Raw genomic sequence first — 63629 nt, forward strand, 5'->3', positions numbered from 1 at the left:
CGCACCTAACGATTTAAAGGTACGTTAGGGCACCTATGGGGGCTCAACTACAACTACGTTTGATAACCAGAGATAGGGTAAGGGCTTAAAATTATTCCAAGGGGAAGGTGTTAGGCACCCCTCAGGATCCACTAGTGCGGTTCCCGGCCAGATAGTTTTTGTGAATTTGTGCAATTAGCAAGTAAACAAGTAAGGCTCAAGTAATAGGGGATTTGAGTTAAAATACACAAGCGTTTGAAAATAGTTAATGAAAGCAAGGTTTTGATAGAATTATAACCTAAGCATGCTGATGAATGTAAAGGGGTCCTAGGTTTGTTTGTAATATGGATCACATCAATGCAATACCCGGTAATCACTCCTTAAAAGAGGTGCTACACGTGGTATTAGCGCACCGGTCATCATATCCATATCTACCCTTCCCGCCCCGTTAAGGTATTAAAGCATGGATTGGTCTCGATCTCTATTGCATGCTATTACCCGTCCCGTTCCTATCAGTCCCAGAGGATATTTAGGACTACTATTCCTATAAGCGGGAGGATTTTAGGCTGACTCTTGGGTTTTTAAAGGTAAAAAGACTAAGGCGACATTCAAAACATATAGGACCGCATATTAGGGGAAACACGTAAACAACTAAGAGGCTCATATATACCTCCTCAAGTAAAGCACATAAATAGCATGACTTAAACACATTTAGGGTCAGAATTTAAAGTACTAAGACAAGGGAGTTTTAGTTGTTGAAGCAGACCAATTTATTACATAACTCAGACAAGAAGTCCGAATCAGGCCCGCCTTCTGGTTGTAGCAGTTGCTAATTAAACAAAGGTGGATTCAATTTTATCATTATTACATAAGGCTTGCCTAAGTGTGTATTGATGATACCCTATAAGCATGATATCTATTACTGATTCAAAAATGGCAAAGCAGTGATAGTTTTAAACGAGTAAATTAGATCCTATAAGCATGCTTTCTAGACCGCATTAATGAAAGGAGTAAGTTGTTTAAACCAATTCAACACAGTACGATTCAAACTTATTTTTAACTAAACTGGTTTCAGATTTTATGGACATAATCTCTATTGTTGCTGATTTTAATCCCTACAGAGATGGTATCTAATATTAAAGGCTGATTTGGTCCTATAGGCATGGTATCTAAATTTGAATCTAATTTTAACCTTGTAAATGTGACGTCTGGTTATAGCCATTATATCGTATAGGCAGGATATCTAATTGTGGAAGTGAAACAATGCAGAAATTTATTAGATAGATCCTATAGGCATGTTATCTAAGTGTAGAATTAATACAGGCAGGACTTTATTAAATAGATCTTATAGGCATGTTATCTAAGTGTAGAATCAAAACATGCAGAATTTAAAATAGCAGACCCTATAGGCATGTTATCTACCCTCCTAACAGCTAAAACATACATAATTACCCATCCCTTTCCACTAGCCAACCCCAATATTTGTTTACAAATTATTACAGACCAAATGCTGAATTACAAAAGAAGTACAAATAAGAAACTACAACCGAAAGAAGCCTGATTCTGACTTTCTCTCTGATTTATGGAACAAAACACCTCAAATGCTACTTGTTTCAAAGTCTTTCTCAGACCTGGGTGTGTCAAAGTTCCCTAAGGGTCTCAAGGGACACCCGGCAGTGCTTACATCCAGGTTTGCATAACCAGATAAAGAATGAGTGTAGTGTGGAATGGTCGGCCCTTATGTGCCCAAGATCAGAGGTAGCTCAGGGGTCCCAAGGCAAGGCTCACACAAGAGGGGCAGAACTTAGGTTCTAGGAATATAGTGAAAGTGCAGAACATAGATATTGGTTTAAAAAAAAAGGACTGGGAAATCATGAGTGATAAGGGTGATTTTGAAAACAGTAATGGTGAATTCAAACTACACAGAATCAATAACTATACAAAGGGGTCAGGGGCTTTGGGAATACATTGCATGAAGCATATGACCCTAGGAGGGGTCAGGTTTGGACATGCACAGCAATAGATGATGCTGGCATGCTCACAAACCAGCCAGAGAATACAAACACAAAGGAGGGATATGGGGTTTAGGATTCATAAGTCAGCAAATCACATAACAAGCGACTGACAAAGTACATACATAGGGAAACATTAATTTAAAAGGGGAGGGAACATATTTCAGCATGCTAGTAATGTAAAAAGACTGCAGAAACATTGGCAGAAGTAAACATGAATGAGAAACTGAAGCAACTTAAAGAAACATATTGTTATTGAGGCTTAAAGAGTAAACTAGGACATACCAGTAGAGAAGCAAAGTGCAGGAAGATAAAGCAAACAAAAGTCCACAGTCTAGCCTTGGCTTTTAGCCGGCTAGACAAAGCAATGGCACAAGTAGCAGTAGAGAAGAGAGAGTTTTATGTGTAAGTGTGTGTTTTGAACTCAAGTTGTTAGTTCGTGTCTTTGAAAGAAGAGGGGTGCAGGGTGTTTATAGTTTTTTGAAAACGAGTGAAGGAGAGGTAATAAGTAAAGTCTTGATACAAACATGGAAACAATCACAAGTCAGAATCAATTACCCAAGTGATTCCCCTTTAATTAGGGAATCACTGTCTAACGGGTAGCAGCAAGTCTTAATTAAGGAAAGAAAATCAGTTTGGAAGCAGACTGATTATTGCCATATAAGGGGTAGTAAAAGCATGCAGTGAACAATCGAGTCTAAGTACAAAATATGCTTATTTTGGGAAAGAAATCAGCAAGGTAAAACATCACAGTAAAGGAAACAAGATCAATTAATTTTAAACAGGCCTGTGAAATTAGGGTTCATAAAAGGAAAGTTTTTTTTTTTGAAATCAGTCACAAGATTAAGATCAATCAAGGAAGAATATGCTTCTGTACTTTAGTATATAAATAGAGTGAACAGAAACATCAGACATGTGAGGCCAAGCACATTGGCAAAAGAAACAACATATAATAGTAGCAGAAATAAGCATAGGATTCAGTAGTGAACAAAGTTAAATAGTCAGGGCTCACACGTATGGCCAAAGTGAAGAAGAGAGTCAAAACAAGTAAAGGTCTCACTGTAACAGGTGAGGAAACCCTTTTGAAAAATTAGGGTTTCAGCCATAGTCGAGTTGAAAGATAGTAAAAATCAGATAAGTCACATAAAAAAAAAGAGTCTGAAATAAGAACTTTCAATCGAGTCAAGTATACATTCAAGCAAACAGTTTCAGAACCCAAAGACCTAGGGTTTTCAACAATAATCGAGTTTAAGAGATGGTAAAACAAATAAGTCAAACAAGCATTTAATCAAATAAATACACATCTAGCGAACAGCTTCAGAACTCGAATGAGACCCAAAAAGGAATTAGGATTTTCAACATGCTGACTCAGATAGAAGAACAACATGAGCAAAACATAGCAGAATCACAAACAACACTAAAAATCGGAGAAGAGATCTTTTGAAAAACTTAAAGGAAAACCTTAACGAAAAGTCATTTTGAAAGAAAAGTTGAAGAACTTTCGAGAAAAACACTTGACATTCATAGCAAGTACAGATCTAAAGTAGATCTAAAAGAAAATCAAAAGATCTTAAATATTAGGGTTTCGAAAGACCCAGAAAAGGTGAGAAAGGCCTTGAAAGTTGCCGATCTAACCAGGAGAGTCAAGGATCTGACTCGAACGGCCATGGCTGGCCGAAGAAAGGTCAGGGATGACCGGAGAAAAGCCATGAACAGCAGTCGAACAAGGACTGGACCAGGCTCCCTCGAGGTATAGCCATGAAACCACGGAAACAAACACCCCAGAGTCATGGGAGGCCACCATACATCTCCAATAGCCATGGGAGGCCATGGATCAGGCAAGTTTTAGGGTGGGTTAGGGTGTAGTTTGATGGCGGCGGCTAGGGTTCCTGTTAGGTTTCAGAGAGAGTTGAGAGAGAAGAGGGATTCAGAGGCGGCGGTTGGTGAGAAATGAAGTAGGGTAAGGGGTCATTTGGGGTTAAAAAGGAAATGGTTGATATTGGTCGTTGATCTAAATGATCAACGGCCAGGATTGAAAGGGTTAGGTAGGGGATCTGGGTTGGGTTATTTAAATTGGGTCGGGGTCGGGTTTAAGACGGAATTGGGTTTAAATCGGGGTCAGATTTTAGGCTATAATCGAAATGTAATTGGGCTATTATTTAAATAGCCAATTTTTTCTTTTAAAATTATAAAAAATAGTAAATTAATTTCTGGAAATAAATTGAAAGCATAAAATGATTTATAATATATAATTAACACTTTAAAAATATATAACCTGATTTTATGAATATAAACGCGATTAAATCTTAAAAGAGGCTAATATTGCAATTATATGCAATTTAGCTTAGAAATACTAAATAAGTTTGTAAAAAATATGCAAAAAATTACCTTAGCTATATTTTAGCATAAATATGAAGATCCGATAAGTGAATCATCAAAAAAAAAAATAATTTTGGACATAATTATTGGGATTTTATGGATAAACAAGGGAAATAAATTGATTTAAAAATCTTTAAAATTAGGAAAAAATAATAGAACGCTTGAATATGCTTACACATGCATCTATATGCCATTTTGAAGTTAATTTGCATACTAAAAATATATAGGGAAAAATTGGGTATCAACAGCTGCCCTTCTTTACCCGGGAAGGATGAGAGAGTTTTCGGGTAAAGATATGATGGCCAATTTTGACCGAGCGAAATGGTTTGGGAAGATTCAGGCTGCACCCTGGCTTCTGAGCTGCCTACATATCCCTGGTTTTACAGGAATCAGGCCATATGTAGTTCAGGATCCATCGGCGGAGTATGCCGATGGGTACTTTCCAAGAACGGACGTAATATCTCGGGCTAGGTGAGTGGACGGCTTACGGTAATGGTTAGGTTTGATGTGGCTGCGGGCACTGGAGCGGAAATGCTCCTGCCGGGATGGCTGTTGCTTGCCGGTTTACCTGCAAATAAGTAATACAAGCATATATCGTGCGTAAATTTAGACATGATGCAAATTCCCGTTGGACCATGAATGTTGTCTTTGAACGGTTAGGATGACGTCCTTAGACCATGATGTCCTGGGCCATGAAGCATATAGTAAAGGATTCGCAGGCCATGAAATGATGTTCTCGGGCCATGAGGATGGTGCCTCCGAACCATGACGCCTTTGAATAATGATATGCAAAAGATAGGAAGAAATCTTCAGGCCATGACATGGTGTTCTCGGGCCATGAAGATGGTGCCCCCGAACGATGACGCCATTGGATGAGTTGGCGATATTTCAGCCCATGAAGGATGCAGTAGCATGTGGCGATCTTTCAGTCGTGCAGATGGAGTATGTGGTGATCTTTCAGACGTGCAAATGCAGTATGAGGCGATCTTTCAGCCGTGCAATGCAGTATGTGGTGATCTTTCAGCCGTGCAAATGTAGTATGAGGCGATCTTTCAGCCGTGCAATGCAGTATGAGGCGATTTTTCAGCCGTGCAATGTGGCGATCTTTCAGCCATGCAATGAAGATGTGGCGATCTTTCAATCGTGCAATGAAGTATGTGGCGATCTTTTAGCCGTGCAAATGTAGTATGAGGCGATCTTTCAGCCGTGCAATACAGTATGAGGCGATCTTTCAGCCGTGCAATGTGGTATGATGCGGTCTTTTAGCCGTGCAATACAGTATGAGGCGATCACTCAGTCGTGCAATGTGGCGATCTTTCAGCCGTGCAATGCAGTATGTGGCGATCTTTCAGCTGTGTAATGCAGTATGTGGCGATCTTTCAGCCGTGCAAATGTGGCGATCTTTCAGCCGTGCAAATGTGGCGATCTTTCAGCCGTGCAATGCAGTATGAGGCGATCTTTCAGCCATGCAGATAGAGGTAGAGCTTAACCTCGGAAGGCAGAATGGTAGCCTTATGCAAGTTGGAAGGCAGAATAGTAGCCTTATGCAATGCAAATGCAGATAGAGGTAGAGCTTAACCTCAAAAGGCAGAATAGTAGCTTTATGCAAGTTGGAAGGCAGAATAGTAGCCTTATGCAAGAAATAAAATAGCAGATGACAGTAGAGTTTCTTAGCTGATAGCAGATTGCGGCGTGGTGATTACTAGGAGCGTTATGACATACGGAACATTATGGGTACGTGCTGATAGCAAATGTTGGTAAGTGTAATGGTTCAGAGAATCGGGTTCTTGAACAATGTTTGTTCTGTGAGTGTATAGTATGTTTAATGATTTCGTAACCCTAGTGCCTGCATCCAAAGAAAAATTGTGAGTTTTGTAAAGGGGGAAAGGTTAGTTCGTATCCCCGCTGGCCTTTCTTGACTCGTTCTGCTTTGATCTGGTGATACCATTTGTATTATTGGGGTAGCGTTGCTAAACGAAGCAGTTTCAGTAATAAACACGCATGACTTTTGTAAAAGTATGACAAAAATGTATAATTAAAATTAAAACAGTTTTTAGATGAACCGCCGACTGTGACGCAATTCAGGACATTGCAACCCCTCCTGCTACGGAATTTTGAGGGTCCTTCTCAAAATTCTGCCCCAGTTTGATGGGTTAACGTTTTTGACTGCTGCTCGTGAGGCAATCGGCTGAAATTACTTCGGAATTTTGAGGGCCCTCCTCAAAATTCTACCCCAGTGTCCAATTTCGGGGAAATATGAAATTTTTATTGAATTGTGACCGAACCCATAGGGCTGACTACGTATCCCCTCTTAAACGGGAATCGGGTCATGCGTAGTTCAATTTACATCATGTAGGGAAAATATAAAGACTACACATAGTAGTGCTAGACTGCATCTGAATTAATCGGCTTTGGCCAAACTTCTCGGTCCATTTCTGCGAGTATGAGGGCTCCTCCTGTCAAAACCCGGTGAACCATGTATGGGCCCTGCCAGTTGGGGGAGAACTTCCCTTTGGCTTCATCTTGATGCGGAAAATTTTTCTTTAACACCAGTTGTCCCGGTGTGAATTGTCTTGGCTTGACTCTCTTGTTGATAGCTCTGAACATTCTGTTCTAATAGACTTGACCATGGCAAACTACGTTCATCCTCTTTCCGTCTATAAGAGCTAGTTGCTCATAACGACTTTTTAACCATTCTGCGTCGTCGAGCTCAGCTTCCTGTATGATCCTTAGGGAAGGAATTTTTACTTCGGCAGGAATGATGGCTTCTGTACCATAAACCAGCATATAGGGGTTGCCCCAGTTGATGTGCGGACTGTTGTGTGATACCCCAATAGAGCAAATGCTAACTTCTCGTGCCACTGTTTATGCTTTTCTATCATTTTCCTCAATATCCTCTTGATATTCTTGTTGGCGGCTTCCACAGCTCCATTCATTTGAGGCTGGTAGGCTGTGGAATTCTGTGTCTGATCTTGAAAGTTTTCACACATAGCCTTAGTCAGGTNTGAAAGTGCAGAACATAGAGATTGGTTTTAAAAAAAGGACTGGGAAATCATGAGTGATAAGGGTGATTTTGAAAATTGTAATGGTGAATTCAAACTACACAGAATAAGTAACTATAAAAGAGGTCAGGGGTTTTGGGAATACATTGCATGAAGCATATGACCCTAGGAGGGGTCAGGTTTGGACATGCACAGCAATAGATGATGCTGGCATGCTCACAAACCAGCCAGAGAATACAAACACAAAGGAGGGATATGGGGTTTAGGATTCATAAGTCAGCAAATCACATAACAAGCGACTGACAAAGTACATACATAGGGAAACATTAATTTAAAAGGGGAGGGAACATATTTCAGCATGCTAGTAATGTAAAAAGACTGCAGAAACATTGGCAGAAGTAAACATGAATGAGAAACTGAAGCAACTTAAAGAAACATATTGTTATTGAGGCTTAAAGAGTAAACTAGGACATACCAGTAGAGAAGCAAAGTGCAGGAAGATAAAGCAAACAAAAGTCCACAGTCTAGCCTTGGCTTTTAGCCGGCTAGACAAAGCAATGGCACAAGTAGCAGTAGAGAAGAGAGAGTTTTATGTGTAAGTGTGTGTTTTGAACTCAAGTTGTTCGTGTGTTTGAAAGAAGAGGGGTGCAGGGTATTTATAGTTTTTTGAAAACGAGTAATAAGTAAGGTAATAAGTAAAGTCTTAACACAAACATGGAAACAATCACAAGTCAGAATCAATTACCCAAGTGATTCCCCTTTAATTAAGGAATTCACTGTCTAACGGGTAGCAGCAAGTCTTAATTAAGGAAAGAAAATCAGTTTGGAAGCAGACTGATTATTGCCATATAAGGGGTAGTAAAAGCATGCAGTGAACAATCGAGTCTAAGTACAAAATATGCTTATTTTGGGAAAGAAATCAGCAAGGTAAAACATCACAGTAAAGGGAACAGGATCAATTAATTTTAAACAGGCGAGTGAAATTAGGATTCATAAAAGGAAAGTTTTTTTTTAAATCAGTCACAAGATTAAGATCAATCAAGGAAGAATATGCTTCTGCACTTCAGTATATAAACAGAGTAAACAGAAACATCAGACATGCGAGGCCAAGCACATTGGCAAAAGAAACAACATACAATAGTAGCAGAAATAAACATAGGATTCAGTAGTGAACAAAGTTAAATAGTCAGGGCTCACACGTATGGCCAAAGTGAAGAAGATAGTCAAAACAAGTAAAGGTCTCACAGTAACAGGTGAGGAAACCCTTTTGAAATATTAGGGTTTCAGCCATAGTCGAGTTGAAAGATAGTAAAAATCAGATAAGTCACATAAAGAAAAGAGAGTCTGAAACAAGAACTTTCAATTGAGTCAAGTATACATTCAAGCAAACAGTTTCAGAACCCAAAGACCTAGGGTTTTCAACAATAATCGAGTTTAAGATATGGTAAAACAAATAAGTCAAACAAGCACTTAATCAAACAAATACACATCTAGCGAACAACTTTAGAACTCGAATGAGACCCAAAAAGGATTTAGGGTTTTCAACATGCTGACTCAGATAGAAGAACAGCATGAGCAAAACATAGCAAAATCACAAACAACATTAAAAATCGGAGAAGAGATCTTTTGAAAAACTTAAAGGAAAACCTTAACGAAAAGTCATTTTGAAAGTAAAGTTGAAGAACTTTCGAGAAAAAACACTTGACATCCATAGCAAGTACAGATCTAAAGTAGATCTGAAAGAAAACCAAAAGATCTTAATGATTAGGGTTTCGAAAAACCCAGAAAAGGTGAGATAGGCCTTGAAAGTTACCGATCTAACCAGGAGAGTCAAGGATCTGACTAGAACGGCCATGACTGGCCGGAGAAAGGTCAGGGATGACCGGAAAAAAGCCATGAACAGCAGTCGAACAAGGACTGGACCAGGCTCCCTCGAGGTTTAGCCATGAAACCACGGAAACAAACACCCCAGAGTCATGTGAGGCCACCATACATCTCCAATAGCCATGGGAGGCCATGGATTAGGCTAGGTTTAGGGTGGGTTAGGGTGTAGTTTGATGGCGGCGGCTAGGGTTCGTGTTAGGTTTCAGAGAGAGTTGAGAGAGAAGAGGGATTCAGAGGCGGCGGTTGGTGGGAAATGAAGTAGGGTAAGGGGTCGTTTGGGGTTAAAAAGGAAAGGGTTGATATTGGCCATTGATCTAAATGATCAACGGCCAAGATTGAAAGGGTTAGGTAGGGGATTCGGGTTGGGTTATTTAAATTGGGCCGTGGGTCGGGTTTAAGATGGAATTGGGTTTAAATTGGGGTCAGATTTTAGGCTATAACCGAAATGTAATTGGGCTATTATTTAAATAGCCAATTTTCCCTTTTAAAATTATAAAAAATAGTAAATTAATTTTTGGAAATAAATTGAAAGCACTAAAATAGTTTATAATATATAACTAATACTTTAAAAATATATGACCTAATTTTATGAATATAAACGCGATTAAATCTTAAAAGAGGCTAATATTGTAATTATATGCAATTTAGCTTAGAAATACTAAATAAGTTTGTAAAAAATATGCAAAAAAATTACCTTAGCTATATTTTAGCATAAATATGAAGATCCGATAAGTGAATCATCAAAAAAAATAATTTTGGGCATAATTATTGGGATTTTATGGATAAAAAAAGGGAAATAAATTGATTTAAAAATCTATAAAATTAGGGAAAAATAATAGAACGCTTGAACATGCTTACATATTCATCTACATGCCATTTTGAAGTTATTTTCATACTGAAAATATATAGGGAAAAATTGGGTATCAACACCTACCCTTAAGCCATAAAATACGCTTTGTATTATTTTTCTCTCTCATTCTTTTAGATTCTTCTTCTTCAGCATTCTCTGTATCAATCTATCATCGTTCTTCTCTTACAAAACCCAACACAAAAACTAGACATCTCTCACTCTTTGGATTTGAAATCAATGTGAACCCTGCTCCGAATGTTACCAGCAAACCGATCCAATTTTCAACCCTTCCGATTCCACCACCTACACTTGCCTCTCTTGCTACTCACCCGAGTGTTCCGCTCTTCATCTCTATATAAATCTCCATCTTCCTCTTCTCTTCGCCGTTCTAGGGTTCTGCCCAATCTGGGGTTTGTCGTCCCAATCCACAAGCGCCATTCAAATTCAAGGGCTGACCACGGCAGTTGGATTGATGTTCACCACTTTCGAGGCAAGCAAAACTATCAGTTTTTTTACTGTACAGGATGCGTGGGAACAGTGAGATTCAGGGTTTATGCTCGACGGCGGACTCGCCGGAAATTAGGATTTTTTCTTGAACAAAGACGACGGAGTTTGGGGCTGAGCAACTTGATTTTCTGTTAATATATTTCAATGTTTTTTCAACGTATCATGCTGTATTTTCATGTATTTCATTGTATTCATTGTCTTTTTTTTTCATTGTAATTCAATGTATCTCGCTGTGTTCCATGTATTTTATTGTATTCGCTGTCTTTTTTTCCATTGTATTTCATTATATCCCGCTGTATTTTATGTATTTCATTGTATTCACTGTCTCGCTATATGCCATGAATGTAATCATATGTTTTTTTAATTAATATAATTTATGTATTCAGATATATTATATAATTTCTCTGAAGATTGCTATATTTTTGGGGTATTTTTCGGTTGAGAATCTTTTTTATAACTGGAAATACAAATTTTGTGTGTTATAATTGAGTTTGTTGAGTTATATTAGGAGTCTATTATGTTAATTGATTCACTTTCCATTTAAAAAGGTGTAATCCCTTGTTTTACGCCGTGAATACAGTCGAATACAATAATCTGTCCAGCTGTAATCTCATGTTTCATGCCAAGAATACAGTCGAATACACTCGAATACAACAACTGATTAGCTGGACTTCCCTGATTCACGCCTATTTTTGCTACTGTATTCATGAAGACAGTAGCTTAAATACATCTAATACATCTTATAACAACTAGAAAACGTATCTACAATCCGTAATATAGCAAATGGTATCTATAAATAGCTAATTACCACTAAAGGATAGTGGTTTATGAAAATTTCTCAATATTAATACCATCAGCTAATCTTGTAACATAAGTATTTTATGGCATGATACTCATTTGATGCTGTTTGGTCTAATGGCCCTTCAGTCTTTTACCTAGCCCAAACAAGTAAAGAAAGTTTAACAAATCCAACAATTTTGGGAAAAGAACTACAATAACAAAAAGGTCGCTTTAACTCATTGAAGAGCCAAATACAAAGTGAGATGCAATTTTGTGCTCTGCACTAACTAATTATGAAAATAACATAACAATTGAAAATTTGTTCGGGTGGATCCTACTCACCATACATTTGATCCTTCAGAAGTTTTTAAGCCATAGTTTGACATTTCTTTAAACACCATGAATTTTTTTTTGTCTTCTCCAAAATTTTGTTTTATCAATTTAGAACTTATTTCTATTGTTTGTTCCCTTTGAATGTAATTTTTGGCATTTTTAACTTCTAACTCTTGTAAGAAAAGATTTATTACTTCTCTTGCCAAGTCAACCAAAAAACATAGAGATTGTACAACTTTTGTGGATTCTCAATCGGGGTACGGTAGGCGCATTGGGGCGACAAATGCATTAAAAGGAAGCGCTTTCTACCAGAATTTTTTCACATCTAGAGATCGAATTTGGGATTGGATGGATCCGAATTCACAACTCTTAGCAGTGACTTCAGTTGGATCTATTGATGTCCTTATTGCTTCGACTCATATTTCCCAAAAGTTGGATCCCATTTTAATAGCTCCGAATAAATTAAATACGTGTATTAGGAAACGAAGGCTTTTTATTCCGCAATAACGAAAGCACTTTTTCACTCTTCCACATACTAGGGGATTTCACTTCGAAAAAAAAAAGCTCCATACTACCAGATTCAGGTCCATAATCCACCCTAATACAACACTTTGTCTTTAAACCAACCTTTCCCCTTGTGTAGTATCAAAACAGTCTGTTTGCATTTTCTAAAAATTAATACCAATAATGAATAAAGCTGAAATATACAAGCAGCTTTCGGGCTTTCAATGATCAGTACATCTCCACAAAAGGAGCACCTACATTAATAGTAACTGTAATGAAGTTTAAGCAAAATGTAAAGACTTTTGACTAATAATTCCTGTAGAGTCTGATCAGCTAGCTAGTCTGCGGATTCAAGAAATAAAAGGCAACCTGGTGCACTAAGCTTTCGTAATGCGCGAGGTCCGAGGAAGAGCCGGACCACAAGGGTCTATCGTACGCAGCCTTACCCTGCATTTCTGCAAGAGGTTGTTTCCCGCGGCTCAAACCCATCCTGGTCACATGACAGCAACTTTACCAATTACGCCAAGGCTCCCCTTCAAGGATTCAAGAAAAGAAAGATTAGATCTCTTGAAAGATCAGATGGAAGTTGCCTCCAAGCGCTAGCCCAGGCTAATCAGCTTATCTGAGATGATCAAGAAGACTCTCAGACCATAAGAAAAAAAAAGTGAATGAACATGGATTTTGCGAATCCTTTCTTAGTAGAAAATGCCATTGTTTAACCCCTGATCATGAGGTTCTTTGGCAAGATTAATGACAGATATCTGACAAGTGAGCACTATATATCCTAAGCATCTTGACTGAAGTACAAGTCTAACATGCACTATCCAATGTGGTCCGGCCCTTTTCCCGACCCCACGCATAACGGGAGCTCAGTGCACCGGGCGGTCCTTGATGTAACTATGTCAAACAAAGTATGTGCTAACTTACATCAACCTTTCAAAGGATAAAAACATAATATTGGAAAAGTTGAATGTACATCGCAGCCAACATTTACCTGTATCCAATACCACTACCAGCCCGAGTGCATGTAACATAGACCTCAATGTTAATGGCGATCCCCAAAGTTTAATGAAGGATATGATTGTACTCGCCTGATAGAGATGATGGTTTTCCCCTGATATCTCCAAGTTGACCATAATAATATATATAACAGTTTGATCTCGCCTATTGATAGATAACTGGTTGAAATTAAACTGTTCTTCCTTTCCTTATCAATTAGCCACAGCGTCATTAATGATTTCCTTTCAAGGGACAGTAAGATTAGACTGATTCTGATTTTTGTTCATCTTCCTAGTATCAGATCGGACCATTATTAAGAAGACTAACAAAGAATATGTTAATGTTCATCCTAAGATGTTTATATAGAGAAAAGATGGCCTCTTTATTGAATAAATATCATTGTTTAGGCCATCATACTTTTGATGGCTTATAGATAATTAATATTCTAAACACAATCCAACTGTTATATTAAAAAGTTGCAGCGCATTTGGGACCGCTGTTTAGCTTTTATTTTCCAGCTTTAACATTGATTATTAGAAAGAATTTTATACAACTGTCTAATAATAACAACATAATAACATCAAGATTGAAAGATCATTGAGAGAAATTGCAACTTTACCATATCAAGCTGGAATGTAGCGGAATGAATGTGATTCCTCCACTCTTAACCATAATTCTCGAGCTTTGAAAATGAGAAAAATTCTTGATACGAAAGGCTTTCCTTAAATGGACCCTACGTCACACGGGTGTAAATTAGTCCGGTCAGTAGGTTCCGGATAATAACAAATGTTTAAACCGAACGAAAGAATCTGAAACTTTTAAAAGTGCTTTTTCTATAATTAGTTAAAGGTAGGTGTATATCCGCCGTGGTCTAGTTTGTTACTTCGTTAGATTCATATCTCTAGTGTAACTAAGAAAAAAAAAAGGATCTTATTTTCTTGACTCGCTCATGCTCTCCGCTTTTTGCTAGTCAAAAATGCCCATAAGAATTATGTACACAAAAAAAAAAAATTCCCAAGAGATTATGGTTTAGAAGTTTGCTGTTTTAATTTATATCTAGTTGCTCTCAAGATTAAAATAAAAAAGAAAAAGGAAAAAAAACTCAACTTTGCAGCTATATATATTAATTTGTGATGAGGAAACAAATGAAAGTTGCATAAGGGATTTTAATAAGCTTGCGACGAGGGAGGCATATATAATTTTGGTATCTCAAGTGCATTATTGTTTCTTTTAATCTTTTGCCGGTGATAAAAAATGGATCTTGTACTTACTCAAAGCTAACTTATGACGTAAGGATCGGTCGTCGGATCAACATCTCCTCTAACAGTTGGGTTGGGTAAAGACCTACAATTGTATGTACAATTGTAGTAAGAAACTGATCATGTAGGCTTGTGTTATATATACGCTAACACAATACAAACTATGTCTCTGTTCATGTTAAATAGATAAATTTTGCAGTTCATTAGTATATAATAAGGATAATTCCTACAACAGATTTGATAAATGATGGCACCTTTAACGCGTCTGTTCATTTAAGTTAATGGGTAAAAATTAGATGAACACGAGAGGAGTGGAAGGAAAATCGAAAGAGGTAAATCAAAGAACTAAGCATGGTGGTAAAAGAGAATTCAAGATTTGAAATTTATGAGCTTTGAATTTGAAGTTTATGAGTTATGAAGTTGATAATATGTACCTATTCAGTGGATTCCTAAATAAAACTATTAAGTTGTTAGGACCGAAAAAAGTCAGGTGTCATGCGGAATCTAGCAAAGCAAACGTTGAACGACAATAAATCACACAACAAAGAGAGATCTACCAAAAGAGACACAAACATTTAACGTGGTTCGGTCAACTGACCTACATCCACAACGGAGATGAGCAATCCACTATAATAAAAGAGAGTACAAAATATCGAGAGAACAACCTCACGAAGAGGCAAACACAAGTGACACACTAACACTTGTCCCGTAAAGTTCTCCCCCTAAACACGACTCTCAAACCCCATACGGCTACATTGTGGATGCTACTGAATGAGAAGGGCGGATCCTCAATTTATAGAACTCCAAACCTTTTCCTACAAGAAAAGGGACTAGCCAAATATGGAAGAATTTATAATTTCCTTTTACAAAAAGGAAAATCCAATTAAGGTAATTATATTGCCCTTTCCTTCAAGAGATAAGAAAACTAAATATGGTAAGAAAATTATGGCAAACACCTAACAGTTATGTCGAAGCCGTACTTTCCATGCTAGCTCCACCCCGCATAATATAGGAAAGTTATGTCGAGGCCATATTTTCCATGCTAGCTCCGCCCTGCGAGTGCAATTGGATTCACATAACGGCCACTAAAGTTCACGATTTGAAGATTATAAAATAACTAAGGACGATTTCTTGTGTTATTCTTTCATAAAGAAATTCACAAGTGGCTTATGATTTCTTATGCATCAGCAAAAAGAATAAACAAAAATCTTTATTTCTTTATTCCTTTTCTTTTATACTTTATGCGTCCAAGGATTGGAAGGAGATGGGGTGTTTTTTTAAAATGCATGGCCATATGGTTGGAATATCATTATGAAATTCAAATGGTAATAATCAAAGAACGTTTAATGTTTTGCAGTACAAGAGTCTGGATAGGAATCTCGAAAAGTAGAGATAAATTAAATTAAATACACCTAATAGCGACAAGTAATTTTAAATTAAAGTAAAGTATCAATCACTTTCTTAACAGCAGGATTTCTCAACTCTAATTCGGTATACCTAAACATTTACCTCAAATCTGATTAGCTTGAATCACAAATTGGGATACTGTACATAAGAATTTACTCATTAAAACTTATCATTTTCAGTATACTCTACCTTTTAAGAAATTTATCATAATGTTTGTTTAGGAGTTTAGAATATTTTGGGTAAATATGTATATTTTTACTTTGTTACGCTCTTAGCTCTGCCCTTACACATAGACCATACCACGAAATTACAACAACAGTCCAATGTTAGACCACATCAAGTGCATACACCTTCGACATAAGTTTAGTTTAATGTGAAGATCAGATCTTAACAGGTTAAAAATCGACAGCACATCTTCTCAAAAATTAGTTATTAATTAATAAGGATGCATTTCAGAGTTAGAATAGTGACTTCTTGGTTTTACCATTACTAGGAGACTGAAATAATAAAATGTATAAAGCACTAGTTGCAAATTTTTAAATTAATTTTCGAGGATGATAAGGTTGTTGTGTGGAACAACTTCCTTTTTTATTAATTAGGTAATGCAAAGCTTCCAAATCTGAGCACTTCTCCGTCTTAATCCTTTTATTTAATTTTTTCGAATTGTTCTAGGTACTTTCTGGGGTATGTCACATCTGTGCGTCCACTAGGAGCCCACTCTGTAATTTTCTACTTTTTCTATAGAATAAATTAAAAGAAATAAGGTGATAAAAGCTGATATCTAGTGGTATATTCGCCTGGATTCTAATTTAATTATCATCGTCGTGATCAAGTTCGCAAATAAATAATAAACAAATAAAGATTACTTCAAGAGAATTTGTTGTAGTAAGTGTTTACACGTAAAACGATACAGTTGAATTTATACGTGGTTTCTAGACAAGCGAATTAATTCGATCCTGAAATAATAAAATAATTGAAGAAATACGCAATACTTAGCCTTAAAATGAAGACAAAATAGCAGAAACAGGGATTCCGGGGGAGGGCTTCCGGGCACAACAGTAATGAAATCAAGGAGTAAGAAGATAAGATTGTATAAAGCTTTGAATTGATTATAGCGTACGTTTGCCAGAAAACTCGTGTCCTATACAATGATAACAGAGCTCACTATTTAGTTGCACCTAGGAAGCAAGGTCATCGGATCATGCCCTTCTTTAATGTCAATTATGAGGGCCACTGAAGAAGGTGTAACGGTGAACATAAATGCCAAATTCTCTGTAACGGGCAGTGTACTAAATATTGTAGAATATTCTCCATTAACGGGTAGCAGACATTTATTGTATCTTTATGAGTATCATTCTCTCCGGTAGCAAACGGAACAGTTGTCTTCGGTCTTAGCTATCCTCTGCCTTCGGTGTCACGTGTCACCCTTCTTTATATAATTACTTAACATAGCTCGTTTTACCCTATACAGATAGTCCCCCTGCTTTCCGGTGACATAACTTTGTGTCACCGGGAAGTTGGTAGAAACACTCTTTTTGGCGGGAATTACTATGATTCCTTCTGAAAAGCTTCTGATGGTTGATTAGACGCATGTCTCTCCATATTTAATGTCCCGAAAACGCGTCATCCCGCGATTCAACATAACTTTGCTGGTTATCTAGGTAATCATAGCCACGAACTTAGCCGCCTATACCTTCACTTATACGCATCAACTTCCTTCATTATACTTCATAACACTCTAAATTTTCTAACTCTCTTTACTTAACTCATCTTCCGACTTTAACCTTTCTTTAGCTTCCTTCTTTGAGAAAAAGAAAACTCTTCCTCTTGATAAAAAATGGCCTTCTCTTCAAGGAAACCTAGTTCTTCAAAGAACAAAGGCAAAGCTGATGATGCTACCCCTCATACGATGAGCACCATTGTTCCAAAGAGCCTGGTTACCACTAAAGATTTTGAAGAGAAGTTTCCTTCTGCTAACCCTCACACGTGGGCTGTTGGCAGATACCTTTCTTCCATCCGTCCTTCCAGTATTTCTGCTGTGAAGGAAGATCGCCGCTGCCAAGAGTTGGACATTATTGCTCCTGATCTAACAAAGCGACTAACCCTACCCAAGAAGGGTTTTACATACTTTTACACAATATCCCTTTACTTTGGGAGAGTTTTCTTTGAGTGGAAAGATTGACTCCGTCATTGTGGAGTTTTGCCTCCACTACTAGGTGTGTTTGACACAAGTAAGTCCTTCTGTAAGGAGGACGATTGCTTGTCTTCGGCGTTTGTGCCAAGAGACGGGAGAGGAGCTATCCTTAGCTCATGTGATGAATCTCTATTCCCCCAAAGTCTTTCGCGGGGAATGATAAACTTCAGCAAATGCGGCCCGCTATGCTCTATTATCTAGCATTGTAATAACCCGGCCAATCATTTTAAGAATTTAAGCTCCATTCGGCGGCGTAAGGTCTTAAACAACTTCGTATTATGTGTATCGACTTGCGTGCATGGTTGAATTCAATTACCGGATGATTCGGAGTTGAATTAGAAGGAATCAAGTTTTGGAAGCTTAAGCGCTGAGAATTTGACTTTTGTGTGAATGGCTCCAGAATGAGTTTTGGATGATGTCAACAGCTTCGTATGGTGATTTTAGACTTTGGCGCGCATCCGAATTCGGATTTGGAGGTCCGTAGGGTAATTTGGAGCATTTCGGCGAAAGTTGGAAAATTGAGAAGTTTAACCCATGGTTGACTTTCATTATATCGGGTTTGGAATGCGATTCCGAGAGTTGGAGCAGCTCTATCATGTCATTTGGGACTTTTCTACAAAATTTGGTATCGTTCCGGGTTGATTTGATAGTGTTTGGCACAAGTTTTAGAAGTTGGAAGATTTGGAAGTTCATAAGTTCGATTCATGGCACGATTTGCATTTTCGGCGTTGTTTGATGTGAATTAAGACCTCGAGCGAGTCAGTGTTAGGTTATATGTCACGACCCAAATTCCCCTCCGTTGAGTTTCGTGATGGCACTTAGTCTTAAGGACTAGGTAAGCCTAATAATTTGCTAAAAAACAACAATAATAATAACATCTAAAATTCTTCTGAAATAAATCCTTTATGCAATGAACATCTTCCCAAAACCCGGTGGTACAAGTCATAAGCTCTACAGAGTTTCGCTACCATTTCTAAACACAACCGTATGGAAATAAGTACAGCAGTGAGAATATAAAATAGGAAGGTGACTCCGAAGCCTGCGAACGCAGCAACAGGGCAACCTTGAGTCTCCTCGGCAAGGATCCGCACAGCTACTAGCGAACAATACCTGGGTCTGCACAAAAAAAAATGTGCAAGAAGACTAAGAAGAGGAACAGTCAAGACACCTACTGGTCAAATGAAATGAACTGGATATGATAATAAAATATCGAGATAAAGATAATGGGGTAATATCAACAGCAGAGAGAAAATCAAATTACAAACAGTAGGAACAATAGAGGGAGAACACGGGTTGTAACGAACGACACCAAGTAAATCAGATAACCAAGTAAATTAACATTGACATAATAGGAACAGAGACAAGTAAGAATGTATCCCAATAACGAAGGCAATGCCAACTCGATCACTCACATCATGCCTAATACACAATCCCGACCATCTCAAATCCTCGGTTTCTCATATCATAAATCCCAACTCCCGAACCTTCAATACACATGGCACCTTGTGCTCCCATATTTTTCCATCTCACTCTTAACAAGAGAAATCCACATGCTATACAGTACATAATGTCCGTACAAATACACTCAAGATGTTCAAGAAGTTTCATTTACCTAATATAAGTAAATTACAAATTCTAAACTAATTAGGAAAGCCAACGAGAAAAGATGAAGTTATTTTTAGAAGTCATTTGAATAAAGAGAGTACCATTTTTAATTAGAATACAACATCGAATGAATTATCACCTTTACCATGGGATTTAATAATTTACATCTTAGTAGAAATTCATTTTAAGTAGAATACAACCTCAGACGATTTAAGAAAAATTTAGTTGAGAAATTAATTAAGTAAAAAAATGTAGAGATTATTGAGGTTGAAGTATTGAAATATAATATATATATATATATATATACGACGAGGTATTGACAACACTATGGGTTCCAACACAAAGAATCACAGCAGCAAGGGAATCTAACCCGTTAAAACACTTGAATTGATAACAACGATTACACACAACAAGCAGAAAGTGCACGGCATCAGCCTTCGTGCTTTTACACTCACAGAATATCGATAGGGGATCTCCCGGGATTCCGTCCCGTAGTCCCAAACGTAAATACTTGAGGGATCTCTTGGTATCCTCAATATATGTGCTGAGGATCTCTTGGTATCCTCAATATATGTGCCGGGGATCTCTTGGTATCCTTAATATATGTGCTTGGGATCTCTTGGTATCCCGAGGATCTCTTGGTATCCTCGATATATGTGCTGGGGATCTCTTGGTATCCCGAGGATCTCTTGGTATCCTCAATATATGTGTTGGGGATCTCTTGGTATCCCGAGCCAACAAATATGAACAATAGCATCCCGGCAAGGAAATTAACAATATGAACAAATAACACCTCGGCAAGGGAATCAACAGTATAAACAATACATCCCGGCAAGGGAATCAACAATATAAACAATACATCCCGGCAAGAGAATCAACAATATAAACAATAACATCCCGGCAAGGGAATCAATAATATAAACAATACATCCCGGCAAGGGAATCAACAATATAAACAATAACATCCCGGCAAGGGAATCAACAACAATCCAACATCCAATCACAAGGAAGTTCCACCACCAAGAGTATGATTACATAGCAACAAGAGAATCACGGAGAAACTAAGAAAAACACAATAACCTTAACAAAAACAACAACAGAACAACTAATTCAATTTAGGCAATTAAGGTCAAGTAACAGGTAAGAGTTAGAGGAAGCTAACAACATCGTATAGAGCATATAGTGGTAAATTATACAATTAGACAACTCAATCATAACAGAATACTTCCCATAGGATGAACATAAGGACCTAAGAACCCTAAAGGCAGTTTTCCCATAAATAAGCCTGAGCACACACTCGTCACCTCGCGTGCACGCACTACAATTAGCATGGAAGACTCAAGTCCTAAGGGGAAGTCCCCCACACAAGGTTAGGCAAGATACTTACCTCCAAGACGATAAACCGATACTCAAAAGTGCACTTCTCGGGTGAAAGGACCTCCGGACGGCTCAAATCTAACCAAATTAACTTCAATGCACAAATAAAACACATAAGAAACTATTCCGGATCATAAAGTCTCAATCTTTAACAAAAATCCAAAAATTGGTCCAAAACTTGACCCTCGGGCCCGCGCCTCGGAACCCGACAAATTTTACAAAATTCGAATACCCATTCCAATTTGAGTTCAACAATACAAAATTTATTAAATTCCGATACCATTTGGCCCCTCAAATCACGATTTTTTATTTTTAGAAATTTTCTTCAAAAACCAACATTTTACTCAACCCAAATCACAAATTAAATGATATAAATGAAGACAAATTCATGGAATATGTTTGATTCTAGGTGTAGAACACTTACCCAATTAATTTGTGTGAAAAGCCCTTGAAGAATCGCTCAAAACCGAGCTCCACAAGTCAAGTTATGGTGAAAATGGTGAAACCCTCGATTTTGGAATATATTCTATCCGCCCAGGCATTTGTTCATCGTGATCGCGAAAGATGACTTGCTATCGCGAAGAGTAAAAATTGATGGCTCCTGAACTGGGCTACGCGAACGCGAGATGGGGCACGCGAACGCAAAGAAGGAAATGGCAGGCTTACGCATTCGCGGACAAAACAGTGCGAGCGCGAAGGGAAAAAGGTCACTGAACCACCGGCTCCTAGTTCTACTATGCGAACGCGAAAAGGTGAATGCGAACGCGAAGGCGGAAGGGGCAGACTACCGTGATCGCGAGCCAAATCATGCGATCGCGAGGAACAAATTAAACCTCCTCCGAAAATACACTCCGCGAACGCGGAGGTAAGGCCGCGGACGCGATTAAGGAAACCAGATACCAGATTTTCTGCAACTCTAACAAGTTCCAAAATGACCCGTTGAGCATCCGAAACACCCCGAGGCCCCCGGGACCTAAACACAACCTGCCAACCAATCCTAAAATATCATTCAAACTTGTTCCAACCTTCGGAACACCCAAAACAACATCAGAACACCTATTTAGCATCGGATTCAAGCCTAAGAACTCCAAAAACTCTTAATTTATGCTTACGATCAAAAAGTCTATCAAACCTCGTCCGAATGGCTTGAAATTTTTCACACGCGTCACATTCAACACTACAGAGCTACTCTAACTTCCAGAATTCCATTCTGACCCTCGAATCAAAATTTCACTATCGACCCGGAAACTTCAAAAATTCAACTTTCGGCATTTCAAGCCTAAATTAGCTACGGACCTCCAAAACACAATCCGAACGCGCGCCTAAGTCCAAAATCACCATACGAAGCTGTTGGAATCATCAAAAATTCATTCTGGGGCCATTTACTCAAAAGTCCAATTCCGGTCAAATTCTCACCGCTTAAACTCCCAAAACTAGATTCCTTCTTCCATTTTTACTCTGAATTATCCGTTAATTGAATTCAACCATGCACGCAAGTTGATACTCGTATTATGAAGCTATTCCAGACCTCACGCCACTGAATGGAGCTTAAATTCTCAAAACGACCGGCCGGGTCGTTACATCATAGAACTTGTTAGTATGTTGGACGGGGTCCCAAGGGCCCCGGGCGTGTTTCCGACGAGTTTTGAATATTTTGCATAGTTTTGAGCAGGTCTGGTTCTGGTGCTTTTGCACCTGCGACTTTGGAGCGCAGGTGCGGCTCCGCTTCTGCGTGAGCCTGGCCGCTTCTGCGGTCATGAAGTCCTAGGAGCTTGTTCGCTTCTGCGGAGGCTGCCACGCATGTGTGAAGGCCACTTCTGCGGTCCAGCGACCGCACCTACGAAGAATCTCGCTTCTGCGGCTTCCCCTTTCGCTTCTGCGGTGCCGCTGGTGCGGCTATAAATCCGTCGATGTGGTCCCAAACCTGGTTAGCTGAGTTCGCAGATGCGGACTCTTTCTCGCAAATGCATTCCGCAGATGCGGTTGCTTGTCCACAGATGCGGAAGTTCTGGTAGAAACATTTAAGTCGATGGTTTGGCCATTTTCTTCATATTTTGAGTTTTAGAGTTCGGTTTTGGGAGCTTCTTTTTGGGTTTTTTCAAGCAAATTGATTGGGTAAGCGTTCTTCACCTAGAATTTAATATATTCCATGATTTTATCTTTCTTTTTTTATCATTTAATTTGTATTTTGAGTTGAGAAAAATGGTGGTTTTTGAAGAAAGTTTTCAAAATAAAAAAATCATAATTTGAGGGACAAAATGGTACGAAAATTGATAATTTTAGTATGGTTGAACTCATATCGGAATGGGCGTTGGGGTTTTGTAAAATTTGTTGGGTTCCGAGGTGTGGGCCCGGGGGTCGACTTTTGGGTCAATTTTTTAGATTTGATAAAGATTGAGGCTTTATGATCCAGAATAGTTTCTTATGAGTTTTATTTGTGCTTTGAAGTTATCTTGGTTAGATTTGAGCCGTCCGGAGGTCTTTTCACCCGAGAAGTTCATTTTTGAGTATCGGTTTGTCTTTTTTGAGGTGTCTTTCTTAACCTTGTGGGAGATTTCCCCTCAGGATTTGAGTCTTCTATGTTGATTGTAGTCCGTGTACGCCAGGTGACGAGTGTGTGCTCGAACTTATTTGTGGATAATTGGCCTTTTAGGGTTGTTAGGTCCTTATATTCACCGAGTATGAAGTTGTTCTTGAAATGATTGAGTTTCCTATTTACTAGTTTCACCTCTACATGCTTAATTTAGAATTAATTGCTTTAGGATTCACTCTTATTGCATATTTGACTCTTATTTGACTTAATTGAAGATTTTACCTCTTTAATTGTCATGCTATCTTTTTGTAACTGCTTATCTTTATTTAAAATTATCATCATCTCATTCGATAATTGTTTTGTCTTAATTGAGGTTATGATTATCTTTCCGCTTCTTATCCTTATTTGAAGTGTTGAATATCCTAGTAATTTCTCAACCTTAAAAGAAGTTTAGATATCCTATATCTTAATTGACTTGTCCTTAATTGGAACTATTTGACTCGTGTTGGCTTCCTTATTGTTAAATTGTATATTATGGGATCGTTGCTACATATTATTTTTCTCTTGTTGAGTTGTTCTCTTTACGCCTAGCATTCTTTATTGTGGTTATTCCTTGTGAATTGGTTCTACCATTTCTTTGTGATCTAAAGTTCTTGAGTTGATTTACTTGTCGTACTTTGTATTATTGTCATTGTTGCTATTGTACTTGTTGTGGTGATGCACGAGGTTTTTGCGGTGCTGTTGTTGACATGTGATGCATGAGATTTCTGCCGTGAGGTTGTTGTTATGGGGTTGCACGAGGTTTCTGCCGTGCTGTTGTTACTATTGGTATTTGCACATGCGACGTGATAAGACGGGATATATATATATATATATATATGGGGGGGGTGTGCATGTGGCGAGGCAAGGCGGGAACATTAATATGCACGTGGTGAAACAAGGCGGGCATTTACCTTACTATTGCATACGTGGCGAGACAAGGTAGGCTATGTCAAGGATTAAATGTGATAATTTGTGATGGCTTGGGGGCATTCTTGTTGTTGATATCTGTATAGTGGTACACTTACCTGTGTGAGTTTTATCTTGTGAAAGTTGTGAGAAAATATTCTACATGCTGTCCGTTCTTTTCCTTATGCTTATTTGCTGGTATGGGCTATGTTAGGACACTTGCACAAGCATACACGTAGTTAAGCACCCTTATTGTATAAGAGGTTTTCTTGATATTGTTGAGTATAGATGCACACCCTTGTTACTTGCCTTCTATGTGAAAATGGCTATATTGGCACATGAGTCGTCAATGCGGTTATGAGGTGTTATGAGGGCACACGATGCCGAGTATTAGGGTTCAAGTATTGAGACCCATTAGTTGTGATTTCGGTACCCCGTGGAGGTTGTTTTGACTAAAACCTGATGTAAAAGCGGTTTTAATTGCTGAGTTATTATTTTTCCTTGCTGTATATGTGGTTCCGGATTTATGTTGTGTTCCATTCACTCTTCTGTGTCATTTTTTTTATGGTATTTCGCTGATACTTGTTGTTTCCTTCCTTATTGAAATTATTGTTGTTTCCTTCCTTATTGAAATTATTGTATTGTTAGCCGTATTGCGTAGTCATTATGTCGATACCATATTCTTCTGTCCCTATACTTATACTTTTTCAGTTTATTAGACGGTGAGTGTCTTAACTGTTCCTCGTCACTACTCCACCGAGGTTAGTCTTGATACTTACTGGGCACTGTGATGTGCTCATTCTACACTTTTGTACATTTTTGTACATATCCAGATATTTGATCGATTGTAGCAGTGCGGACCATCGCCGAGGAGATTCAAGGTAAACCTGCTGCTGCGTTCGCAGGCTTTGGAGTCACCTTCTTACTTTGTCTTCACACTGTTTTACTTATTTACAAAACAGTTGTATTTAGAAGTTGTAACAAACTCTATAGAGCTTATGACTTGTACTACCGGTTATGGGAATTGTAAATTTTGTAGAGATTTCTATTTCAAAGACTGTTAGAATTTATTTATTATTGTTGTTATTTGGTAAATGTTAGGCTTACCCAGTCCCTAAGACTAGGTGCCATCACGATACCTAACAGAGGGAAATTTTGGTCGTGACAAGCATGGATGATGAAAACGACCGTGGGTGGATGGAACGATCCGTTGCAGTTGCCATCGATTATATCATTCCGACAATAGCTTCATCCTTTCCGGACTTATATTGATTCCTTCGTAATTGTCTTCATTGATGACATCTTGATTTACTCACGTAGCCTGGGGGAGCACGAGCAACATTTGAGAGTGGTGTTTCAGAAATTGCGAGAACAGAAGTTATATGCTAAGTTATCCAAGTGTGAGTTTTGGCTAGAGTCTGTGGCATTCTTGGGGCATGTTGCATCAGGAGAGGGTATTAAGGTGGATCCCAAGAAGATTGAGGCAGTTCAGAGTTGGCCACGTCCCACTTCGGTGACTGAGATCAGGAGTTTCCTGAGGTTAGCAGGTTATTATCGCCGGTTTGTGCAGGGCTTTTCCTCCATTGCGGCACCTTTGACTAGATTGACCTAGAAGGGTGCTCCATTTCATTGGTCCGATGATTGTGAGGCGAGCTTTCAGACGCTCAAGACAGCTTTGACCGCAACACCAGTTCTAGTGTTGCCTTCCGGTTCGAGGATGTACACAGTTTATTGCGATGCTTCCCGCATTGGCTTGGGTTGTGTCTTGATGCAGGAGGGGCAAGTTATTGCATATGTTTCATGCCAGCTGAAGATTCATGAGAAGAATTACCCTGTGCACAATTTGGAGTTGGCCATTTGTTTATGCTCTTATGATATGTAGGCATTATCTGTATGGGGTATCATGTGAGGTTTATACTGATCATCGCAGCTTACAACATTTGTTCAAGCAAAGGGATCTTAATTTGAGACAACGTAGATGGCTTGAGTTATTGAAGGATTATGACATCACCATTCTTTATCATCCGGGCAAGGCAAATGTGGTCGCGGATGCCTTAAGCAGGAAGGCCACTAGCTTTGGAAATGCAGTCCTTGGCTAACAAACTTGTAAGGCTGGACATTTCAGAGCCCAGCCGAGTTCTTGCATGTGTTGTTGCCTAGTCTTCATTATTGGGGCAGATCAAGGCTTAGTAGTTTGATGATCTGCATTTGGCAGTTCTCAGAGAGACGGTACTACAGGGTGGTTCCAAGGAGGTTTTCGTGGATGTAGTTCTACGACTCTAGGATCACCTATGTGTTCCTAATATCGATGGCTTGAGGGAGAGGATTCTAGAGGAGGCACACAGTTCCTGGTATTCTATTCATCCAGGTGCTACAAAGATGTATCGTGACCTGAGACAACATTATTGGTGGCGGCGGATGAAGAAAGACATAGTTGAGTATGTGGCTAGGTGCTTAAATTGCCAGCAAGTTAAGTATGAGCACCAGAGGCCAGGTGGCTTACTTCAGCAGATGACTATACCTGAGTGGAAATGGGAGCGCATTACTATGGACTTTGTAGTTGGATTGTCGCGGACCTTGCGGAAGTTTGATGCAGTTTGGGTCATTATCGACATGTTGACCAAGTTAGCACACTTCATTCCGGTTGCAACTACCTATACTTCAGAGAATTTGGCCTAGATTTATATTCGGGAGATAGTCCGGCTGCACGGTGTTCCTATTTACATCATATAAGATAGAGGCCCTTTGTTCACTTTGCATTTTTGGAGAGCCGTATAGAGTGAGTTAGGGACCCGTGTAGAGCTCAGCACAACGTTTCATCCACAGATCAACAGGCAGTCGGAGTGGACAGTTCAGATATTGGAGGACATGCTGAGAGCATGTGTGATTGACTTGGAGGACAGTAGGATCAGTTCTTGCCTTTGGCCAAGTTTGCTTACAACAACAGTTATCAGTCCAATATCGAGATGGCTCCATTTGAGGCTTTATATGGTCGGCGATGTCGTTCTCCTATTGGGTGGTTTGAGCCCGGCGAGGCTAAGTTATATGTACTGATTTGATAAAGGATGCCTTGGAAAAGGTAAAGTTGATCCAGGAGAGACTTCGCACAGCACAGTCCAAACAGAAGAGTTACGCGAATTAGAAGGCGCGTGATGTATCATTTATGGTCGGCGAGAATGTTCTCTTCAAAGTCTCGCCGATGAAGGGTATTATGAGATTCACGAAGAAGGGCAAGTTGAGCCCCAGGTTTATAGGCCAATTTGACGAGTTGAGGCGAGTTGGGGAGGTTGCTTATGAGCTCGCCTTACCTCCCAGCCTATCAGGGGTTCATCCGGTTTTTCACGTGTCCATGCTTCAGAGATAGCATGCCGACTTGTCACATGTGCTAGACTTCAGCACTATTCAGCTAGATGAGAGCTTGGGTTATGAAGAGGAACAATTGCTATTGTTTCTAGATGATCGCCAGTTGAGATCCAAGAGGATTTATACAGTAAAGGTTTAGTGGAGGGGCCAACCAATCGAGGAGGACATGCAGAGCAGATATCCACACTTATTCAGCACTTCGGGTATGACTCTAAACTCGTGCGAGGACAAACGTTTGTTTAAGAGGTGGAGAATGTAACAACCCGACCGGTCATTTTGCTTTCTAGAACCCTGTTCCCCTAAATAAGACATCCCGTACTAGCTTTTACTGATTTATGACTTGCGGGGATGGTTGGTTTGGGATTTGGAAGAGTTTGGGTTGAAATCGGAACACTTGGTTCCTTAAGGCTGGCTTGAAAGGCCAAGTTTGACTTTGGTCAATATTTTTAGTAAACGACCTCGAAATCAGGATTTGACGGTTCCAATAGGTTCGTATGATGATTTCGGACTTGGGCGTATGTTCGGATTGGGTTTTGGATGACCCGGGAGAGTTTTGGCGCCTAATAGTGAAAGTTGGTTCTTGAAGAACTTTGAAGTTCTTTAAATTTTGTTTAGAGCGAGTTTTGGTGATATCGAGGTCCAAACGAAATTTCGAGACCGGGAATAGTTCCGTAATCTCATTTAATACTTGCATGTAAAATTAGGTGTCATTCCGAGTAGTATAAGTACGTTTTGTCGCATTCGAAGTAAATTGAAGAACTTGAAGTTCTTAAGTTTGATTCAAATTGTTTTAGGATGTGATTCTTAGTTTTGATGTTGTTCCGAGCGTTCCGAGAGTTTGAGCAAGTCCGTTATATGATTCCGAACTTGTTGGCCCCGGAGGCCCCGAGCGTCAATCGGACGAGGCCCGGACCAAGTTGAAAGTTTGGAGCAAGAGCTGAAGATCCAGCTGCTGTCATAACCGCACCTGCGATTGGTCAGCTGCAGGTGCAAGCTTGCAGGAGCGGGCCAGGCACCACAGAAGCGGCCAAGGAAGGGCAGCCCAGGTTCCACAGATGCGGCTCCCTTTTGGCAGAAGCGGGACCGCATGAGCGGGAGCCCGTCCGCAGAAGCGACCCCCGGCCAGCCTAGTCAATTCCGCAGAAGCGGACCCAAATCCACAGAGCATGACCGCGAATGCGGTCAACGCACCGTAGGTGCAAAAATCGTTGGGGCAGTGCACTTCATTTAATACGAGACTTAGGCATTTTTGACTCATTTCACTCCATTGTTGGGCGATTATTGGAGCTTCTTGAGAGGGATTTTCATCTAGCTTTTGGAGGTAAGTAATTTCTACCTATTGTGAGTTCAATACATAGATTTTGGGTAGATTTCAACATGAAAATTGGTAGAAATCATGGGATAGATGTAAAACCTAGGGTTTAACAAGAATGAGATTTTTACCACGAAATTGACCATAAAACTTAGTAACAATCACATATTTATGTTCCTTAGGTTATGGGTAACAACTTCCTTCGAAAATTTTCGAAATTTGGGCACGTGGGCCCGGGGGTGAATTTTAGGAATCTTGCATTTAGAGTTGGGAAATTACTTAAATAGTTGAGATATGAACTTTTAAGCCTATATTGATTAGTTTCTACACTATTTGGATTGTTTTGGATTGTTCGACACCAAATTGATGGTTTGGGCATAAGCTTGGACCGGAAAGTAGGCCTTAAAGCGAGGTAAGTCTCTTTTCTAACCTTGTAAGAGGGAAATTTCCCCATAGGTGAACTTAAATTAATATATGATTATTTGTGGTGGCTACGTACGCACAAAGTGACGAGAGTCCGTATGTAGCTAATATTCTTGTTATGTCCGGGTAGTTCTAGGTTTACACCATGCTTTGTGGTACCGTTATTTGAACATAATTGTTTATTTCCATTGAATGGAATCTAGTGAGGATTTCAAGATTTCAAAGGTTCCAAGTAAAATATTATTTTGAAAAGAATTGAGAAAAGTTGCGTATGTTTATATTTAACCATACCGCAAGTATATTCCGCGACCGGAATGACCATTTCCACTAACTCATGGGAGCGCGTCGTTCGCCTCGGCAGGTTAATAGATGCATCTATGATTCGCGTCGTTCGACCCTCGGCAGTATACAGTTTATACTTTTTATGTTGGATCGGGCCGAATGTCCTAGGTGGAATTTATGTGTGATAATAGAACTGGAAGTGAATTGGTATAAATTTACTGCTTTATATATCATTTATTTTAAATAAAGGAAGTGTTTTGGATTCTTAAATATGATGGAAGAATTGTTTAGTTACTTTTGTTCTTAGCTTTATTGTTAGTTCTGTATATTATGCTTATTTAGAATCACACATTATTATATTGTTGGCCCTAGTAAGTGCCGAAGTCGACCCCTTGTCACTACTTCCTCGAGGCTAGACTAGATACTTACTGGGTACATATTTTTATGTATTCATGCTACACTTCTGTACTTGATTGTACAGTATTTGAGGCAGGTGCATCTGGCCACTAGTCCGGCGCGTAGACTTGATTTTCCCAGCTTGAGACTTTCCGGTGAGCTGCCTTTTTGAGCCCTTCTGCAGCAGCTAGAGTCTCTCTTATGTCTTCATTTTCTGTCTATTTCTTTTTAGACAGTAGGCTAGCATGGTTTTGTATATTCTACTAGATTGCCCACATACTTGTGATATCAGGTCTTGGCACACACACTAGTAGACTTATGATTTTAGTTTACTTACATGATTACGATTCGTATTTATTGCTTCCATTTATTCATGTTAAAATTTCAAACTCCTAAATTTTTATCAAATAAGGAGAAGCTATCACTTACTAATTTATTTAAAACGGGAATTCACTAGTTGATCATTGTTGGCTTGCCTAACAACGATGTTGGACACCATCATGGCCTATAGTAGAATTTGGATCGTGACAAAAAGTAGTAATTAAAAAATTTATAATATTGTAAATTAAAAGTGTTAGAATATAATAAAATATATTAATAAAATATTGATAAATAGCAATGGTGTTGATGAATAGTGTTACGTAAAAGTTGGTGCAATACTATTCACACTCCAAAATGGTATTGGGTAGGAGAACCAAAACACCAAATCTTACACTAAAATAGCGTTTGGCGTCAAAAATGGTGTTGGGTGTCTAAAGTATGGAAAAAGGTACAAAATCTAGTCAACCACACAGAAGTAAGGACTAGAAGGTGAAGATATGCCATTGGTATACTCTACTTTTATGATTGATTGAGTCTTAAGTTTATTTAGTAAGGTATGATGGATTTAGTGACTACATATTTGTCCCCTCAGGGTCTTCAATGAAGAACTAACCTAGAACAAAGAAGAGAGTTGATTGGAAGTCAAAATAATTTTCATGTCTTGGCCATACATGTATGGTTAATACTTGTTAGTCTCTTCATCTTATTACTGTCGCACCTCCTTTTTCAACTACACCCCGTAAAGGGTATAATAAAGGAGTTATTTCCAACTTGAAGTTACAATCGAAACGGGATTATTTTATCAAAAATTCAGAGTCGCCACTTGGGAGATTTATGGTGTCCCAAGTCACCGGTTTTAATCCCAAATCGAGGAAAAGAATGACTCTGTTATTATAGTCTGCGAACCAGAAATCCGGGTAAGGAATTCTGTTAACCCGAGAGAAGGTGTTAGGTACTCCCGAGTTCCGTGGTTCTAGCACGGTCGCTTTGATAATACTTGGCTTACTAAAATTGTTTAATTACTGATTTTAGAACCTATATGCTTTTGCTTCTTTCACCGCTTTTAATTAAGAAAATTATCTTGAAACGGGTTACGCGTACGTATACCCGCTTGTTTGGTGCGTCAAAAGTCATGTCACGCGAACGTGTCCACAATTAATAACGCTTTATTATTATTAAGAAAGTTTGGGCCGAAGTTGAGCGAAAGCATACTCCGGTTTTGTTTTTAGAATCGTAATTATGTTACGCGGACGTATACATAATCACAATTGTATTTTAAACGGCCCTGAAGGATATTCTACGAGTATTAGTCATTTTTAATATCTAAGTTATAAAATTAATACGGGGGCTCACGCAATTGTCATTTCATCTGGCATGGCACATCTCCAACTATTTCAAAAGATGGACTAACTGAAGCCAACTACGGATGCTCCTATCTAATCCAATTTTTGATCTTCAAAGACCAACAAACATCTCCACTGCCTTGACTAACAGGCCATGGTCCAGAAATGTGGTACAACTACTTATTCAATCAAATTAAACCAAGTGACCATACAACTCACGTAAATTAGCAAATAGGGGTCCAACTATTATTTTGACTCAAATCTTATCATTCCATCCTTGAAGAAGAACCAAGTCTAAAACGTGAGAACCAAGAGGGTAAAAGAAAACTAAAATGCATCAGGACTTAACGATGAGCATTCATATCATTTTAAAAAAAATAAATCCAAGCCTGCTATTATGGATTAAACTCTACGGATGCTACATTTTAATGTCACTAATGAATCAACAACACGAAGCATATTAATAACACCATTTAATTTCAACCCAAACAGATTATAGAAATTTAACCATCCAAGCAAAACGATAAAGAAGAAAATAACGGACCTTTGAAGCCTTTCAATATAGTAACGATCTTCCAACGGGTTACAAGAAGAATACAGCACTATGCGCTGAACACGAATAGACCCTCGGCAAGCAATGGACTGACCGAGTTTCGCCGGAAGAACTCCAATCTGACAGTGGCTCAGACGGAGCCTCGAATCGGCGACAAAATTCGACTAACGGACCTCGGACTGGCCTCAAACGACACCACTGAGCCACGACACAACAACGGAGCTTTCAAACAAAATCCATGAGTGAAAATCTAAAGTAGAAACTTATTTAATTCTACTCTCTGTAACAGAAACTTTTTCTCTTTCAAATCTATTTTGGAACTTTCAAATTGCAGAACTTGTCCTCTACTATATCGTGTGTGCTTTTTGATAATCTCCGGCGATGAATTGAGTGTGTATTCCGACGACAGTGAGGAGGGAATGAGCGTGTGTGTATAGGCAGTGAAGGAGTGAATTTTTTTTTTTTGTTTTGACGAGGGAGCTCGTCTGGTTGAGTAATGTCCGACGAAGTGAAGGTCGTTTGGACAGAGACAATGCCGGAAGTTCAAGGGTCGTTTGGGTGAGCAGCGGCGCAGGTTACAGGGGTCGGCGTTTGGTGGTGTCTATGTCTTCGATGGAGGAACTGTTTTGGGTGTTGAAGAAAATCAATTTCAGGCTGGGGAGGGTGGGTATGAAGGAGATGATCCGAGGGGGGTGGGGGGTGGTCCTGTCAAAAGCTGCGCAGCTGAAGCCTCCTCTTGGGCGTTCTTTTTCTTGTTCCCTTTAGGCGTTACTCTAGGTCTAGCTTTATAGGTTTAGGTCTTAGGGTTGGGTATTGGGTATTGGGTGTTGGGTCAATCCGGTTTGGACTAAGTTAGGAAAAGATTTGGGCTTTTAAAATAGTTTGGTCCAATTTAAATTAAAACCAGCTTTTTGTTTTAATTTTCTTTTCTTTCTTTAATTAATTAAAACCCTAAATTAAACTCCTAAATTTATTCAAATTGTAAAATTAAGCTAATTATCTAACTATAATGTTTATAAAAACTAGTTGATCCTAAATTGAAAGAGAAAACTCAATAATCCAAAATTAAAAGCTAAGAATGTAAAAATGAGTCATTTTTTGTAATTTTCATTTTAACTAAAGCGACTCATTAATTAATTAATCCTAAAATGTAAACACAAAATCTAAATGCAATGCATGGTATTTTTGGTAATTTTTTGATTTTTAATGGAATTTAAATACGCACAAAAATGTGAATAATTAATAACATTCTACAAAAATCCCTATAAAATTGCAAAAATTGGGAAAAATGATTTTATGATATTTTATGGGAATAATTCATATAGGGCAAAATCACGTGCTCACAATTACTATAACAATGTCTTCATGTTTTCTCCGTCTTCACTTAAATGGTATATAACGTATAAATTAGAGCACTAATAGTTCTCCGAGTTTTAAAAAGTGGTGGAAGAATAATCCAATGAGACGGGATCCGTCTATATCTAACTGATAAAGTTAGACAAATTTTGCAAAATCAGCCCTAAGGTTGGGCTTTGCTCAAAATAGTTTTCTTTTCTTTTCTGATAATTAAATATATTTATTAACCACTAATTAAAGTGAATAAAACATAGCATAGCTTTGCATAGCTAGATAAAGAACAGTTTATTTCGATCCTATACAACTTTACTATCTAAGCTACTGTATCAAACATTAGAAATTAAAAGTAAAGCTATCAACTTAGAACGGACGTGTTACTTTCAACACTTCATAACTCCTCCATATACTCTAAGATTGCAAATACATATTATTATTTTTTACAAGACTCACATAATCTCTTGCTTTGCTTCAAAGGTGTAATGTGGCCATTAATTTGGCTTCTTTTCAAGTGAGGCCATCTCATATAGGCATAAGCCTATTTACAAGAATACATGGCAGAAGAATAAACTTGGGGACCAAGTTTTCACGATATTTGCTATGACATCATATCTACTGTAACAAACTTAGAGGCCAAGGATTTCTTGCTATAAATAAAGGAGTTTCTCCTATTAACGTGAAGAAAATGGAGGAAACGAAGAAGATTAGAAGCTAGGGTTCACACCATGTATGCAGAGAACAGAAGCTTCGAGACCATTGTCTCTTCTATGTACTGAAAATGAATCATTGCATTTTATTACATAACTAGGCTTCACTATTTATAGTGACCCGGAAAGAATGAAAAATACAATGGGTTGTACTGGGCTAACTATAAGTACAAGAGTAATGAAAGAAAACTAGTTCCAACACATTAACCAGCATCTAATACATCTAATTGGCCTATTCTAACAGCCCCCCTCAAGTTGGAGGGTGACAAAACCCCCAACTTGTGAGTGTGTATGTGATGAGCAGGACCGGGCAGAACCTTGGTGAGTATATCAGCAGTCTGAGAAACACTGGGAGTGTGGACAAGAGAGATCAACCCATCACCAAGTTTGGCACGTACAAAATGACAATCGAATTTATGTGCTTTGCCCTCTCATGAAGAACAGAATTTTTTGCAATATGAAGGGCAGCCTAGCTATCACAAAATATAGGCACAGGTGAGGGAAGAAGCACACCAAAATCATAGAACAGCCTGGACAACCAAGTGACTTCAGTCACTGCCTTGCTCATGGATCTGTACTCTGCTTCTGTTGAGAAAAGAGAAATCACAGGTTGCTTCTTAAACTTCCAACCCACCAAACTACCACCAAGGAAGATGCAGAAACCAGTGACTGACCTCCTACTGTTAGGGCAAGAGGCCCAGTCACTATCATAAAATACCTTCAAAGACATATCAGGATCATTATTGTAAAAGATCTCTGAATCAGCAGAACCCTTGAGATATCTGAGAAGGTGAAGAGTAGCCTTCATGTGTGGGAGGCAAGGCTGCTGCATGAACTGACTCAAATGCTGGACTGCAAAGCTGAGGTCAAGTCTGGTATGGGTTAAAAAATTCAGCTTGCCTATAACACTTGTATACTCTTCAGGTTTAGGTAAAAGTTCACCTTCCTTGGCTTTCAACTTCACATTTAATTCAAGGGGCAGGTGACAGAGGAACACTCAAGAGAGTGAAACTCATCTAAAAGGTCATGAATAAATTTTCTTTGATGCAACAAAACCCTAGAAGAAGTATAGAGAACTTAAATACCAAGAAAGTAGTTAAGGAGACCAAGTCCTTGATTTTGAACCGATCATGGAGATAGCTCTTTAGGACAGAAATTTCTGTCAAGTCAATACCGGTTAAGATGATGTCATCTACATAAACAGCCAATATAACCAAAGAAGCCCCAAAACCCTTAGTGAAGACAGAATAGTCATTGAGAGAATGCATGTACCTCTAGAAGAGAGGGCTTGAGATAGCTTAGCATACCATTGTCTAGAAGCTTGCCGCAACCCATAAAAGCATTTTTGGAGCTTGTAGACCAAAGATGTAGAAGAAGATGTGGAGGCAGGAACAGACAGACTAGGGGGAAGCTTCATGAAAGCCTCTTCATCAAGATCACCATGCAAGAAAGCATTACTGATATCAAGCTGGAACAGAGACCACTGCTTCTTTATGGCCACACCAATTAAAGTCTTAATAGTGGACATTTTGACAACAAGGGAGAATGTTTCATGAAAGTCAACCCCTTCCACTTGAGTATACCACCAATCTATCTTTGTACCTTTCTATACTACCATCAGCCCTATATTTCACTTTATAAACCCATTTACACCCAATAAGTTTCTTGCCATGTGGCAATTCAACAATTTCCCAAGTCCCATTGACTTCCAAAGCCTAAAATTCCTTCTTCACGGCATCTTGCCACTCAAGAATGGTGGTTGCCTGAGAATATGAATGAGGCTTTGGGATATGCAACTGACCAACAGAAGGGACTGAGATGGAATTGAAGGATAAATATTGACAACATAGCTATTGAGATAACTAGGAGGGTTGTGTGGTATAAAGGATCTTCTCAAAACAGGCAAAGGAGAATAAGGGAGCTGAATGATCAATAGGTGAATAAACATGAGGTGAATTACTAGGAGGTGAAGTGGGAGTTTAGAGAAGGACTAGGAGCAGAATGCAGAACAGGAGAAGGAGGAGCAGTAGTTGAAGAAGAAACAGGTAAAGGAGAAGATAAAAGAGAAGGGGTTACAGAACAATCAGTATCAAAGAAAATGGATAAAGGAGAAGGGAGAATGTGAGAAGACTGATTGGAAACCTTAAAGAATGGAAAAATGTGTTTTAGGAAAATGACATCCCTAGAAATGAAACAGGATTTGGAAGTGAGACTATAGAGTTTATAACCTTTCTTAGCAAAAGGATAACCCACAAACACATATGGAATGGATCTGGGAGAGAATTTGTCCTCGTGCAACTTAGTTATGGTAGAGTAACACAAACAACCAATAGCTTTAAGATGAGAGTAAGAAGTAACAAAACCATATAACAATTCATAAGGGCTTTTGTGATTAAGGAGAGGAGAGGAAAACCTATTGATCAAGTAGGTGGCAGTGAGAAGGCAGTCTCCCCAAAACCTAATGGTAATAGAGCTCTGTCAGTTTCAAGCAAATGTATGTGTTTCCTTTCCACCACTCCATTCTGTTGAGGAGTGTGTGGGCAGGAAGTCTTATGTTGAATTCCTTTTTCAGAAAAGAAAAGAGAACCTGAGGCACTAAAGCCCAATTCTAAGGCATTATCGCTTCTGACAGCTTGAACCTTAGTATGGAATTGAGTTTCAACCATGGCAGTGAAAGCCTTGAGTAAATCAAAAGCATTACTCTTGGCTCACATAAAATGGGTCCAAGTGGCCCTTGAGAAATCATCAACAATAGTCAAGAAATACTTGGAAATATTATAAGTGGGTGTGTGATAAGGTCCCCAAGTATCTATGTGAATTAATTGGAATAAGTGAGTGGACTGTATGCTACTATCAGGGAAAGGCAGTCTTGTTTGCCTGGCTAAGGGGCAGATAGGACAACTAAAGGATTGTTTAAGAGGAAATTTACAATTTATAGCAGATATAGTTTTCATTTTAGAGAAAGGAATATGCCCAAGTCTGTAATGCCAAACAACCTCAGCTTTATTCATATTATCAATAGCTTATGTGGTATTTACAAGGGAGTATTCATCAGTTACGCTAGCATGAACTAAAGAATTAGAAACTGAAACATTTGAAACAACAGGATGAGCAAGAAAAATTTGGGAGAGGAACAATGACAGACTGAAACAGCCTGTAGAGTCCATTGTCCAACTTACCAAGTACCACTGGCTTCCTCACTGAAGGGCCCTGTAAAGTTTAAACAACCTTGGTAAATTGTACCGTCTCATCACAATGAGAGAGTAATTTGTGGACAAAAGTGAGATTATAGTGAAAACTAGGAACATAAAGTACATTGTACAATATTAAGTCAGGCAATAAAGTCAATGATCCAATATTGGTAACCTTGACTTTATACCCATTTGGAAGAGAAACAAGGTATGGAACAGGTAAGGTTTGGACATTAAAGAGTAAATTTCTAGTGGAAGTCATATGGTCAGAAGCCCCTAAGTCTATGATCCACACTATACCATCCACTTTGGTCAACATAAATGCACCATAAGACTTTTCACCAGCAAAATTGGTTGATCCCATTAAGTTTGAAGTAGATGGAGAAGGAGACGAATGTGACTGTTGAAGCAGCAACATCAATTGAGAATATTGATCCTTGGTAAGTCCAGGGATATCGGACATATCTTCAGACTGTAGAAGAGTACCATACTCAGTAAAGATGTCACCAGTCCCAGATTCAGCATGACTGGTAAGTTTAACATGTGCAGCAGTCTTTCTAAGGTTAGGAGATCTAGTAAACTTGAAATTTGGGGGATAACCATGGAGTTTGTAGCACTTGTCTATAGTATGGCCAGGTTTCTTACAGTTTTTGCATGTGACACTTGGTTTAGATGGTTCAAAATTCACCTTAGAAGGATTGATCGAATTCTCGACACGAGATTTAGACGGATCTCGGCTCTGATACCATGTTAACATGAATGGAGGAAACGAAGAAGATTAGAAGCTAGGTTTAACACCATGTATGCAGAGAACAGAAGCTTCGAGACCATTATCTCTTCTGTGTACTGAAAATGAATCATTGCATTTTATTACATAACTGATCTTCACTATTTATAGTGACCCTGAAAGAATGAAAAATACAATAGGCTGTACAACTGGGCTAACTATAAATACAAGAGTAAAGAAAGAAAACTAGGCCCAAGAAAGAAAACTAGGCCCAAAACATTAACCAGCATCTAATACATCTAATTGGCCTATTCTAACATCTCCTCTTTTGTAGACACACCAATTTAAGAGCTTTTCACTCCTATCTTTCTTTCTCCTCCTTAATTTATTAAAAGTATTTTGTAAGACAGTTGAGTGTTTGGAAATACTTGTGTGAACCTTTTCTTTGGAGTGATCTTGTGAGGTTATTCTCTTGGGATATTTGAGGCTAATTAGAGTATTCACTCTAATTTTGTACTCTTGTAGATGGAGAAGGAGACAAATGTGACTGTTGAAGCAGCAACATCAATTGAGAATATTGATCCTTGGTAAGTCCAGGGATATCAGACATATCTTCAGACTGTGGAAGAGTACCATACTCAGTAAAGATGTCACCAGTCCCAGATTCAGCATGACTTGTAAGTTCAACATGTGCAGCAGTCTTTCTAAGGTTAGGAGATCTAGTAAACTTGAAATTTGGGGGATAACCATGGAGTTTGTAGCACTTGTCTATAGTATGGCCAGGTTTCTTACAGTTTTTGCATGTGACACTTGGTTTAGATGGTTCAAAATTCACCTTAGAAGGATTGATCGAATTCTCAGCACGAGATTTAGACGGATCTCGGCTCTGATACCATGTTAACATGAAGAAAATGGAGGAAACGAAGAAGATTAGAAGCTAGGGTTCACACCATGTATGCAGAGAACAGAAGCTTCGAGACCATTCTCTTCTGTGTACTGAAAATGAATCATTGCATTTTATTACATGACCGGTCTTCACTATTTATAGTGACCCGGAAAGAATGAAAAATAAAATAGGCTGTACAACTGGGCTAACTATAAATACAAGAGTAAAGAAAGAAAACTAGGCCCAAAACATTAACCAGCATCTAATACATCTAATTGGCCTATTCTAACATCTCATCTTTTGTAGACACACCAATTCAAGAGCTTTTCACTCCTATATTTCTTTCTCCTCCTTAATTTATTAAAATTATTTTGTAAGAGAGTTGAGTGTTTGGAAATACTTGTGTGAACCTTTTCTTTGGAATGATCTTGTGAGGTTATTCTCTTTGGGTATTTGAGACTAATTATAGTATTTACTCTAATTTTGTACTCTTGTAGATGGAGAAGGAGATATATGTGATTGTTGAAGCAACAACGTCAATTGAGAATATTGATCCTTGGTAAGTCCAGAGATATCAGACATATCTTCGGACTGTGAAAGAGTACCATGCTCAGTAAATATGTCACCAGTCCCAAATTTAGCATGACTGGTAAGTTCAACATGTGCAGCAGTCTTTCTGAGGTTAGGAGATCTAGTAAACTTGAAATTTGGGGGATAACCATGGAGTTTGTAGCACTTGTCTATAGTACGGCCAGGTGTCTTACAGTTTTTGTATGTGACACTTGGTTTAGATGGTTCAAAATTCACCTTAGAAGGATAACACTGCTTGAACACCCCAGCACTAAAAGATGCAGAGGTAGAAGGAAACTGAGTCCCAGAAGACACATTCCTCTGTTTCTCATCAGATAATATGATGCTATACACAGCCCCAATTGAAGGAAGAGGCTTCATCATCAGAATATTACTCCTGGTTTAGACATATGTATCATTCAAACCCATCAAAAACTGATAAGCCCTTTGTTCCTCGTCTTCTGTAGACTTAGCCCCACAAGAACATACCCTAGTTCGACCAGCAGATTTGGAAGCTATCTCATCCCACAATTGTTTGATTTTATTAAAATATGAGGCTATGTCAAAAGACCCCTATGAAATGTGTGCTAACTCTTTCTTAAGTTCAAAGACTTCAACACCATCGGCCTTACCATATCTCTCTTCTAACTCGTGCTGAATTTCCCTAGCAANAGAGATATTTCCTTAGACAAGGACGTTTATAACCAGGAGATGACAAGGTCATTAAACCTCTGCCATTGTCTGGCAAGAGGTGAAACAGGTGAAGGCTTCTGGGAATTTCCATTTATAAATCTAGTTGTTTCTAATTGAGATTGCAACAGGACATTACGCCTCCAACTACCATATCCTGTTCCATCAAACGGGGTGGATACTAACGAGGTACCTCAAAACATCTGATGGATGAACATAGAGAGGATGACATGGATGAGTATAATCATCCTCATGAAATACAGTGCGAGAAATTGTTGGAGTTGAAGATGTATCAAGAGTTCCATTAGTCATGTTATCACATTCACAATCAAATATATAGAAGACCTAAATCATGCAAATAGAAATACGAGGATGCAATGAAGAATGAAATTGATGTTACCAATCTCTTTCGCAACCGGAAAAAGCTACAGCCTTCACTAGAAGAGAACACTTCAATAGCCGTCGTCATAAAAGTTCGATTCGAGCAACCCCTAATTTGAGTCGAAATCCTTGAAATCGTCTAAAATAAAAATTCACCGCCGCGATGCACGGGAGTGGATGATTTAACACAATATTGGAGAATAAATCGAAGAAAAACCCAAGCACCAGACCACGAACACCGAAAGAAATCAAAATCAGACGAAGTATATAGAAAGGCAGTAAGAGAACACGAGCGTAGGATCGATCGAATTCTCAGCACGAGATTTAGACGGATCTCGGCTCTGATACCATGTTAACATGAAGAAAATGGAGGAAACAATGAAGATTAGAAGCTAGGGTTCACACCATCACTACAAGAAAACAGCGTTTAGCGACGAAATTTAGCGACAAGAGATATTTTGTAGCTACATAACGACGGATTAGCGACGCATTTTGTAGTTTGTCGCCAAATAAGCTACTAAAAGAACTCGTATAAAATATAGCGACGGAATAGTGACAGACACTTATATTCGTTGCTAAAATTGGCGCTAAATGTTAGCGACTTTATTTTACCTACAAAATTAGCGAAGAAAGCGAGGCGACAAAAATTATTAAAATCTAGCGACAGATTTAACGTCAAAAAATCCGTCGCTGAAGTCCTTTTACCTATCAAGACATTCCAAAGTTGATTGCGACAAAATGTTCTATCGCTAGTTTCCTTAAAATAAAATTTCATTAGATATTATTAGCGACAGAAATTAGGTTCGTCGCTATTTCCGTTGCTAAAAATCTAGTTCCATTAAAATAAATTTTCATTAGTTATTATTAGCTACATAAATTCGATCTATCGCAAATTCCGTCGCTAAAATTTTGTCCTAAAAATAAAATTAGGACAACACACCCACTCCTCTCAGACTCCCACTCTCGATACAATTAGGGCAACACGCCCACTTTCTCTCCTCTCTATCAGACAGACTCCCACTCTCAATACTCTTTAACAATGTGAGTTTTTTACTTCAAATACAAAAACTTGGGTGTGAATCTAGGGTTAATGTCTGAAAAATAGAAGAAAACTTTTGAAATTGCAAGATTTTTGGTTCAGAACTCTGAAATTCTTCAATTGGGGAGCCTCGATCTTGTTGGTGTCAGTAGTGCTTAGTGGATTATTTTCTTGTGTGGTACAGGCTATTAGGTCAATCCTTACATGGGAGCTTTGGAGAGTTCTGATGTGTGACGCCATATGTTACTCACGTGTTTTCACCATATCACTCAATTTTTATTTTTATTTTAATCTGAATCTTGGACTTGTTTAGATTCCTCTCCCATATAAGTTTAGGGTTTCGGCAAATTGGCCTTTAAATCAATTAATTTTTTACGCATAAAATTAATCTGCAATTGGAAGATTTACCACTTAGGATCTTTTCATAATATCTTAGTTTACATCACCCAGTGTCAAATCCATTCCTAGGGAGGCAATGCATATGGCCTTGTTGCACTGGAGTCTAACATGATTAGTGACGGGTTGATTCCTGTTGACCTATTCATGAATTTGGTCAATAAGGATGATGAATGGGTGAACTAATTAGATACTTTGAAGTGCAAGTTTGATATTGTCTTTGAATTGCACCCTTCCTTGTCTTTGCCGCCTGAATTTTGCTTTGACTTTGTCTGTGAATTAGTTGGTCTTACATTTCTTGTATTGTCAATTTTCAGGGCTTTTCCTTCCTGTAGTTGTAAGGCCAATGCTTGACTCTTTTGAATCATCAAAGCAAGTCCTTCAACCTGCTCTAAGCGATGTGAGTTAATCGTCGCTTTGATACCAATTTCGCTGCTCCTTTTTATTTATCCTTTAATCAAAAGTATCTGTATTGTACCTTCTCCTTCAAAGTTGGTTTTTATGGATCTCGGTGATATTTTTTTTGGGCTTCCCAGGTTTATCATTATTGAAGTATTTGCTTAAATGTATTCTTCGTACTTGGTTGGTAAATGTTGCACGCCCCATGCATCTCTAATAGAGGGTTTTGTTTTTCAAATTTCTCAATTTTAGTTCCAAGTTGTATGTGGTGTGCGCTTTATTTTGTTCAATTTTGGTGATTTTTTCTCTATTCTTGCTTTCATTCAATGTAATTTGTTATTGCTACTGTAGTTTTGGTGTTGGTGGGTATCGGCTACAGGCTAGGTTCTTTTGGATAGTGTGCTATTGGATTTTGAGATCTTGGTGTTGCTCCGTTTTGGATCCACAATATCACTATTTAATCATTCAACGACACTAGTTACCATATATAAACTCCTTTTTTATAAGTGTAACAATCATTAATATTCCAATTACCACAAAAGTAAAAGGAAAAAGATCATCATAACTAGCAGATAAACACCATTGAATTCTGTCACGACCCCAGTTCACCCTCCGTGAACATGTCGTGATGGTACCTAGTCCCTATAACTAGGTAAGCCTAACAATGCGGAAATAACAACCTAACTTGCGGAATAATTAATTAGAACTGAACATATCAAAATAATAACTGCATATAAGGCCGCTCGGCCTATACAACTCAAAGGAAATGCGAAAGTCTACAACACCATCCCAAAACCCGGAAACTCACGAGAACCACGGGCTAATAGAAATACGGTAAATGCTCTAATCTACAGAACGTCTACATCAAAAGTATGATAGAATCTAAACACTACAGATAGAATAAGGAAGGAGACTCTTCGGTCTGCGGACGCTGCAGATATACCTCGAAGTCTCCGTAGCTCTCCCCGCCTCAGGGATAGTGCGCCTGAGTGGAGGTACCTGGATCTGCACATGAAAAACACGCGTAGGAAGGGCATGAGTACACCACAGCGGTACTCAGTAAGCGCCAAGCCTAACCTCGGTTGGGTAGTGACGAGGAAGGTCAGGGCCCTACTGAGGTTAAACAATATAATATAAATCAATAGTATGAAAATAGGCAGTAACAGTGAGTACAGCAGTGGAATAAGACAGACTAAACAAGCAATAACAAATACACAAAGAACGGAGCAAACACAGAATAAGTACAGCTCAATACCACTAGTAACAATGAGGATCTCCCAGGATACCGTCTTGTAGTCTTTTTCTCAACTGTCCAGGGGATCTATCGGGAATCTAACCCGCAGTCCCAAAGTAAAAACAAGGGGGGGGGGGAGCTACCGAAATCCCACATCCGTAGTCCCAATATAAATGCGCAACCAATAATATATATATATATATATATATATATATATATATATATATATATATATATATCAACTAGAAGATATTCAGAAATGAAGTACAAAAGACAAGCATCAGGTAATACTAGCCTAGCATGCTTCACGTAGTACAGTCAAGGCAACTTAAACAATTAGGAAAGTCAAATCAACTAAACATGCTTTTCTAATCTAACACTGGTTATAATTGCAAGTAAAATAAGGCACATATGAAGGAAACTCGGTCTCAATATCTTAAGTAAAAATCGGATTTCTCAACAATTAGCTCAAGTACGCGCTCGTCACCTCACGTACAAGACACTCAAATACCAAATATCGTATCCTAAGGGGAAAGGTCCCCCACACAAGGTTAGACAAGCCACTTACCTCGAACCGGCTCCAAAAATCAACTCGAAATCACACTTTTGCCACGAGTATTCGTCTCCAAATGGCCCAAATCTATTCAATTCAATTACATATCGTAAATAACATCTCAAACAACTGATTCTACTATTAAATTCAAAGACAAGACGCGAAATTAGGTAAAATGACCAAAACGCCCCTCAGGCCAACGTCTCGAAATCGGATAATTTTTATATTTTCAGAATCCTCGTACTCTCACGAGTCTAACCATATAAAAATCTCCCAAATCGGAGGTCAAACACCCACTCAAAACTTAATAGTTTGGTCTATGAAGTTTTACCCATTTTTCATTCAAAAATCCGAAATTAAGGATGAATTCGTGATTAGATTAGTGGGTATTAAGCATAAGAGAGTAGAGAATCGTTACCCAATCGTTGCTCTTGAAAACCCCTCGGAATTTCTCCCAAATCCGAGCTCTCTAGCTTGAGTTTTGTTAAAAATGGCTAACCCTCGTTTTTGAAATGTTAAATACTGTCAAGACAATCAATGCATCGCAAACGCGGAGATTAAATCGCGTTCGCGGAGAAGAAAAATGGAAGATGTCAAAGATGCTCTTCGCGATCGCGAGGAGTAGGATGCGAACGCGAAGGCCTGGGATGTTTAGAGCTACGCGAACGCGTGGCCTGTAACGCGATCGCGATTAAGGAAAATGCTGAGGTCCAGAGGTTGTTCTACGCGAACGCGTGCAAGCGTTCGCGAACGCGAAGAACTGACTGGCATAGGTACGCGAACGCGGCGAAGTTTATGCGAACGCGATGAAGAAACTGGCCTCCCTCCAAGATTACACTATGCGAACGCGAGAGGGAGGCCGCGATCGCGAAGAGGAAAAGTCTGCAACAGCTGAGTTCAGTTTTCTGCAATTTTTAACAACACAAAAATGCTCCGTTGAGCATTCGAAACACACCCGACGGCCCCGGGACCTCAACCTAACCTACGGATATATCCCATAACATCATTCAAACTTGTACCAATCCTTAAACCACCTAAAACAACGCCGAAAACTCGAATTAAACAAGGATTTGAGCCTAAGAACTTCAATGTTTCATCAAAACACGCTTTCGATCAAAAACCTAACCAAAACACGTCCGAATGACCCGAAATTTTTCACACACATCCCAAATGACATGACGGAGCTACTGCAACTTTCGGAATTCCAATCCGACCCTCGGATAAAAAATTCACTATCGGACCGGAAACTTCAAAAATTCAAACTTCGGCATTTCAAGCCTAAATGAGCTACGGACTTCCAAAATACATTCCGAACACGCTCCCAACCCCGAAATCACCTAACTGAGCTAACGGAACTATAGGATTTCCATTCCGAGGTCGTCTTCACACTGTCCCGACTACGGACCATTTTTCAACACTTAAGCTCTCATTTAGGGACTAAGTGTCCCAAAACTCTCCGAAACTCAATACCGAACGTCCCAGCAAACCAAAATAGCAGAAATGAACTTAGGGGAAGCAGTTAATAGGGGATCAGGGCGTAAATTCTTAAGACGACCGGCCGGGTCGTCACAAACTCAGTTCTACACTCTGTTTCCTTTTTTTTATAGTGTTTCAGAATTGAAAGGTAAAAGAGGGATATTAAAATGGTTCAGATTACCATATCAATGGACATTATTTAAATTTTTTAGACAAATGAATGAAGAAGATTAAGTTTATGTGAATTTGGAAGAAATAATTCTAACTAAATGAAGAAGAATACTGATACAGAAATGATAAAGCATGACCAACATTCTTTTAGCTGTTTTATTAGACAATAGTAAGAGTCTGCTTCCAGATTACAACTAATAGTAGTACAAAAATTCAGTTGATTTCTCTACAGTTCTACATTCAAATATTCACCATATACTTCAAAATTCAATCAACCCAACAGTACTTATTGCTAAAACTACAGTAGCAAAGTGTGACAGATACTACTTTTAACTTTAATCTTCCGAATGATTAAGTTAGAAAAAAATATGGAACTTGTGTACTAACCTAAGCTTCTCTTCTACTTGAGATATTTACTGGGGAAAAAAAGATGATCAAGAGCCATGTTGACTAGATCTCTAATTTGCTTATACATTTCAGAATTTCGGATTAGTTTTTTTATTCTTTTTCCCCCAACTATTTTCTCTAGTTAGTTACGTTATCTAATCATTTTCGACTTATGTAAACCTTAATATATAGCATTTCATTTGTCTTTAAGGTTCTTATTTTGGTCAAAGAAAGGAACTGAGCATTCTAAGATTTGTTTTCATTCCAAGATTGGGGTGTTAGTAATTCTCAGCTTATTCAGATGTCAACTTGTTATTCATTTTAGAAAGCATTCTGATGTCTTATTAAATAAAGAACTCTAAGGTCTTGTTTATTTTAATATTAAAATAGGAACATGGACAATCTAGAGCGTGATTGTATTTACAAAAGGTTGGATGGCCGAGGGGGTATTAATTCAAGTTTCATAACTGGTCTGAACAAGTTTCTCTAGTTTGCTTGTTCTCAGAGCAATCGCATGAGTGGTGACAATGTTACATGTCTATGTAAAAAATGTCACAACATTAAATATATGGATGTTGAAACTGTTAAATTGCACCTTTATCATTATGAATTTGTTGAGAACTATTTTCTTTGGAAGTATCAAGGAGAAAAAAATGTGATCGGTGAGATGTCTTCTAGTGGTGATTTGCATGGTGGCGCTCAACCTGAATCGGGATATGAGAATCCATATCGACAAATGATCTTGGATGCAGCTGGACCTAATTCTGGCCATGGTTTGAGCTGACAGTCTTATAATAATACTGAACCTGAGTCGTCTCATTCTTATGAACCTTCAATGGAGGCGGAGCCTAATCCTTCAATGGAGGAGGAGCCTAATCCCTGCTTGTTGAATATATTGTTAATTTATATTAATATCAGTAACTTTTTATTAAGTGTATTTAATAGATTTTATGTAATATGCTTGAACAGAATACATTTAAAATAATAAATAAAAAGAATTTTGAAAAATCAGCAATATATTAAAAATAAATTAGCGACGGATACTTTCCGTAGCTAAAATTATCGCGTAAAATTAAATCTTGCGGCGAATTAGTGACAAAAGGATTTTGTTGCAAAAAGCAAGGAGAATTAGCTATAACACGTCTAGCGACAGACTCTTTCGTCGCTATAAGAACAAATGACGAATTTTGTTATGTATTGCAGCGACGAAAGACGTCAAAATAGCGACAGAAACAAGCAATATAGCGATGCTTATTTCCATCGCAAAACTTTGCTACAGATATATTCCGTCGCTAATTCTGCGACGGTTTGGTTTTTTTCATCGCTATGAGTCTGGCTACGAGCATTTTAGGGACCAACCTGAATCCGTCGCGAAACAACTTTAGCGACGGAATGCGGCTGTCGCTAAACGCTGTTTTTTTATATTGCATGTATGCAGAGAACAGAAGCTTCGAGACCATTATCTGTTCTGTGTACTGAAAATGAATCATTGCATTTTATTACATAACTGGTCTTCACTATTTATAGTGACCCAGAAAGAATAAAAAATACAATGAGCTGTACAACTGGGCTAACTATAAATACAAGAGTAAAGAAAGAAAACTAGGCCCAAGAAGAAACTAGGCCAAAACATTAACCAGCATCTAATACATCTAATTGGCCTATCTAACATNGATATTTGAGGCTAATTAGAGTATTCACTCTAATTTTGTACTCTTGTAGATGGAGAAGGAGACAAATGTGACTGTTGAAGCAGCAACATCAATTGAGAATATTGATCCTTGGTAAGTCCAGGGATATCAGACATATCTTCAGACTGTGGAAGAGTACCATACTCAGTAAAGATGTCACCAGTCCCAGATTCAGCATGACTTGTAAGTTCAACATGTGCAGCAGTCTTTCTAAGGTTAGGAGATCTAGTAAACTTGAAATTTGGGGGATAACCATGGAGTTTGTAGCACTTGTCTATAGTATGGCCAGGTTTCTTACAGTTTTTGCATGTGACACTTGGTTTAGATGGTTCAAAATTCACCTTAGAAGGATTGATCGAATTCTCAGCACGAGATTTAGACGGATCTCGGCTCTGATACCATGTTAACATGAAGAAAATGGAGGAAACGAAGAAGATTAGAAGCTAGGGTTCACACCATGTATGCAGAGAACAGAAGCTTCGAGACCATTCTCTTCTGTGTACTGAAAATGAATCATTGCATTTTATTACATGACCGGTCTTCACTATTTATAGTGACCCGGAAAGAATGAAAAATAAAATAGGCTGTACAACTGGGCTAACTATAAATACAAGAGTAAAGAAAGAAAACTAGGCCCAAAACATTAACCAGCATCTAATACATCTAATTGGCCTATTCTAACATCTCATCTTTTGTAGACACACCAATTCAAGAGCTTTTCACTCCTATCTTTCTTTCTCCTCCTTAATTTATTAAAATTATTTTGTAAGAGAGTTGAGTGTTTGAAAATACTTGTGTGAACCTTTTCTTTGGAATGATCTTGTGAGGTTATTCTCTTTGGGTATTTGAGACTAGTTATAGTATTTACTCTAATTTTGTACTCTTGTAGATGGAGAAGGAGATAGATGTGATTGTTGAAGCAACAACGTCAATTGAGAATATTGATCCTTGGTAAGTCCAGAGATATCAGACATATCTTCGGACTGTGAAAGAGTACCATGCTCAGTAAATATGTCACCAGTCCCAAATTTAGCATGACTGGTAAGTTCAACATGTGCAGCAGTCTTTCTGAGGTTAGGAGATCTAGTAAACTTGAAATTTGGGGGATAACCATGGAGTTTGTAGCACTTGTCTATAGTACGGCCAGGTGTCTTACAGTTTTTGTATGTGACACTTGGTTTAGATGGTTCAAAATTCACCTTAGAAGGATAACACTGCTTGAACACCCCAGCACTAAAAGATGCAGAGGTAGAAGGAAACTGAGTCCCAGAAGACACATTCCTCTGTTTCTCATCAGATAATATGATGCTATACACAGCCCCAATTGAAGGAAGAGGCTTCATCATCAGAATATTACTCCTGGTTTAGACATATGTATCATTCAAACCCATCAAAAACTGATAAGCCCTTTGTTCCTCGTCTTCTGTAGACTTAGCCCCACAAGAACATACCCTAGTTCGACCAGCAGATTTGGAAGCTATCTCATCCCACAATTGTTTGATTTTATTAAAATATGAGGCTATGTCAAAAGACCCCTATGAAATGTGTGCTAACTCTTTCTTAAGTTCAAAGACTTCAACACCATCGGCCTTACCATATCTCTCTTCTAACTCGTTCTGAATTTCCCTAGCAAATTCTGAATACTCCACACTGTGAGATATTTCCTTAGACAAGGAGTTTACTAACCAGGAGATGACAAGGTCATTAAACCTCTGCCATTGTCTGGCAAGAGGTGAAACAGGTGAAGGCTTCTGGGAATTTCCATTTATAAAATCTAGTTTGTTTCTAATTGAGAGTGCAACAAGGACATTACGCCTCCAACTACCATATCCTGTTCCATCAAACGGGGTGGATACTAACGAGGTCCTCAAAACATCTGATGGATGAACATAGAGAGGATGACATGGATGAGTATAATCATCCTCATGAAATGCAGTGCGAGAAATTGTTGGAGTTGAAGATGTATCAAGAGTTCCATTAGTCATGTTATCACATTCACAATCAAATATATAGAAGACCTAAATCATGCAAATAGAAATACGAGGATGCAATGAAGAATGAAATTGATGTTACCAATCTCTTTCGCAACCGGAAAAAGCTACAGCCTTCAACTAGAAGAGAACACTTCAATAGCCGTCGTCATAAAAGTTCGATTCGAGCAACCCCTAATTTGAGTCGAAATCCTTGAAATCGTCTAAAATAAAAATTCACCGCCGCGATGCACGGGAGTGGATGATTTAACACAATATTGGAGAATAAATCGAAGAAAAACCCAAGCACCAGACCACGAACACCGAAAGAAATCAAAATCAGACGAAGTATATAGAAAGGCAGTAAGAGAACACGAGCGTAGGATCGATCGAATTCTCAGCACGAGATTTAGACGGATCTCGGCTCTGATACCATATTGAAACACAATAAAAAGAAAAGACAATGAAATACTGCGAGATACATTGAAATATATTAACAAAAAATACAAGTTCCATTACAGCGAGAAAATATCTGTCAAAATCTTAACTTCTTCCATTGCTTTTTCAAGAGCAATTGTCTGTAAATGGCGACAATTTCACTGTCTTTTGTTTGGCTGTGTCGACTTTGTGTACTTTTTTAGCAAATAAGAATATTTGACATGAGAGAGAAATTTCACGACTTCTTCTCCTTCTCCAGCGAGATTGAAATTCGACTGTGAATGAGATTTGGAGGCTGAGGGCGGCGGTAACAATGAATAACGGTCGCGGTCGAAACGGTGACGGTGGCTTTTGCTCCAGCGTCCGGCGGATGAGAAGACATCGAGAAGTAGAGAGAGAGAGAGGGAGAATAGATATGGGGTAGGGGATAGGAGAAATATGAGGGGATATGAGAGAGAAAAATAATATAAAGCTTATTTTATGGCTTAAGGGTAGGAGATGACCATAAATAGATATTTGACTATAAAAAATCAAAAGGTAGCTATGGAATATAACTTTTTTAAAAGGATATTTATTTAAAATAAATAAGGTATCAAACCTTTGGTATAGGAGGTAACTAATCCTATAAAGATTGCAAGTTTCATTGACTTTGTCTCTTCTTTGTTTTACAATTTTGGCCCAACATCAGAGGTTTTGCAGTGGCAGCTCATAGGCCCAGTCTGGCAAATTCAAATGCAATGTGACACTTGTTCGTTAAAATAGCCCAAGATTCGGGCCTAAACCCTAGCCCAAGATTCGGGCCTAAACCCATTACCGTTACCTAGGTCTTTCATAAATTTGCAGCCTCTATATAATCACCACAACTTTACTCACAGATGAAGACCTAGTTTACTTTTGACTTCGCCGAACGCCTTCGCGTTCTCACTTTATTTTTATGCATAAATTATTGTGTTTTTTATCGTGATTTTCTTAGTTTGATCTTTGTTTATAGTTTGTTATCTTCATTTTTTTAGTTCAATATTTGGTTTCTAAAAAGCCCGATGATGGAAAATATATATAAAATTGAGCGGCTGTGATGGTTTTAGATTCATCAGTTGCCTTTCTGCATCACCTGAAAATCAGCAAGAAAAATTCATTTTTTTAAATCCCTTCCTCCTTCCCCTAAATATTTTTATAGAGCTGATCTTTATGGTGATGTGTGAAAGGCTTCTGATGAGTTCCATCACGATTTAAGCCGTCTGTGATTTTGAAGCTATGAGATCTGAGGGCTTTTCACTTTTCACAATTTGGTTGTTTGGTCTTGCTTTTCTTTTCGGAAAAATTATATATTTGTTTGGATTTTGTTTTCGAGAGTATTGCTTTTTGGTTTGTTTTTGTGATAATTTGTGTTGGTTTTTATATTTTGGTAATAAATCATTGGAAATATTAGAATTATGCATAGTATTTCATAATTGTAGATAAGATATTTTAAGTAAAAATTGGACAAAGAGCGCAAAATTTGTTACAAGAACCGTTAAATTTAGATTAGAAAAAAATTTGGTTGAAGGGAAAAAAATCTAAGTTAGAAATATGAACATTGAAAGAGCCATCAAATGATCATTAGGTTTAAACAATTGTTATTCTATTTTTTTTTGAGTCCATACTAATTGGTTTCTAACCTAGATTTGGTCTTAAACCAAACCAAGCATGAGTAGAATAATGATAATTGAGCGTCACAAAAGAGAGGATATTCATTCCATATTAACAGAGCAATTTATTTTGGTAATCAAGCTATTGAAACTTGAAAGAATAAAGATAAAATGGAAATAGCAGATCAAAAGGGACATTTAATATTCGTCAATTAGGATTTACATATTGTGGTATTCTTTTTCAAATTTTCATTGAAGCTCTAAGTTTCATTTCTCGACCATTAAAAAGTCCCATTACTTTCTTGCTACGTTAGGAGCAAAACATTTAAGATGATAAAATGTTGAGTAAAAATTACACAATATATTAAAGAATTATGCTTTTAATCACTTGACACAGCAACCCAAGTAAAAATGGCCATGTTTGAAGCTTTTATTCGGTTTGGCTCAAGTTGTATATATCTTGAAAGAAATATTTCAGTCTTTAGCCCATTATTAAAGACATACTTCTAGGGTTTTTTTCTTTTCTTCTTTCTTCTTTCCCAGCATACTCAATCTCTCTTCACTCGCCTCTCTCTTCCTTCTCCCTAAAAATTACAGAATTTTTTTGTACACACTCGTGATAATCCTCCCATTCTATGTCAATTAGATTTTGATTTTTGAGTTAATTGACAAAAAAAGGTTAAGGAACCACAATAACATTTGGTATATCAGTCCAAAAACTATCAGATCTAGCCTAAAACTATCAGATCTTGCCTAAAAGAGCATCTCCGGTGACCTTGTCTCATATTTTCTTATTTCTCTTAGTTTTTGTTTCATGCTTTGCTACTGGTGAATCCCAGATTTGAATGCCAAAACCTCGTCGGAAAAATTCAACACCAGCAACCACCGAAAACTGTAATGTGGTGATGGACAGAAGGTGTTTTCTGGTGTAAACTTGTGTAGGTAGTGTTTATACAAACTTATACAATATTGTATAAATATGTATAAGTATGTATATATGCGTACAATGTTGTATAAATTGACAAAAAAAGGTTAAGGAACCACAATAAAATTTGGCATATTAGTCAAAAAACTATCAGATTTGGCCTAAAACTATCAGATCTTGCCAAAAGGAGCATCTCCGACGGCCTCGTCTCATATTTTTTTATTTCTCTTAGTTTTTGTTTCATCCTTTGCTACTGGTGAAGCTCAGATTTGAATGCCAAAACCTCGCCGGAAAAATTCAACACCAGCAACCACCGAAACTGTAATGTGGTGATGGACAGAAGGTGTTTTCTGGTGTAAACTTGTATAGGTGGTGTTTATACAAACTTATACAATATTGTATAAATATGTATAAGTATGTATATATGCGTACAATGTTGTACAAATTAGATATATTTTTAATGTATAAGTGTTTATATACATTGTACGTGTATAGTAGGCATCCATGAATGTTTGACACTTTCTTCTTTTCTTCTTCTTTGTCTTATTTTTCTGATATACATTATTAGAGATTGTATATACAAGTTTATACAAAGTTATACATCATTATACATGTAATGCACATGTGTAGTTAAATCTAAAATTAAAATTTTATATGTTCAACCTATGTATAAATTGATTTTTCTTGTTGATTTATTTGCAAAATCATGAACGTGCAATAATTTTTTCAATTTTTATTTTTTATTTATGCTATTTGGAAGTTGGAAAAGAAGAAAACTTAGGTTTTCAAGTTGCATTATATATGAATTTGAATTTTTTGTAGCTGGAATAGGAATATATAAACTTGGGGAGGAAGAATAAAAAATCACTGAATTTTCGTGCTTGACGATCTGCAGAATGAAAAAAGAAAGAAAAAAATGCTTATTTTTCAAATGTTGGCCTATTGTTAATGGGCTACAGATTTGCAAAGTTGTAACTGGGTTATTCTGCTGCAATGTATGTGGCTGAACTGTATTTTTTTGTAATTCTCCCTTTTTTTTATTTCTCGCTCAGTATCCGATACCCTCATTGGGGCCCGACTAATCCGGATTCTCGCCAGAAAGTCCCACATTGGGGATAAAGCGCCCCTAACAAAGGCGATTCCATACTAGGGGCTCGAACTCGAGATCCCCACTTCCATTGTTATTATTCGCAAAGAACCATTTGAAATTCTAGATTATTTTGTATAAATATATGTATTCTAGGATTTTACTTGGATTTAATTTTTTTTTTTCGTGTGTGGATAAATTCAAATAGTATTTCTTTTTAGATGAACTGTTTGTTGCTTTATTTCTCAGTCATAATGATACAGTCACATAATTTTTGTCATTATGCTGGAAATAAGTTCATGATCTCTTTATATTCGTCTGTCTTGAAAAAATGGAGCCCAAATTAGTATGTTCACTAAGGGGTGGTTAGATTTGAATACGGCTGGGATAAGTTATGTTGGGATTAGTTATTCTATTTTATTTTTTATTCACCGTTTGGTATGTTGTACTAAAAATGACAATTACATAATTTCTAAGAAGAAAGTATAAGTTATCCTGGCACTAATTACCTCATCCTTTACAAGGTATAAGTTATCCTGGTACTAATTTTAATTTCGGGATAATTTATACCAGGTTTGCTAACCAAACAAAGTATTAAGGTGGTATTAAATTTTTATATCAACACTATACCTTCTTATACCTCATACCAAACGACCCCTAAGTGAAAGCAATTCTCCTAACTCTTTCTTATTGGCCGCTAGTCCCTTTTAATGGTTCCTAATTGCACCTCATGGACTTGGATCTCAAATTAACCTTTTCAAAAGGTGAAAATATGGGCTAACCAATTTTCGGATTGGTAATTGAAAAATAGTCCGCATTTGCACATTCATTTAAAAATAGCCACTATTTTACTGCAACACGAAAAGTTCCAGCATAATATACTGGAGATTGATGCATCTGTGTATGAAAATTATGTTGGAACTCCAACACACGGAAAGTTCCAGCATAATATACTGGAGATTGGAGTGCCTGTGTATGAACTTCCAGCATATTATGCTGGACCAATATATTATACTGGAACTCCAGTATATTATGCTGGAGTATTTTCTGAATTTTGAACAATGTTTTCGTTCAGATGTATCTTTACATAAAAAGTTATTAAAGCTAAATTTCGATTATTTTTGAAACTGTGGCTATTTTTCAATTACTACATGTAAATCTCGCTATTTTTGAATTTCAGCCTTTTTAAAGCAGTCTGGCCCTTTGGCTTCTTCTCGGCATTATTTCTTCTCAGTCCAATATTGGGTTAGGGCTGATTCATAACATAATATTAGCTCCATATGGTGGCTAGCTAACAGTGTGCACCCTCTCTTTCTTAATGCAAAATTTTACTTCCTATAACAAAAGTAATACACCTTACTTATTATAAACAAAACTATTTTAAATATTATTTTCTATAGCTGCCTTTTAATTTTATAGTAAAATAGGTATTTATGGTATACGCTACTATTGAGTTATGAAATACGCTATTTATGTTTTTTCTTTCTCTTTCTTTCAGTTAGTACACGATTCTCTCTCAAATTCTCAGCAAATTTTTTCTTTTTTCTCTCTTTTCGAGCAAAATACCTGCTTCTAATCGTAAATTCTCTGGCCGAATCTTCTATAGTTACTGCAATTGAAAATACGTTTACATGTTCAGTCAATCTACAATGTGTACACTAGCATGAACATTGGATGAATAATAGGGCAGAAGTTCTTAAAACGATGAATCATCAATTTCTACATAAGTATGAGTTAGAATCATCAGCGTCATCATCCACTATTGGCTCACCTTCTTAGGCGAACAGATCTGGCCATGGATACACCCGAGAAGATTTGAGGGCCGGGTTTTATTCTCCTCCATTTTTTGTTTTAATACAATGTATACAATATTTTGCTTGGCCGAAAAACGTCACATCCGGTGAAATTTCCTCTCTTATTTGCTATTTATTCACATACAATGATACAAATATATTGTATTCTGTACAAATACACTCAAATACATTATATTTTTGTGTCAATTCATTATTTTTTTGCATGTATTGATGTATTCTGAAGGTTTATATTTTTTTATTACAACCGAATATCACCATGTTTTGTGATTTCTGTTGTTTGAATACAGTCAAATTGAATATGGTGAATTGAATACAATGTATACTAGTGAATATCTGTAAATTTAATACAATGTATACAGTCGAATTGAATAAAACGATATACACCCTAATTTCTTGACTTTTTGGTGTTTGAATACAACTGAATTCAATATAGTGAAATTGAATACAATTCAATATTGCGCTTTTCGTTATTAAACACTCGTAATCACTATTTTTTTTAGGCGGATTACCTCACTGTATTTATAAATATATTTCGCGCGAATACATGGAATATACAATTAAATATCTGTAATCCCTATATTTTACCTCACTATATTTATAAATATAGTCACGCGAATACTCGGAATACAACACAATAGCAGCGAAATTTATGTAGAATTGATTTTGTTGAGTTAAATTAGGAGTGATACACGCTAATTGATCCTCTTTTCCTTATTAAACAACTGGATTTCCATATCTTTTTGGGCGAATTCCACTATTGTATTCATGAATACAGTAACGCGAATACAGTCGCATAATAGGACTCCCTTTTTTTTAGGCGAATTTCATTAATGTATTCATTAATACAGTAGCGCGAATATAACAAATACAGTCGCGTAACAACTAAATGGTAATTATAGGAAGTAATTATAGTCACGACCAAGATTTTCCACCGTCGGGATCGTGATGGCGGCTAACGCTGAGAATGTTAGGCAAGCCAACAGATACAGTTCTAATACGTTAACCATTAATCAAGAACAGTAATTAACAGTAATTGAAACTAAATAGATCTGAAATGCAAAAATTTTATAACAGATTAAGTACTCTAATACGAGACTACCCAAGAGATCTGGTGTCACAATCCATAAACTTCTAAGAATTTCTACAAACACTGGTTTCAAGGAAAATACATCTGTTTTTCGGAATAAATGAAAACAGTAATCTAAAATAGAGGGAGAGGACTCCAGGGTCTGCGGACGCCGGCAGATCTACCTTGGGTCTCCTGTGGATTGAAGGCAGCAACTCAAACTCTGATCAGTATGGTCCAGTACCGGGATCTGCACATAAAGTGCAGAGTGCAGTATCAATACAACCGACCCCATGTACTGGTAAGTGCCGAGCCTAACCTCGTCAAAGTAGTGACGAGGCTAGGACACGACAAATAACATAAACCTGTGCAGTTAAACAATATGCTAACATAATAACAATTAATACAAGCTAAGCAAAAATTAACGGGAATGGGCAACATGCTATGGGGGTACCAAAATAAAGAATCACAGCAGTAAAGGAATTTAAACAGCTAAAACACTTTGAACCGATAATAACAAATAAACACAACAAACAGAAATGCACGGCATCACCCTTCGTGTTTTTACTCTCGATCCTCACCAAACAATCAATAATAGAAACATGCACCGCATCACCCTTCGTGCTTTATCACTCAATCTCACCAGATAATCAATAATAGATATGTGCACGGCATCACCCTACGTGCTTTAACACTCAGCCTCACCATAAGAATAATAGAAATGTGCACGGCATCACCCTTTATGCTTTATAACTCAACTTCACCATATGAATAATAGAAATGTGCACGGCATCACCCTTCGTGCTTTATCACTCTCCCTCACCATGTAAGCAAACAACAGAAACAATAACAACCCGGCAAGGGCATCATAATTAAACAACTTTGTTTCATCACTTAACTTCACAACATGAATCTCAACTTGAGCCAATACTCAACCAATATCCAAAGCCAGAACAAACATAATAAGACTTGTTTAACATGAATGATAACTAGTTTAAGCAATAACAGTACGAATAACGAAATACAACGGCCGCAAGTATAGGACTCACTCACATGCTATGACCCGACAATAACATATAGATACTCGTCACCTCACCTATACGTCGTACTTAACAAGTAAACAAGTAGCAAATAAGGCAACAACACCTAATCCCTCAAGCTAAGGTTAGCCACAATACTTACCTCGGTTCCACGGCCAAACACAAGCCTCAAATACCGCTTTCCCTAAGTTTCCACTTCCAATCCGCCCGAATCTATTCATAATTAACTTATTAACATCAATTAAGGCCAAAGAAACCAATTCTAATGCACAATTATAGATTCCCCAACAATTTCCCAAAAAGTCAAAAATTCGACCCCGGGCCCGCTTGGTCAAAACTCAAAGTTCGGACCAAAATGCAATTACCCATTCACCCACGAACCCAAATATGTAATTAGTTTCGGAATCCGACCCCAAATCAAGGTCTAAATTTCCAAATTTGTAAAATTCCCAATTCCCCCCAAAATTCCTAATTTCTACCCTTAAAGAACAAGATTTAGGCCTAGAAATCTAATGGGTGTTGATGGAAAATGAAAGAAATGAGTTTAAGAACACAAACCTATGATTTGGTGTTGAAATCCCCCTTCAAGAATCGTCCAAGGTCTAGTTCTATGGAAGAAAATATGAAATTTTGAGCAAATCCCGACTTAGGTCTGTTTTAAAATCACTGGACAGGTCTTCTTCGCGTTCGCGAGAAGCCTGTCGCGTTCGCGAAGTAGCGGTCTTATTAACCTTCGCGTTCGAGAGACACCCTACGCGTTTGCGATGGTATATCCCCCTAACCTTCGCGTTTGCGAGCCGCTTGCCGCGTTCGCGTAGTGTATCATTCCCCTCCCCAAGTTTCCATTCTTCGCGCTCACGATAGCCTGGTCGCGTTCGCGAAGGGTAATGCCCCCAACGCTTCGCGTTCGCGACCATCCCCTCACGTTCGCGTAGAAGGATTTCTCTTCCAGACCAACCTACTCTTCGCGTTCGCGAGAGTTTCTTCGCGAACGCGAAGAAGGATACACCTGTGCCCCCGCAACAGCAAAACAATAGAAATCTCAAGTCCAAAACACCCTGTAGCCTATCCAAAACTCACCTGAACCCTCGGGGCTCCAAACCAAACATGCACACAGGTCTAAAAAAATCATACGGACTTGCTCGTGCGATCCAATCGCCAAAATAACATCTTAAACAATGAATTTTGCATCAAAATCAATGGAATTCTCAAGAACACTTGAAGTTTCTATCTTCACATTCGAGGGTCTGAATCACGTCATATAAACTCCGTTTCTTACCAAATTTCACAGACATGACTTAAATACCATATTAAACCTGTACTGGTCTCCGGAACCGAAATACGAGCCTGATACCAACAAGATCAAGCATTATTACATTTCTAAAAACCATTATATTTTATGTTTAAAAATTCTTCAAAAATTCATTTCTCGGCATCGGGATATCGGAATTCAATTCCGGGTATACGCCCAAGTCCCATATTTTTCTACGGACCCTCCGGGACCGTCAAATCACGAGTCCGGGTCCGTTTACTCAAAATGTTGACCAAAATCAACTTAAATCAATTTTAAAGGCAAAACTTAATATTTTCTCGAATTTTCACATAAAGGCTTTCCAGAACCGCACACGCAAATTGAGGAGAAAGAAAATGAGGTTTTGAAGACCTCGGAACCCCGAATTGGGTTCTAAAACACGAGATGATCTTTTGGGTCATCACATTCTCCACCTCTAAAACAACCGTTCGTCCTCGAACGGACATAGAAAAGTACCTGAGCTAGAGAAAAGATGGGTATATATGCTCCGCATATCGGACTCGGACTCCCAGGTAGCTGCCTCAACAGGTGACTTCTCCACTGCACACGAGCCGAAGAATAACTCTTCGACCTCAACTGACGAACCTGCTTTCTAAAATGGCTATCAGCTCCTCCTCGTAGGTCAAATCTTTTTCCAACTGGACAGTGCTGAAGTCTAACACATGGGATGGATCGCCGTGATACTTCCGAAGCATGGACACATGAAACACTGGATGCACAACTGATAAACCTGGCGGCAACGCAAGTCTGTAAGCCACCTCTCCCACTCGATCAAGGATCTCAAAAGGCCTGATGAACCTAGGGCTTAGCTTTCCCTTCCTCCCAAATCTCATCACGCCCTTCATGGGCGACACTCGAAGCAACACTCGCTCTCCGACCATGAATTCCACGTCACGAACCTTACGGTCGTCATAACTCTTTTGCCTGGACTGAGCTGTACGAAGCCTATCCTGAATAATCTTAACCTTATCCAAGGCATCCTGTACTAAATCTGTGCCCAACAACCGAGCCTCCCCCGGCTCGAACCACCTAACCGGCAATCGACACCGTCTACCATATAATGCCTCATAAGGAGCCATTTGGATGCTCGACTGATAGCTGTTGTGGCAAACTCCGCTAACGGCAAGAACTGATCCCAAGAACCTCCAAAGTCAATAACACAGGCGCGGAGCATATCCTCCAAAATCTGAATAGTACGCTCGGACTGTCCGTCCATCTGAGGATGAAATGCTATGCCCAACTCGACCTGCGTACCCAACTCACATTGAACTGTCCTCCAGAAATGCGAGATAAACTACGTACCTCAATCAGAAATTATAGACATGGTCATGATCGCTGCCAACTCCGCACCACTAAAAAGTAGCGAGAGAGGGTCGCAATAGCTTTTACCCGATTTTGGGTCGGGATCGAATCCGTAGAGAGCTAGGATTGGAGTCGAGTATCTATTTAGCTTAGGATTGCGTGTATGCTCTTAATTGGTCTTCTATTCATTTTTGGGTTTTCTTTATAATTCTACTTTTTATCAACTACTAATTGGAAATGCAACTAGATTAAGCTAAGAGATAAATTGCTACAAGTTGTATCTAATAGTTTAAAGGGCACTAGGGTAATGACCTTCACCTAGGTGGCTAATTGACGGGTAATTGCATCTAAGGCACGATTGACATGATTGGGAAAATATGTTATAACCGTTGCTCAATACTACCCACTCTACACCTCTCGGTAGAAAGAGTTGTTTTGCCTATTTGACTCTCTCGAGACCAATTGGGTATGCATATTTGCCCGAGCAACTAGGCTTCAAGTCGGGTAATTACTCTCTCGAGGTTTAACCCTTTAATTGGGACTATCAAATCTCTTGAGTTCATCCCAATTCCTTGTTGGGTCAATTTTGGAGACTTAGGCTCTCTTTCTCAAGAAGAGCCAAGTCAACTTAGCACAAACTAGTGTTTGCAACCACTAATTCATAAATTATACCATAAAATTGACCCAAATAACAAACACCCATAATCAATCTAACCTTAAATCACAACACCCATCAATTTTCCACACTAGGGTTGAGCCACAACCCTAGCTAATGGGTTTAGCTACTCATGCTTGAAGATAAAATCAGGGAAATAGATGAAGAAAAAGACATATTAATTAAACACTAAAGAAAATACAGAGAATCTATCGTTAGAGTTAAGCTAAAATGCCCAAAATGGCTACGAAATAGCTTCTCACGAGCGCAGCTGCTGTTCTAAAATATCTGATTGCCCTAAAAATGGAAAAAGGTTCTATTTATACTAGGTTGGAAAAACTGGACAAAAATGCCCCTGCGGGGTCAGTGCGGGCCGCATAAAATGGACTGCGGCCACACTAGGCTCTTGGTCTTGAAGTCTTGGCTCTCTGAACCCAGGCTCCGCGGACCGCGCAGAATGGACCGCAGCCGCGGAGGTCTCCAATGCGGTCCGCACAATAATGACCGCGGATCGCGATGACTTGAACCTGGGCATATTTCATCTCTCTGAACTTCTCTTCCGCGGATCGCACATAATGGTAGTGCGGCTGCGGAGCCTTCACCGCGGACTGCATATAATAGAGTGCGGCCGCGTTGCTTGAAGCCTCAATTTATGACTCTCTGAATCTCTCTAGTGCGGACCGCACAAAGAGTAGTGCGGCCGCACTAGGCCTGTTCTCCTGAGTTTTGCCTTGTCTTAGGTACTTGAGCAGGTTTCACTCCTTTTGAGCCGATGTTTGACATTTCGTCACTTTGTCGATCAAACCTGCAATCAAGCACAACTTATGAGCCTTTTGGGATTATTTTGTAAGAATTTATAATCAAAGCATAAGCAAGAAGGAGCATGAAACGCGTCAAAATCCCTCGTTATCAACTCCCCCAAACTTAAGCTTTTGCTTGTCCTCAAGCAAACAAAATAAGACCCACCCCTTAAGGTAAAATCCAAGAATTTTCAGCTATCCTAAAGTAACCTCAACAAGCATCAATTGGGACTAACAATTGCCCTCAATATGAATGCATCATTAACAACATTTAACCTTTGAAAAACCATGGATCAATTGTGACACAAGAGCATCAAGAGTTGACTCAACACATCAACGAACTCTTTCAATTACTTTAGTCATTGTGGAACCCAAACTCACACATCCTCAACTCTCCCTAAGCAAACCTCACCTTTTTAGAGTATTGACACACAAATCGAGGTTAATGGGAATTCACTCATCTCTCTCAAGAAAAGGTCACAAGTCCGGCTCTAGGTACCATATGCTTGCCCCTTATGTAAGTATCCACTAATGTAAGCTTCATTCAACTCAAGATCATATAGGGCTTTTGTGGAGTCATTGTGAAGGATTTCGGTTCAGGGTAGGAAATGTTTTGGTCTAAGTGGGTTCCATCTTCCCTTAAGCACTTCTTTTGATTCATTTGGCACACTTCACTTGACTCTTTGAGTCATTTCACCTCTCTCTAAGGGGTTAGAGAGACCCATTGTCACTCTTTCTTATGCATTTCAATTTTTTTCTCCTTTTTCAACTTTCCACACCTTTCTTTCTTTTACTTTTCTTGAATCCCTTTTTATTCTTTCTCACATTGAGCATTCTTTTTGTCTTTTTGCTTTTCTTTCTTTTTCATTGCCTTTCCTTTTCTTCATTTTTGTGCCTTATACCACTTTGTTGTCATCCTTGTCTCTCCCCTCAAACTTATACTTTATCCATGTGCTCAAGGAAAGATGGGGTGCCAAGAGAGGGTATCCTTTAGAACGGGTATAGGCTTGTAACATGGTTCTTGAAAGAAAAAGGTCTAAGGCTCAAAAGGTTAACTAGGGATCATATCATTGGTAGGCTATGGAATTTGTTCAACTATCATTTGGATCAAGGAGAGCCTATAATCACTTCTCAAGTCAAATTTCACTTAAGATTTCGCCTCAACAAACATTCAGGGCAAGTTCTAGACCAATGGC

The 63629-nt window shown here is 38.3% G+C and overlaps 2 protein-coding genes and 1 long non-coding RNA gene across 4 annotated transcripts; all 3 read right to left on the reverse strand.

The window, feature by feature from the left end:
- Window positions 1-12414: 12414 nt before the first annotated feature.
- On the reverse strand, window positions 12415-14024 carry LOC109213668. Of its 2 annotated transcripts, none has more exons than XR_002066052.1 (2): window positions 13849-14024; window positions 12415-12852 (listed from the first exon to the last, which is right to left on the reverse strand). It is a non-coding gene; the product is annotated as an uncharacterized LOC109213668 (long non-coding RNA). The 2 variants fall into 2 exon arrangements; XR_002066051.1 differs by lacking the exon at window positions 13849-14024 and adding an exon at window positions 13225-13684.
- A 21050-nt stretch (window positions 14025-35074) lies between these two features.
- LOC109213666 (uncharacterized mitochondrial protein AtMg00810-like) lies at window positions 35075-36133 on the reverse strand. The gene is made up of 3 exons (XM_019377494.1): window positions 35878-36133; window positions 35691-35797; window positions 35075-35563 (listed from the first exon to the last, which is right to left on the reverse strand). The coding sequence occupies exons 1-3, from the start codon at window positions 36131-36133 to the stop codon at window positions 35075-35077; spliced, it is 852 nt and encodes a 283-aa protein (XP_019233039.1).
- A 12274-nt stretch (window positions 36134-48407) lies between these two features.
- On the reverse strand, window positions 48408-50381 carry LOC109213667. The gene is made up of 3 exons (XM_019377495.1): window positions 49951-50381; window positions 49278-49755; window positions 48408-48788 (listed from the first exon to the last, which is right to left on the reverse strand). Exons 1-3 carry the CDS (start codon window positions 50379-50381, stop codon window positions 48408-48410), a joined length of 1290 nt encoding a protein of 429 aa, XP_019233040.1.
- Window positions 50382-63629: the final 13248 nt, after the last annotated feature.

Source organism: Nicotiana attenuata, unplaced genomic scaffold, assembly GCF_001879085.1.
Source record: "Nicotiana attenuata strain UT unplaced genomic scaffold, NIATTr2, whole genome shotgun sequence".
In the NCBI taxonomy this organism is placed as follows: Eukaryota; Viridiplantae; Streptophyta; class Magnoliopsida; order Solanales; family Solanaceae; genus Nicotiana; species Nicotiana attenuata.

Bases quoted from the DNA above. Each gene is read 5' to 3' on its own strand.
- LOC109213666 (XM_019377494.1), bottom strand. From the start codon at position 36,133: ATGTCCACTATTAAGACTTTAATTGGTGTGGCCATAAAGAAGCAGTGG. The intron at 35,798-35,877 runs GTACATGCATTC...CTGTTTATGTAG, and splicing joins TCAAGCCCTCTCTTCTAGAG to ATGACATCATCTTAACCGGT. The intron at 35,564-35,690 runs GTATTTAAGTTC...TTAAATGTGAAG, and splicing joins TCTCCTTAACTACTTTCTTG to TTGAAAGCCAAGGAAGGTGA.
- LOC109213667 (XM_019377495.1), bottom strand. From the start codon at position 50,381: ATGACTAATGGAACTCTTGATACATCTTCAACTCCAACAATTTCTCGC. The intron at 49,756-49,950 runs GTTAGCACACAT...TGTCTAAACCAG, and splicing joins GTCTTTGAACTTAAGAAAGA to GAGTAATATTCTGATGATGA. The intron at 48,789-49,277 runs GTACAAAATTAG...ACATGGTATCAG, and splicing joins CTCCTTCTCCATCTACAAGA to AGCCGAGATCCGTCTAAATC.